A 72,089-nucleotide genomic window follows, 5' to 3' on the forward strand; every position below is an offset into this window, starting at 1 on the left:
TATGGATGGCCCATCTTTTGCCTTTTGAGACTAGTCAGTTGTTATATATATTTTTGATCTACTTTTGGGACTTGTACTCATCTTTTATTTTGTAGCAGCTCTATACTTTTGACTTCCAAGTTTTGTGAGGGATCTTTAGTTGTTTATATCATGTTTTGGTTTACTTCCGCTTATTCTTTCTGCTTATCTTTATAATTCATCACTTTTGTTTAGTTTCTGCCCTCAAACCCATTACTTGAAGTTCCGGGTTGATAGGTTGGCTTACCTACTAGTGGGTTATAGTAGGTGCCATCATGACCTAAGGAATTGGGTCGTGACTTATAGTTAGCTGTAGTTCTCATAGGTAGTACTCTTTTCCCTTTTGATGTTTATGTTGACTCCTATTAAGGCTTATTCCTCTTTTTCATATTGCTTCTATCTTTTCTTCTTAGTCGGCCTATGATGCCTATGGGTACCTGTTGTCTTGGTACTCATACTACACTCTGTATCTACTTTTGTAATGTAGGACCGAGCACCAGCTACCACCGTGGATAGATCGAGCCTGTTATAGTCAGTTTCGGAGACTAGGGTGAGCACTTGGAATTTTTGGATCATTTATGTGTCCTTCAGTATAGATGGCTAGTCTTTTGCCTTTTGAGACTAGCCAGTTGTTGTATATACTTCTGGTCCACTTCCGGGACTTGTACTCGTCTTTTATATTATAACAGCTCTGTACTTGTGACTTTCAGGTTTTGGAAAGGATCTTTAGTTGTTTATATCATGTTTTTGTTTACTTTCTCTTATTCTTTTTGCTTATCTTTATAATTCGCCACCTTTGTTTACTTTCTGCCCTCAAACCCATTACTTGAAGTTTTGGGTTGACAGTGTAACAACCCCTAAAATATTGTATGTCGATATTTCAATTCTCGATGAAAAATTACAGCCTCTGTATTTTGGGCATAACTTTTCATAGGTTGGTCCAAATTAGGTGATTCAAATTTCTGAGTAACCACAACATCATTACCTACAACCTTCATGAAGAACACATCTTAAGATTCAGAGTATAAGTAGATCAAATAAATTAATCTTTGCAAGATATAGTGATGTGACATAATTGAGTGTTTATAGAAGAAAATTCATATCTCACTGTAGGTTTCTCCAAATTAGTTAATTCTTGAACGATAGGAAACTAGACTTCCATATCTACAATTCTTATGAAGACACCAAATCCTAATAAGGAATTTATCTTATTCAAACATAGCTTTGAAAAAGAGTATTCTGTTAAAAAGAACTCATCTTACCTACCATGGAAACATCTAGATACATTTGACATCATTCATGACATAAATTGTCCTCCATTTAACATCATCCATGACATCAATATATTCCATTAAATTTTCAGATTTTTCTTTATAATTATTTTATTTATTGTTAGGTCCCTCTTTCCCACCTATAAATACCCACCTTATTTCCTCATTTTATTCATCAAGCTTTCTTAAGCATTTCTTCTCTCTATATATACTTCTTCTCAAATATAGTTTTAGTTTTAGTAGTATAAAAATACTACTCTGGTTATTCTTATATTTTGGGTAGTACACAAAATGCTCCGGAGAGAAAAAAAGGCTAGGGGTCCAAGAGTGTTCCAATTCGGAGTAAACCTTCGGATTTAAGGTATGTAAGGCTTTCATAGCATTGGATTGAGTTCGTCCATGCGCCCAATATTTAAATTCATTATAATTGAGTTATAGTTGAGTTTTATCCAAATCTTGAATTCTAAATAAATTAATTCTTCTTCTATTGAGTTAGATATATTTATGCATTAATATTATTATTATTGTTATCTCTTATATTATTGGAATTATTATTCATGGCTACTTTCCCATAAATCCTAATTGATTTGATGTTCATGAATATTTTTACACATGTTTTGAGTAAAGATGTTGGCTTTTTAATATTTTCATTGATAAAAATAGTAATATGAATTAATACTATATATGTATTTTATTGAGTTTTGAAAGAGAAAAAGAGTTGAGTTTAAATGAATTTGAGTAAATGATGTTTTGAGCAAGATGTTTTGATGAGATGTAAATGATGTTTTTTTTGGAAGTATAATGATTGATGAACATGAAATGACATGAGTTTGATGATTTAAATTAAAGTCCAATAACACTAGATGATGAGTTTAATATGAGCACATATTTTGGGAGTAGTATTGAGCACCGAGTTGGGTAAGAGTTTAATTGACTCAAACCCCAGAACTTCGTAGCCAGCGTAGGATGGAGGCTATGCCTCTTAAGTCCCAAAAAGAGGACTTTGATGAGTGGATCCAAGATGGTGATGTCCTTTACCCTAGCAAGGTATTGGATGGATGTGGCAACAACATCGCTTCATTGTATCATCGATAGCTCATAAGTGATGGTTGTCGGTTAGAGAAACTCCCAACTGAGTAAGCATTGCTTATTACTATTATTTTTATTATTATATTTTAAACTTGCATTACATATTCATGTTGAGATGATGTTGAGTTCTGAGCTGAGTTTTATTGAGAGGAGTATCTTGATATCTGTCCTTACCTTCCTGCCATTTTATATACTCGTACATTCCACGTACTGACGTCATTCGACCTGCATCATTTTATGATGCAGATACAGGTGTTAGAGATCCTCAACAGGCGCATCGTTGAAGATCATTTCTTTTCGGCTATTTGGTGAGTCCTTCTTGTATTCGAAGGAACTCCTTATCCTTTTATTAATGTTGAGTGTGATGTTTCTTTTGAGGTAGCCATGGACATGTCATTGGCACCATCTAAGAGTATTAGAGGCTTCATAGACAGAGTCTGATGATATAATCAGAGTAGTTCTCCTTAGAAACTACTTCTTCTAAGAATTATCTATTTTTACTTTGATTATGACAAGCCCACATTAGTATTCTTAAGTCTTCTGCTGATGAATAAATAAGAAATGAGACCAAGTGGTTCTCTCAGAAGCCAGAAATGGTTTCTGAGTGCCGGCCATGCTTAGGGTACCCTCTCGGGGCATGACAAACTTGGTATCAGAGCACAAAGTTTAAGAGTCCTAGGGTGTCTATGAAGCCGTGTCTAGTAGATTCTTATTTATGGGTGTGTCGTGCACCACACTTATAATCAGGAAACTATAGGACATTAGGAATTATTTCACTTCTTTCATAATCTGAGTTCGTGCGATAGAGTTTAACTATATAAAAGCTTTCTTTCTAATTCGTGCGTTTACACGTTTCAGACATGCCTCCTAAATGTTTAGCTAATTAGAGGAAAGATGCCAGCACTGAGGTTCCACAGTCAGTGATGCCTCTACGGAGGACTAGGGGCCGACCTGCAAGGTCTACTGAGGTACCCCAAGTACCTACTGTTCAGACCACTCCTACTTCTGAGGAAGATTTTTGAGGAGCGATTGCTATGCTCACCCAGTTGGTGGCTGCTCGAAATAGTAGCCAAAGTTCACCAACTCCTAGCTCTAGTTATCAAGAGCCATCTGCTGCCACGAGGATCAGAGATTTTCTGAGAATGAATCCGTCGGTCTTCACGGGTTCCAACGTTGATGAAGACCCCCAAAATTTCATTGATGAGATGTGGAAGATACTAAAAGCGATGCATGCTACAGAGATTGAGGGAGTTGAGTTGGTGTCTTATCAACTCAAGGATGTGGCAAATGTCTGGTATAACCAGTGGGAAGAAAGTAGAGGTGAGGATGCAGAGCCTGCTCTTTGGGATGAGTTTGAAAGAGCATTTCTTGATAACTTCTTTCCCCAAAAGCTACGTGAAGCAAAAATTGAGGAGTTTGTGAACCTCAAGCAAGAGAGTATGACTGTGAAAGAGTATAGTTTGAAGTTTATTCAATTGTCCAAATATGCCCCAGAAATGATTCCTCATATGAGGTCTAAGATGAGGAAGTTTGTCTCTGGCCTAGGCAAACATGTAAAGAAAGAATGTAAGGCAATGCTAATGATTTCTGACATGGATTTTTCTAGATTGATGGTGTATGCTCAGCAGGTTGAGGATGACAAGAAAAAGGACCGAGAGGAACACCTAAGCAAGAAGGCTAAGTCTGCTAGGCATGAGAATCAGCAGAAGCAAGGGAAGAGTAACAAGTCTTTCTTTCAGAAAAGGTCTTCCAATTATGCACCTTCCCCAACAAATGCTTTTACACCTAGTACCAGGTATGATCAGAGATCGCTAAGTCACCAAAACTTTTGATCTCAAGGTTCTCAGTCCCAATTAAGTATGGCTCAAGGTTCTAGAGGAAAACCACCATGTGCTAGATGCGGGAGGCTCCATTTGGGAGAGTGTAGTGTGGGCACCAATGCTTGGTACGGATGTGGAAAGATAGGTCACTTCCGGAATGAGTGTCCTTCAAAGAGATAGGGAGATGGAAGTAGTAGAGCTCAATTTTCTTCTGCAGCTCCACAGAATAGAGGTAATTAGACAGGTGCAGCTTCAAGTGCAGGTGGGGGAATAAATCGTCTGTATGCTATGTGTAATCGCCAAGACCAGGAGAATACACCCGGTGTTGTTACTGGTATGCTCCGAGTCCTTTTTTTGATGTGTATGCATTACTTGATCTGGGTGCTACATTATCTTTTGTGACTCCTTACTTGGCTAGTAAATTTGAGATCCTTTTTGAGTGTCTTCTTGAGCCTTTCAGCGTGTCTACTCCTGTTGGTGAGTCTATATTAGCTGAGAGGGTCTATAGAAATTGTACTATGTCAATCTATCATAGGGATACCATGGCTGACTTAGTTGAGTTGGACATGGTTGATTTTGATGTGATTCTTGGCATGAACTGGCTTTATTCTTGTTATGCTTCAGTTGATTGTAGGACCCGAATTGTCAAGTTTCAATTTCCAAATGAGCCTATCTTAGAGTGGAAGGGGAATTCTGTAGTGCCTAGGGGTAAATTTATTTCCTACCTTAAGGCCAGAAAATTAATCTCTAAGGGATGTATATATCATATAGTCTGAGTCAAAAATATTAATGATCAGACTCCATCTCTTGAGTCAGTTCCCATTGTGAATGAGTTTCCTGAAGTCTTTCCTGAGGATCTACCCAGAATCCCTCCTGATAGAGAGATAGACTTTGGTATTGATGTCCTTCCTGATACACAACCTATCTCCATTCCTCCTTATAGGATGGCTCCTGCTGAGTTGAAAGAGTTGAAAGAACAACTGAAAGACCTCCTAGATAAGGGGTTTATTAGGCCAAGTGTCTCACCTTGGGGCGCTCCTGTCCTATTCGTACGAAAGAAAGATGGGTCCCTTAGAATGTGCATTGATTACCGACAACTAAACAAGGTCACCATTAAAAACAAGTACCCTCTCCCCAGAATAGATGATTTATTTGATCAACTTTAGGGTATCACATGCTTCTCTAAGATAGACCTCAAATCAGGCTATCACCAGTTGAAAGTAAGAGAATGTGACATCCCGAAGACGGCTTTTCGAACCCGCTATGGTCATTTTCAGTTTCTTGTTATGTCCTTTGGATTGACAAATGCTCCAGCAGCTTTTATGGACCTCATAAACCAAGTATTCAAGCCATACCTAGATATATTTGTAATTGTCTTCATCGATGATATTTTGGTCTACTCTAGAAGTAAGAGTAAGCATGCTAATCACCTTAGGATTGTCCTTCAAACTCTTAAGGAGGAGGAGTTATATGCTAAGTTTTCAAAGTGTGAGTTTTGTCTTGAGTCTGTAGTATTCCTAGGCCATATTATATCTAGGGATGGAATCCAAGTTGATACTCAAAAGATTGAGGTAGTTAAGAACTGGCCCCGACCCACCTCTCCAACTGACATAAGGAGTTTCTTAGGTTTGGCTGGTTACTACAGGAGGTTTGTTGAGGGATTTTCATCCATATCCTCACCATTGACTAAGCTGACTCAGAAGAAGGCTAAGTTTCAATGGTCTGATGCTTGTGAGAAAAGTTTTCAAGAGTTGAAAGCTAGATTGACTACTGCTCCAGTACTATCCCTACCCGAAGGAACAAATGGTTTTGTAATCTATTGTGATGCTTCAAGAGTTGGGTTGGGATGTGTATTGATGCAGAAAGGTAAGGTCATTGCCTATGCCTCCAGGCAGCTTAAGACTCATGAGAGGAACTACCCTACTCATGACCTTGAGTTGGCAGCTGTGGTATTTGCTCTTAAGATCTGGCGTCACTATCTTTATGGTGTACATGTGGATGTGTTCACAGACCATAAGAGCTTACAGTATGTATTCAGCCAGAAGGAGATGAATTTGAGGCAGAGGAGATGGCTAGAGTTGCTCAAGGATTATGACATGAGCATTCTCTACCACCCAGGTAAAGCAAATGTAGTTGCTGATGCTCTTAGCAGGTTATCGATGGGGAGTACAACCCATGTGGAAGAGGAAAAGAAGGAATTGGCAAAGGAAGTGCATAGACTTGCGCGTTTGGGAGTTCAACTTATTGACTCTAGTGAGGGTGGTATAATAGTACAAAATGGAGCTGAATCATCTCTAGTTGCAGAGGTAAAAGAAAAGCAAGATCAGGATCCCATTCTTCTTCAACTGAAGGATGAGGTTCACAAGCAGAAGTTAATGGCTTTTACCAAAGGGGGAGATGGAGTGTTGAGATATCAAGAAAGGTTATGTGTGCCAAGTGTTGATGGTATTCGGGAGAGAATCATGAAAGAAGCCCATAATTCTAAGTATTCCATCCATCCAGGTTCAACAAAGATGTATCATGACTTGAAAGAAGTATACTAGTGGAATGGAATGAAGAGAGATATAGCAGAGTTTGTGTCCAAGTGCCCGAATTGCCAACAAGTTAAAGTTGAGCACCAAAGGCCTTGTGGAGTGGCTCAGAATATAGAGATCCAGGAATGGAAGTGGGAAATGATCAATATGGACTTCATTACCGGTTTACCACAAACCCACAAACAATATGACTCTATTTGGGTGATTGTGGATAGGATGACCAAATCGGCCCATTTCTTACCGGTTAAGACTACGAACACTGCAGAGGATTATGCCAAATTGTATCTTAGAGAGATTGTTAGACTTCATGGAGTTCCTTTGTCTATCATCTCTGATAGAGGAGCTCAATTTACTGCTCAGTTTTGGAAGTCATTTCAGAAGGGCTTGGGTTCAAGAGTGAACTTTAGTACTGCTTTTCATCCGCAAACAGATGGTCAGGAAGAGCGTACGATACAGACTTTGGAGAATATGTGAAGAGCCTGTGTCATTGACTTCAAAGGTAATTGGGATGATCATTTACCTCTTATTGAGTTTGCATACAATAATAGTTTCCATTCGAGTATTCAAATGGCTCCTTATGAAGCTCTGTATGGGAGGAGATGTAGATCACCAATTGGTTGGTTTGAAGTTGGTGAAGCTGAGTTGATTGGACCAGACTTGGTTCACCAAGCTATGGAGAAGGTGAAAACCATACAAGAGAGGTTGAGGACTGCTCAAAGTCGCCAGAAATCCTACACTGATGTTAGAAGAAGAGATTTGGAGTTCGAAGTGTACGATTGGGTATACTTAAAAGTTTCACCCATGAAGGGTGTGATGAGATTTGGAAAGAAAGGGAAGCTTAGTCCCCGCTACATTAGTCCTTATCAGATTATGAGGAGGGTAGGTAACGTAGCCTATGAATTGGAGTTGCCCCCAGAATTAGCTGCTATTCATCCCGTGTTTCACATCTCTATGCTTAAGAAGTGTTTGGGAGATCCTTCACTTTTTGTGCCAGCTGAGAGCATTGGGGTGAAAGAGAGTTTGAATTATGAAGAGATTCCAGTTCAAATTCTTGATCGTCAGGTTCGCAAATTAAGAACTAAGGAAGTGGCATATGTCAAAGTCCTATGGCGAAATCAATTTGTTGAAGAGGCTACATGGGAAGCTGAAGAAGATATGAAGGCTAACTATCCTCATCTATTTGTGCCTTCTGATGACGATATTCAAGGTAATATTCCTTACTTCTACCTTTGAGTCGATGTTTATTCTTGAGTTTGAGTCATTGACCATTTGAGTATCGAAGTTGATATATTGATGATATTCATTCTTTATGTCTCCTATTTTCATCTTCATTCGAGGATGAATGATCCCAAGGGGGAGATATTGTAACAACCCCTAGAATGTTGTATGTCGGTATTTCAATTCTCGACGAAAAAATACAGCCTCTGTATTTTGGGCATAACTTTTCATAGGTTGGTCCAAATTAGGTGATTCAAATTTCTGAGTAACCACAACATCATTACCTACAACTTTCATGAAGAACACATCTTAAGATTCGGAGTATAGGTAGATCAAATAAATTAAGCTTTATAAGATATAGTGCTGTGACGGAATTGAGTATTTATAGAAGAAAATTCATATCTCACTGTAGGTTGCTCCAAATTGGTTGATTCTTGAACGATAGGAAACTAGACTTCCATATCTACAATTCTTATGAAGACACCAAATCATAATAAGGAATTTATCTTATTCAAACGCAGCTTTGAAAAAAAGTATTCTGTTAAAAAGAACTCATCTTACCTACCATGGAAACATCTAGATACATTTGACATCATTCATGACATAAATTGTCCTCCATTTAACATCATCCATGACATCAATATATTTTATTAAATTTTCAGATTTTTCTTTATAATTATTTTATTTATTGTTAGGTCCCTCTTTCCCACCTATAAATACCCACCTTATTTCCTCATTTTATTCATCAAGCTTTCTTAAGCATTTCTTCTCTCTATATATACTTCTTCTCAAATATAGTTTTAGTTTTAGTAGTATAAAAATACTACTCTGGTTATTCTTATATTCCGGGTAGTACACAAAACGCTCCGGCGAGAAGAAAAGGCTAGGGGTCCAAGAGTGTTCCAATTCGGAGTAAACCTTCGGATTTAAGGTATGTAAGGCTTTCATAGCATTGGATTGAGTTCGTCCATGCGCCCAATATTTAAATTCATTATAATTGAGTTATAGTTGAGTTTTATCCAAATCTTGAATTCTAAATAAATTAATTCTTCTTCTATTGAGTTAGATATATTTATGCATTAATATTATTATTATTGTTATCTCTTATATTATTGGAATTATTATTCATGGCTACTTTCCCATAAATCCTAATTGATTTGATGTTCATGAATATTTTTACACATGTTTTGAGTAAAGATGTTGGCTTTTTAATATTTTCATTGATAAAAATAGTAATATGAATTAATACTATATATGTATTTTATTGAGTTTTGAAAGAGAAAAAGAGTTGAGTTTAAATGAATTTGAGTAAATGATGTTTTGAGCAAGATGTTTTGATGAGATGTAAATGATGTTTTTTTTGGAAGTATAATGATTGATGAACATGAAATGACATGAGTTTGATGATTTAAATTAAAGTCCAATAAGACTAGATGATGAGTTTAATATGAGCACATATTTTGGGAGTAGTATTGAGCACCGAGTTGGGTAAGAGTTTAATTGACTCAAACCCCAGAACTACGTAGCCAGCGTAGGATGGAGGCTATGCCTCTTAAGTCCCAAAAAGAGGACTTTGATGAGTGGATCCAAGATGGTGATGTCCTTTACCCTGGCAAGGTATTGGATGGATGTGGCAACGACATCGCTTTGTTGTATCATCGCTAGCTCATAAGCGTTGGTTGTCGGTTAGAGAAACTCCCAACTGAGTAAGCATTGCTTATTACTATTATTTTTATTATTATATTTTAAACTTGCATTACATATTCATGTTGAGATGATGTTGAGTTCTGAGCTGTGTTTTATTGAGAGGAGTATCTTGATATCCGTCCTTACCTTCCTGCCATTTTACATACTCGTACATTCCATGTACTGACGTCATTCGACCTGCATCGTTTTATGATGCAGATACAGGTGTTAGAGATCCTCAACAGGCGCATCGTTGAAGATCATTTCTTTTCGGCTATTTGGTGAGTCCTTCTTGTATTCGAAGGAACTCCTTATCCTTTTATTATTGTTGAGTGTGATGTTTTTTTTGAGGTAGCCATGGACATGTCATTGGCACCATCTAAGAGTATTAGAGGCTTCATAGACAGAGTCTGATGATGTAATCAGAGTAGTTCTCCTTAGAAACTACTTCTTCTAAGAATTATCTATTTTTACTTTGATTATGACAAGCCCACATTAGTATTCTTAAGTCTTCCGCTGATGAATAAATAAGAAATGAGACCAAGTGGTTCTCTCAGAAGCCAGAAATGGTTTCTGAGTGCCGGCCACGCCTAGGGTACCCTCTCGGGGCGTGACAGACGAGTTGGCTTACCTACTGGTGGGGTATAGTAGGTGCAATCATTACCTAAGGAATTGAGTCGTGACATATAGGCTATGTAACCACCTTCAACAGTATACATTAAAAGATAAACATCTCTATACTGATTTCAATGGAAAAAGACATGAAATATTACACATGATAGAAACTATTTTAAAATTCGAAGATAACACCATACCTATAAGATTATTAGTTGAACCGGAAGGAAATAATGATACTTTAGAAATCCTATTAGGAACTACATTCCTAGATAGTGTAAAGCCATATGATATACTCGATCAGGGTATCAAAATTATATGTAATAATAAAATAATATTCATATCAAAATGACAAGTTAATATAGTATATGTATTCCTATAGGAATAACGTATAAAGATTATAAAGAAGAATATTTTGCTGCTTATATAGACAATGGATCAGGAAAATATTGTTGTAGACCAGAAATATTTCCCAAAGAATATCATCAAGATTTACACATTACCATCTTTGATTCTTTGAATAAAATATGTTTTAGTATAAAAATGTTATTTCATATGCAATTTCAAATACTCATCATTCAGATTACTTTGCTATAAAAGATACAATCGATTATCCCTATTTATTTAAAGAAGTTAGTCAAATATAAATACTTAGCATAGCCAAGATACAAGAAATAGAAGATACATCATTAGACTTAGATTTACAACCTAAACCCTTGTATAATCAATAAGATTCAACATCTCGATTATCTTTTGATGAAATTTGAGTTATAAACCCATCTGCATTGATAAGAAAAACACAATCAGAAAAGATTTATACAACCTATCTTAGAAGCAAAAAATAATGAAATAAAAAATTATAAGATAAAATAAGAATATAAGCATGAATTCAAGACTAGATACGTATGAAGGAAAGAAGATAAGAATTAATTTTACTTGTTAAACAAGATGATTATGTAAAAACAATCTCTCTACCTTTGTAAAACCCCCTTTAAGATATGAATAAAAACTTAAGTTTGTGAGTATATTTCTTGAGCATCAATATTATTCTTTTACAATTTCTTTCCTTTTATAAAAAGAAAAGTACTCCCCTTTCATACTACCCTTACACCTAGAAGTAGAAAATGAATTTAGGTTGTGTTGTGTTATTCTTAAGGAACGTCAAAGAAGTTACCTGGAAACATGTTGGAACTGCAATGTCCGGTAAAAGTCTTGACGGATACCCGGAGTAATTATGGTCAAAGAGGGATAGGTATGGAAGCGTGTTGGACCCTTGACTTTTTATTTAAGTTATGAAATTATACTGTTATAATATTATGCTGCTCAGGAAATTTACTCTATTTCAATTATTATGTTTACTTTAGACATAACATATTCTCCCTTAAGAGGATTAATTTTACTTGTTAAACAAGATAATTATGTTATTAGATACAAAAATATACCCATGCAGATTATAGATTTATCGAACCAGCGATTTTTTGGATGCCCTCTCCAGTTGGTATCAGAGCCATGATAGATATTAAAGACGTAGAAGTCGATATTACACAAAACATGTTAACTTTAGATATTAAAATTAGACAAAAAAGTAGTAAAGATAAATTTGATTATAGAATGAAAAGACATCCTTCATTTTCTGAAGCAAAAATAGATAATAATTTTCTATAAAAATTTAAAAAGCATCTACATGATAGCCAAGTAGACAGAGAAAAATATAAAAAATTATTAATATTACTCAAACAACATAATACGGATAAAACCGCTATATCTAGAACCGAACAAATATTATCCGATTATGATATAATAATAGAAGGATTAACTAATAATATTCAAAGAATCAAAGACGAAACTGATACTCATTCCTCTAGTTTTGGATAATGAAAAAATTGCCTTCCTTTTCTGACATAAGACTAGATTATCGTTTATATTGGATTTTTTAGCAAAATTTAAAAATAGCTAAGATAAAAGAAGAATCTTATCAAAGATATTTAGAAAAATTAGACACTATAAGGATTGAAAAAATAAAGAAAACACAAGAAGTAATGATTGCTAATAATGAGTAAATATTATTAGAAAAACATAATATAAAATTACTTAGTAGTTATTATTTTAAACAACATCTAGCTAGTATAGGATAAAATGAATAATAAAACCAACTATAAATTACTTAATGAACAAGATCCGCTAAAAAAAGAGCAAGATTTATATGAAATATAGAGAACGATAATTTACTTTGGAAATTTAATAGTTAAAGAAATTCAAAGTTTGAAAGATATACTAAATCAAAAAGAAATAAAAATTGATAAAGAACCTATAAGTATAACCTTATATATCATAGAATTCCATATTTCTAAAATAAAAATACCTGAAGGATACGGAGGAAATAAGTTAAAATGGTAAGCTCCAATTCAGAAAATTCTGAAATAGATAATCTTATAATAAATATAAAAGAGACCAAGTTAAAAAATTAAGTTGATACAATAAACTTAAAAATGGATACTATCAAACCAAAAGAAGTAGATTTTAATCATAATATTACTGAGCTCCCTATTCAGGCTGAAACTAGCCGAATAGGTTTTAATAAATCCACCAGGGCTTATGCAGGTATAAACTCTGCGTTAAGAATAAAAGATAGTCATACACCCATAGAATCAATGAAAAGTGAAGCGATTAATTCATTTGGAATATATATCTAGATTTAGATTGTATCAATAATACTGAAAAAACTATAGATAAATGGGAAACTTCCTTAAGGATAGTGGTAACAGTAAACAAAATGGATTATGACACAACTAAACATATTATAGAATGAAGTTTATTAAATAGTGTGCTAAGATTTTGGCAAAACTTAAATGATGCCACTAGAAATGATATTTTTGGTACTGATGATAATATTACTAATTTAATTACAAGGACTACAGAAGCTATAAAATTAGAATTTGTCGGAGAAGGTAATATTTTAAAAGACCCTGCAATGATTTAAAAATATGAAATTGATTTGTTACGATTACAATTATGTGATATGTGTGAAATAGATAAATATATTTGTGTCTTTCAAGATTGCTATTACTATGTCTATAACAGAGTAAAAAATACGGAAATGTATTTACCAATGTTTCTCACTAAGATACCAAACTCTTGGGGTAAAAAGTTAATAGATACTTATTATTCCGGTACAGTTGATACTTTAGAAAAAAGAATAACTGATTTAAAAGATAAGCTTAGTACATGGTGTGCAGATACCATATTAACTAAAGAAACAAAAGGATTAAGAAAGAAAATAAGTCTATGTTGTAATAATCCAAAAATGCCTATAATGATTGGATGTGAAAGTCCTTATTATTACAAAAAGATTAAAAGAAAATATAAAAAAAGAAACTCTTTAAGAAAAAATATTTTAAAAAGAGAAAGGCTAGATATTACAAAAAGAAAGGATATACTAAATATAACAAACCATTTTTCAAAAGAAACAACAAAAGAAAAAATTCAAAAGAATGCAGATGTTACTACTGTAAAGAGATAGGACACTATGTCAATAGATGTCCAAAAAAGTTTGCCAATAATACCAAGAAAATAGAAATTGATGAAGATATTGAAGAAATGATAAATTCGGAAAAATTTATACAATTAAATAATTTTGAAGAAGTCGAGTCTGACGATATAATTTTTATATTAATAGATACTGATTATTATTCCTCTTCAGAAGAAGATAGTCAAAATGAATAATGAAATAGAAACAGTCCAGGACATAATAGAAGATAATATAGAGAAAGTTGGAGAATACAAACAAGATATACTTATAGATAAAAGAAATTTAAAAAAAATATAAAATGAAAAGTTTTCTTTAACCAATTACTCAAGATTTAAAGTAAATATGCTTGAAAGATTAGGATTAAGAAAAAAAAACATCATTTATTTTACGGATTAAATATCCAAAAAAGAGCTTTAGAAGTTTCAGTTACTTCTAATATAAAAGAAACTTTTTGTAAATTTTTAATGGTTTATTTGGACTATTCAATAACTACGGTTATCTAGTTAAGGGGTAACTTTAGATAACTAATTTAATTGGTGGGCCAAAATGATAATGTAGTTAATATATTATACCATTTATATCATATTTATTAAAATAAGTAGTAGAGTTTTTCACTTTTAGTACATAATTAATTAGAACAGAAAAGTTAAAGAGATTAAGCAAGAATCTTACCTGCGCGGCTCGAACGATGGAAGAGAAACACTGCAAAGAAAGAGAGAATAATTAGGTAAGATTATAGTTAGGTTCATATTAGTATTCTATTATTATAATATTGAATAGTGAATAGTGCCGCCGTCTAGATAATTGGTTGATGCCACTGGTTTCGACCAGTGGATTTAATTTTAGTTATTTTTAGTTCGTTATCAAAAAATAAATTAAGTTTTTATATATTGAGATAGATAATTAAATATTAGGTGTGTTGTATTATATGAACATCATTAGATTTATCTTATTTGGAGAAATTGAGACCTAACCCTAGACTTGATATTTAGGATTTGATTATAGATTTGGGTAAGTTTTTGGGTCTAGGCTAGACATATAGTGATATGAATGTTGTTAATTTCAAAATCTTATGGTTATTATTCATTTGATTATATTACATTGATTTGGAAACCCAGCAAAAGGGGAAGGCTCAAGTCTCGAAGTAATTGCTTGATTATTTGAGGCAAGTGAATTTCTAAACCTCAGTTTAAGCTTGTAGATGCTTGTATTTCTGTATTATGTGTACTGGGAGTAATGACAATTGGACTGGGTTATTGACTATATGATTGACCTTAAAAATAGTGATCTAATGACATGTATTGGTGGAATTGATATATTATGATTATGGGTTTATTTTGGACATGTGAAATGACCATGTTGACATGAGATAGGAAAAATTATTGTTGTTGTCATGTTATTATCGTGAATCATATGAACATGAATTGATTGCATTGGTTCTGACATACTGTGTTGAGACTGAAAATGGTATGAAACAAAGGGGTCGGGCCACACGCTTCGTTTAAGGTATTATGAAATAAAGGGGTTGGGCCACACGCTCCATGGCAGGATATGTATATTGAGGGGACGACCACATGCTCCATGGAAGGTAACATGGACATAAATGTCCCCTATGGCTTCCGGACTGTAATTCAGCGGATGTGTACTAATAGAATAGACATGCATCATTTCATTGTATTCTATCGCATTTTGTTGATATTTGTGAATTCGTATTTACCACTTATTGCTCTGTATATGTTGAATTTGACTTGATATGATTCACGTGATAAGACTACCGATGAATATTTATGGACTGTATTGTTATTATTGTGTAGAGTGTAAAGTTGGGCTGGTTTTATGCAGGTTGTAGTTGAGGAGGTTCAATTGGGATGACAGGACTACTTGTATCTATTGAGTTTTGCTTAGTTTTAGTTACTGACTTGCTGAGTATCATGTTATTTGGTACTCACCCCTTGCTTTTACATATGTGTAGGTTGTGAGCCTGGACCTGCTTGATCTCCTCGTATTTTATACCACATCCGAGGCTATCTTGTCGAGTGTTGAAGTAGCTGTTACATTTATCTAGTAGACACCTCTTACTCGTTTAATATGTTTTAGTCCTATTCTAGAGATAAAGACATTGTGACTATATTTTCTTTCATACTTCGGTAATGTATTAGTGGCTTGTACATACGACAACCAATCTTGGGGGAATTTGAGTTTGTTTTATGTTCTTTCGATTAAGTTAAATTTTATTTTTTTTCTTCCGTATCTACTTTCCATTGGGTATTAGGCTGACTTATGTCGGTGGGTTGAGATGAGTGCCATCACACCCAAATTTGGGTCGTCACAAAATGGTATTAGATAACTGAGTTCATAGGTCTCACGTATATACAAGATGAGTCTAAGTAGAGTCTTGAGGATCGGTACTGAGACGTCTGTACTTATCTCCAAGAGCCTATGAGGACTTTTAGGAAATTTTCCCTTTGTTCTTTCACTTTGTATCATACGTGGTTACTTATGTTGGTACTAAATTTTTGCATGTCCATTCTGACAGATGGCTAGGACCAGAACTACGGCTTGAGGTAGAGGAAGGGAGGCACTCCCCGAGGTTGATGTTGGGACCCCAACTAGGGGTAGAGATAGAGGCCGAGCTAGAGGCTATGTTCGGGATGTGGCGGCAGGCAGAGGTCGTGCCCGAGGAGCGGCACCAGCTAAAGGTCATTCTAGAGAGACTTCTCTTGATCCGCAGATTGATGCTAGAGAGGAACAAGTCCCTCTAGAGCTTTCTACTACATCATTTCTAGAAAAGTGTATGTCTTCTCTGCATCGCGGACCTGTCGTGGACTTGTCCAGTTTTCCAGATTTTGGTGGGGTATTTATAGAAAATTACCTAATACCTATAAATACAACTTAGACACATTTTGGATCATTTTTTCAGTCTTTTGCCTCTCCATAGAACCCCTAATCTTCATCCCCTTCTCTCTCAAATTATCTCCAACAAAATCCTCTGAAACTCAAGGATTCAAGTTTCCCATTGAAGACCTAACATCAAGGTTTCTTCAAAATCTACTCTAAGGTATGTAAGGCTACTCAAAACATGGATTGAATTCACCATGTGCCCTACATCTTCTTTGAGGTTGAATGTTCATATGAATTGAGTTTTCTTGATAGATTTATGTTCTAATGAGTTTTTACATCTACTATCTTGGTTTTGTTATTTTGATATTGTTAAGTTGAGAAGTTGATAAATGCTTCATGTCTTCATCTCCATGAGCCCGAATTTATTTCTATGTTAAAATATTCTTATGCTATGGTTGGGTCTAAGAATTGATTGTTATGAGTTGTTATACATATTTTTGTGGTAAACTTAAATATTTTAAGCATCTTAAATTGTTGATTTAGAGTCTTGGAGTCTTCATGAGTCCCTAAAAGATTGTTGAAATAAATGAAGAAATGATTAGATGTTATCATAAATGCATATCTAAACTACTCTTAAAAGATGTGATTGGAATTGATTGGATAGTATGATTGGTTGAGATGTTGATTGTGAAAGAATTGATGAATTGATAAGGGTTCAAATGAGACTTGTCGATATGATTAGATTGAATTGATTAGATAGAGTTTTATGAGCATTGAGTCTTGGGAGGAGTATCGAGCACCGAATTGGGTAAGAGTAAGTAATAACTAACTATGTCGCCAAATGTAAGATGGAATCGGACCGTTAAAGTTAGATGTTTCCCAAATTACTATCCTGATATGATAGGACTTGATTGGTTATGGATCCATGATTGTTGATTCGTTCTTACTCTGGCACGGATGTGGCAACAACGTCGGCTTGTTGTACTATCACTAGCTCATAAGTGATAGTTGTCGGATAAGAGAAACTCCCATATAAGTCTTGATAGTACTCTGAGTCGGATTGGGACTGATTGGGTTGAATTATTTGTGATTGGTCTTGTCTAAATTATATATTCTTGTTTAGACTCGGGATATTTTGATTGAGGTGCTCCTTCTTCTGACTTAAGATTCTGAGTTGATTTAATTCTACCTTGATGTCTGTTTTATTCGGCTATTTTACATACTCGTACATTCTATGTACTGACGCCATTTGGCCTGCATCATTTTATGATGTAGAGACAGGTACTAGAGATTATCATCAGGCGCACAGTTGAGGATCTATTCACTTCCAGCTAGTTGGTGAGTCCTACTTATTTCCGGAGGATACTGCTATTATCTTTTCATCTTTGAGTTAGTTTTTTTTATTTTGACTTATGGTAGCCATGAACTTGTCATTGGTACCTCTTAGAATGTTGATAGAGGCTTCATAGACTAGAGTGTGGATAATATTGATTTGTTTCATTTTGACTAGTTTTATTGTTACTAGTTGTTGATTGGATATGTGGTTGGCCTTTGGCCTTAATTATGAATAGTATTCTAGTGAGTTCAGTCTTCTGTTGATAGAATGTGACTGAATGGAAGTGTGATTGGATCAAGTTGTTCACTTAAAGGCCAGCAATGGTTTTCGAGTGACAAACTTGGTATTAGAGCACAGAGTTCAAGACTCCTAGGGAGTCTATGAAGCCGTGTCTAGTAGAGTCTTACTTATGGGTGTGTTGTGCACCACACTTATAATCAGGAGGCTATAGGAAATTAAGAATTGTTTCACTTTTTTCATATTCTGAATGCGTGCGAAGAGTTTAATTCTATGAAGGTTCTTTTCTAATTCATGCATTTACACGTAGCAGACAATGCCTCCAAAATGTACCACAAGTCAGAGAAATATTGTCCTCACAGAGGAGAAATAGAGCCCAGTATTCTACCACCGCACCACCAGATAAAAGTAATCAGATGGGCACTACTTTAAGTATGAGTGGAGGTACAAACCGTCTATATGCTATGGGTAGTCGCCAAGATCAAGAGAACTCCCCAAATATTGTGACAGGTATGATCCGAGTATTTACACTTGACTGTTATGTTTTGATGGATTCGGGTACCACACTATATTTTGTGTCTCCTTACGTGGCTAGTAAATTTGACAAAATTCTCGAATGTCATCTAGAACCTTTTAGTATAGCTACTCTTGTTGGTGATTTTATCTTAGCTGAGAGAGTCTATAGAGATTGTACTATGTCAATCTATCACAGGGATATCTTGACTGACTTAGTTGAGTTAGACATGGTTGATTTTGATGTGATCCTTGGCATGGACTGGCGTTATGTCTTTTATACCTCTATTGATTGTAGGACTCGGATTGTTAAGTTCAAATTCCCAAATGATGCTATCATAGAGTGGAAGGGTAGTCCTGTCATGCCTAAGGGTAAGTTTATTTCCTATTTTAGGTCCAGAAAGTTAATCTCAAAAGGGTGTATTTATCACATCATCCGAGTGAAAGATGATAATGTTGAGTCTCCATCCCTTGAGTCAGTTTTGATTGTCAATGAGTTCCCTGAAGTACTTTCTGAAGATCTGCCCGGAGTCCCTCCTGATAGAGAGATTGACTTTGGGATTGATGTCCTTCCTGATACACAGCCTATCTCTTTCCCTCCATATAGAATGGCTTCTGCTGAGTTGAAAGAGTTGAAAGAACAGTTTAAGGATTTGTTAGACAAAGGATTCATTAGGCCGAGTGTCTCACCTTGGGGTGCTCCTGTTCTATTCGTGCGAAAGAAAGATGGGTCCCTTGGAATGTGTATTAATTACAGGCAACTAAATAAGGTCACCATAGAGAACAAATACCCTCTCCCTAGAATAGATGATTTATTTGACCAACTTTAGGGTGCCACTTGTTTCTCAAATATAGACCTAGGATTAGGTTACCATTAGTTGAGGTGAGGGAGTGTGATATCCTAAAGATAGCTTTTCGAACCCATTATAGCTATTTTGAGTTTTTGGTTATGTTATTTGGGTTGACTAATGCCCCAGCAACTTTTATGGATCTCTTAAATCGAGTATTTAAGCCATATCTTGATATGTTTGTGATTTTCTTTATTGATGATATTTTAGTTTACTCCAAGAATGAGGAGGAGCACGCCTATCATCTTAGAATCGTCTTGCAAACTCTAAAAGACCAGGTATTGTATGCAAAATTCTCCAAATGTGAATTTTGGCTAGCATCAGTGGCTTTCCTAGGCCATATTATATTTGGAGATGGTATTCAGGTTGATAATTAGAAGATTGAGGTAAAAATTGGCCCAAAACCATATCCCCAATAGATATAAGAAGCTTTTTGGGTTTGGCTGGCTATTATCGAAGGTTTGTAGAGGGATTCTCCTCTATATCATCACTATTGACCAAACTAACCCAAAAGAAGGCCAAGTTCCAATGGTCCAATGCTTGCGAGGAGAGTTTCCAGATATTTAAGACCAAGATGACCACTGCTCCTGTTTTGACTTTGCTTGATGGAGCAGAGGATTTTGTAATCTATTGTGATGCATCTAGAGTTGGTTTGGGTTGTGTGTTGATGCAGAGAGGAAAAGTAATAGACTATGCTTCAAGATAGCTTCAGATTTATGATAGAAATTACCCAACTCATGACCTTGAGCTGGCAACTGTGGTAGTTGCTCTTAAAATTTGGCACCACCACTTATATGGAGTGCATGTTGATGTGTTCACCAATCATAAAAGTTTGCAGTACGTCTTCAGTCAAAAAGAACTCAACCTGAGGCAAAGAAGATGGCTAGAGTTGCTCAAGGATTATGATATGAGCATTCTCTACCATCCAAGTAAAGCTAATGTTATTGCTGATGCTCTTAGCAGATTGTCTATGAGTTACACTGCCCATATAGAGGAGGGAAGGAAAGAATTGGCTAAAGAGGTGCATAAATTAGCTTGATTGGGAGTTCAGCTTGAAAAGAATAATAAAGGTAGAGTTAATGTTCAGAATGGGTCTGCATCCTCACTCATGGAAGAGGTAAAAGAGAAGCAAGACCAAGATCCCATCCTCCTTCAGTTGAAAGAGGCTATTCACAAACAAAAGGTGATGATTTTCTCCAAAAGGGGAGATGTTATGTTGAGGTACCACAATAGATTGTGTGTCCTAAATATTGATGATGTTCGAGAAAGGATTATGGCCAAAGTGCATAGTTCTAGATACTCTATTCATCCTGGTTGTACAAAGATGTAACATGACTTGAGGGAAGTCTATTGGTGGAGTGGAATGAAAAGAGATATCATTGAACTCATTTCCAAGTGCCTAAATTGCCAACATGTTAAAGTTGAGCATCAAAGGCCATGTGGGTTAGCTCAAAACATAGAGATTCTGGAATGGAAATGGGAGATGATCAATATGGACTTTATTATAGGTTTGCCGAGGTCCCCAAAATAACATGATTTGATTTGGGTGATTGTGGATAGAATGACTAAATCAGCTCACTTTTTGGCAGTTAAGACGTCAGATTGCATGGGGTTCCCTTGTTTATCATTTCAGACAAAGTAGCTCAATTCACTTCCTAAATTTGGAGATCCTTTCAGAAAGGACTGGGTTCAAAGGTGAATCTTAGTACAGCCTATTATCCCAGATAGATAGCCAAGTGGAGTGCACAATCCTGACATTGGAGGATATGTTGAGGGCATATGTACTTGACTTCAAAGGAAATTGGGATGATCATTTACCTCTCATAGAATTTTCATACAATAATAGTTATCATGCAAGTATACAAATGGCTCCCTATGAAGCCTTGTATGGAAATAGGTGTTGGTCACCAAATGGGTGGTTTGAAGTTCATGAATTTGAGTTAATTGGGCTTGATTTTGTTCACCAGGCTATAGAGAAGGTGAAGGTTATTCGAGATAGGCTAAAGATAGCCCAAAGACGCCAGAAATCTTACACCGATGTGAGAAGGAGAGACTTAGATTTTGAGGTGGATGATTGGGTGTACTTGAAAGTGTCACCCATGAAGGGCGTCATGAGGTTTGGAAGGAAGGGAAAGCTTATTCCTCGATACATTGGTCCTTACAAGATTGTGAGGAGGATTGGGAGTGTTGCTTATGAGTTGGAGTTACCTTCCGAGCTAGCCGCCATTCATTCGGTATTTCACGTCTTGATATTGAAGAAGTGCTTGGGCGATCCTTTATTAGTAGTCCCCATTGAAAGTATTGGAGTTAAGGATAGCTTATCCTATGAAGAGGTTCCGGTCTAAATTCCTATTTGTCATGTTTGCAAATTGAGGACCAAAGAGATTGCCTCGGTCAAAGTCTTGTGGAGAAATCATTTTTTTGAGGAAGCCACATGGGAAGCTAAGGAAGATATGAAAGATAAATATCTGTATCTATTCGTGCCTATTGATGAGAATGTTGTAGGTAATATCCATTTTCTTGATTTGAATTGGTATGTCTATTTTGAGTTTTAATAGTAAATTATTTTGAACACTTGATTGGTTGAATGATTGAGTCTTGATTGTTATTTGTACCTGGATTCCATCCTTGGTTTACTCATCATTTGAGGAATAATGATTCCAAGGGGGAGATATTGTTACACCTCAAAATTTCTATGCTAAAATTCAGACCATTCTTCGTATGCATATAGGTTTGAACTCGAAGACTTCAAATTATATATATGAGTTAAGATCAATTTCTTAGTATTTAAAGTATATTAGATTTGATTTAGGGTCATAAGAGACCCCTAAAACCAATCCAAGTCCAAAGAATTTCTCTCGGCGAAGTTTTCGGATCAGTCTATATAAGGGTCAACTTCAAATGACCATATCTCCTAATTTATAATGAATTAGGTGGCCCATGACCTATCAAATTAAGGGTCTTTGAGATTCTTTACAATGCCACAAAGATTGCATTTTTTTGAGTCCGTAGTCAAAAGATACGTTTATTGACCAGAGAGGTCCACGACGACATGGACCTACAGCAAACTTGGACAATCTTTTTTCTAGAATTCATTTTTTGTCGACCTGAAAAGTGCGTGACTTCTCTGCATCGCGGACCTATCGCGGACTTGTCTAGTTTTCCAAATTTTGGTTGGGTATTTATAGAAAATTACCTAATACCTATATATCCAAATTAGACGCGTTTTGGATCATTCTTTCAGTCTTTTGCTTCTCCAAAGAACCCCTAATCTTCATCCCCTTCTCTCTCAAATTATCTCCAACAAATTGCTCTCAAACTCAAGGATTCAAGTTTCCCATTAAAGACCTAACATCAAAGTTTCTTTAAAATCTACTCTAAGGTATGTAAGGCTACTCAAAACATGGATTGAATTCACCATGTACCCTACATTTTCTTTGAGGTTGAATGTTCATAGGAATTGAGTTTTCTTGTTAGATTTATGTCCTAATGAGTTTTTACATCTACTAGCTTGGTTGTTTTATGTTAATATTATTAAGTTGAGAAGTTGATAAATGCTTCATGTCTTCATCCCCATGAGCCCGATTTTATTTCTATGTTACAATATTCTTATGTTATGGTTGGGTCTAAGAATTGATTGGTATGAGTTATTATCCATATTTTTATGATAAAATTAAATATTTTGAGCATCTTAAATTGTTGATTTAGAGTCTTGGAGTTTTGATGAGTCCCCAAAAGATTGGTGAAATGAACAAAGAAATGATTGGATAGGATTGGATGTTATTATAAATGCATATCTAAACTACTCTTGAAAGATATGATTGGGATTGATTGGATAGTATGATTAGTTGAGATGTTGATTGTGATAGAATTGACTAATTGACAAGGGTCCAAATGAGACTTGTCGATATAATTAGATTGAATTGATTGGATAGAGTTTTATGAGCATTAAGTCTTGGGAGGAGTATCGAGCACCAAATTGGGTAAGTGTAAGTAATAAATTAGATCCAATAACTACGTTGCCAAATATAGTATGGGATCGGATCATTAAAGTCGGATATTTCCCAAATTATTGTCCTGATATGATAGGACTTGATTGGTTATGGATCCATGATTGTTGATTCATTCTTACCCTGGCAAGGTATGAATGGACATGGCAACAACATCGGCTTTTTGTACTATCACTGGCTCATAAGTGATGGTTATCGGATAAGAGAAACTTCCACATAGGTCTTGATAATACTTTGAGTCAGATTGGGATGGATTGGGTTGAATTCTTTGTGATTGGTCTTGCCTAAATTATATATTCTTGTTTAGACTCAGGATATTTTAATTGAGGTGCTCCTTCTTTTGACTTGAGATTCCGAGTTAATTTGATTCTACCTTGATGTCTGTTTTATTCGGCCATTTTACATACTCGTACATTCCATGTACTGATGTCATTTGGCCTGTATCATTTCATGATGTAGAGACAGATACTAGAGATTATCATCAGGCGCACAGTTGAGGATCTATTCACTTCCAGCTAGTTAGTGAGTCCTCCCTATTTCTGGAGGATACTGCAGTTATCCTTTCATCTTTGAGTTAGTTTCTTTTATTTTGACTTGTGGTAGCCATGAACCTGTCATTGGCACCTTTTGGAATGTTGATAGAGGCTTCATAGACTAGAATGTGGATGATGTTGATTTGTTTCATTTTGACTAGTTTTATTCTTACTAGTTGTTGATTGGATATGTGGTTGGCCTTTGGCCTTAATTATGAATAGTATTCTTGTGAGTTCAGTCTTCTATTGATAAAATGTGACTGAATGAAAGTGTGATTGGACCAAGTGGTTCACTTGAAGGCTAGCAATAGTTTTTGAGTGTCAGCCACGTCTAGGGTACCCTCCCCAGGAATGACATAATTTTTCTAGGGATGGTAAATTTTGATATGATATTGGGCATGGATTAACTTTCTCCCCATCATGCTATTCTCGATTGTTATGCTAAAATGTTACCTTAGTGATACCTGGTTCCCCGAGGATTGAGTGGAAGGGTACTAATGGCTCCTACCCTAGTAAGGTTATCTCATCTATTCATGCTCAGAGGTTGATTGATAGAGGATGTATGTATTATATGGACTTTATTCGGGATACCAGTATTGAGTCACCTCCTATGGAGACTATTCCAGTGGTTAAAGAGTTTTATGATGTATTTCCTATTGATCTTCCTGGTGTTCCTTCAGATAGGGACATCAATTTTGCTATTGACTTAGAGCCTGGCACTAAACCCACCTCTATTCCTACATATCACATGGCTCCAGTTCAGTTGAAGGAGTTGAAGGATCAGTTGCAAGACTTATTAAGTAAGGGGCTTATTCGCCCTAGTGTGTCGCCTTGGGGTGCACCGATTCTATTTTTAAAGAAGAAAGATGGGAATATGAGGATGTGTATCGATTACAGGTAGTTGAACAATGTAACTGTTAAAAATAAGTATCATTTTCCCTATATTGATGATTTATTTGATCAGCTATAGGGAGCGACATTGTTTTCCAAAATAGACTTGAGGTCTAATTATCATTAGTTGAAGATTAGGGCATCAGATATCTCTAAGACAGCTTTTCAGACTCTTTATGGTCACTACGAGTTCTTGGAGATGTCATTTGGGTTGACCAATGCCCCCGCATCATTCATGGAGTTGATAAACGGGGTATTTCACCCATACTTGGATTCTTTTGTGATAGTATTCATTAATGACATCTTGGTGTATTCCAAGACTGAGGCAGATCATGTCCGCCATTTGAAATTGGTACTTCAGAAGTTGAGGGAAGAAAAGTTGTATACAATGTTCTCCAAGTGTGAATTTTGGCTTGATTCTGTGACATTCTTAGGACACGTGATGTCCAAAGAGGGAATTAGAGTAGATCCGGCTAAGATTGAGGCAATTAGAGGTTATATAAGGCCTACTTCTCCTACTAAGATTCATAGTTTTGTGGGGTTAGCCGGTTATTACAGATGATTCGTGCAGGGCTTCTCCTCTATTGTAGCTCCATTGACTAGATTGACTCAGAAGGCCATGGATTTTCATTGGTCCGATGAGTGTGAGGCGAGCTTCCAAAAGCTCAAGACTTTATTGACTTTGGCTCCTATTTTGATGCTACCCGATGAAGGTGTGGGATTTACTATATACTGTGATGATACCGGTGTTGGTTTAGGTGGTGCATTGATGCAAAAAGGAAAAGAGATTGCCTATGCTTCGAGACAGTTGAAGGCCCATGAGAAAAACTATCCTACTCATGATTAAGAGTTAGCGGCTATGGTCTTCGTGCTTAAGTTATGGCGCCGTTACCTATATGCTATGCATTGTGAGGTCTTCACCGATCATAGGAGTCTTTAGTATATATTCAGTCAAAGGGATCTTAACTTGAGGCAACGTAGATGGCTTGAGTTTCTGAAGAACTACGACATTACAGTATGGTTTGGGCACTAGACTTGATATAAGTACAACTTTTCACCCACAGACCGATGGTCAATCCGAGCAGAAATTCAGGTGTTGGAGAAAATGCTCTGAGCTTGTGTTATTGATTTTGGTTCTAGATGGGTTCAACACTTTCCCCTAGCAGAGTTTGCATACAAAAATGGTTATCACTCCAGTATTCAGATGGCTCCATTTGAGGTTTTGTATGGTAGGCGGTGTCGATCTCCTATTGTCTGGTTTGACTTAGCTGAGATGGACTCCTTAGACACAGACTTGCTTAGAGATGCTATGGAGCAGGTTCGTAGGATTCAGGGTAGACTCTTGACAGCCCAGAGTAGGCAAAAGATTTATGCAGATCGGAGAGTTCGACCATTAAAGTTCATGGTGGGTGATCATATTTGGCTTCGAGTGTCGATAATGAAGGGTGTGATGCGGTTTGAGAGGAAGGGCAATCTCAACCCTCGATTCATTGGGCCATTTGAGATTTTAGCGCGAGTTGGAGAGGTGGCTTATAAATTGGCCCTACCACCTAGATTATCAATCGTGCATAACGTGTTTCATGTTTCCAAGCTCCGAAAGTATGTTCCGAATGAGTCCCATATATTATCACTTGATTCAGTATAGTTGGGTCCAAACTTGACATTTGAGGAGGAGCCTATAGTCATTCTAGATAGGCAGGTTCATAAGCTTAGAAACAAGGAGATATCTTCAGTGAAGGTACTATGGAAGCATCTTTTAGTCGGAGAGGCAACTTGGGAAATAGAGGTTGATATGCGTGCTAAATACCCCCAGCGTTTTGAAGCTTCAGGTACTTTATTTTACTTTATGTTTGAGGAGGAACATAATTTTTAGTGGTGGATAATGTAATGACCACTAGGTCATTTCGATAATGAATTCTCCTCTTTTTATAAAAGACACTTCCTGTAAATCTTTAATGGTTTATTTGGACTATTCGATAACTACGGTTATCTAGTTGAGGGGTAACTTTAGATAACTAATTTAATTGGTGGGATAAAATGATAATGTTGTTAATATATTATACCACTTATCCCATATTTATTAAAATAAATAGTAGGGTATTTCACTTTTAGTACATAATTAATTAGAAGAGAAAAGTTAAAGAGATTAAGCGAGAATCTTACCTGCGCGGCTCGAACAATGGAAGAGAAACACTGCAAACAAAGAGAGAACAATCAGGTAAGATTATAGTTAGGTTCATATTAGTATTCTATTATTATAATATTGAATAGTCAATAGTGCCGCTGTCGAGACAATTGGTTGGTGCCACTGGTTTCGATCAGTGGCTTTAATTTTAGTTATTTTTATTTCGTTATCAAAAAATAAATTAAGTTTTTATATATTGAGATAGATAATTAAATATTAGGTGTGTTGTATTATATGACATCATTAGATTTATGTTATTTGGAGGAATTGAGACCTAACCCTAGACTTGATATTTAGGATTTGATTATAGATTTGGATAAGTTTTTGGGTCTAGGCTAGACATATAGTGATATGAATGTTGCTAATTTAGAATTCTTATGGTGATTATTCATTTGATTGGATTACATTGATTTGGAAACCCAGCGAAAGGGAAAGGCTGAGGTCTCGGAGTAATTGTTTGATTATTTGAGGCAAGTGAATTTCTAAACCTTAGTTTAAGCTTGTAGATGCTTGTATTTCCATATTATGTGTAATGTGGAGTAATATCTTACTTAAATAAAAAGTCAAGGGTCCAACATGCTTTCATACCTTATCCCGTTTTGACCAACATTACTCTGGATATTTGTCGAGACTTTTAATGGACATCTCAGTCCCAACCTGTTTCCAGATAACTTCTCTAACGCTCTTTCAACATAACTCAACACAGCCTAGATTTGTTTCTACTTCTAGGCGTAAGGGAGATATGGAAGGGGAGACTCTTTCTTTTTATAAAAGAAAAGAGATTATAACAGAAATAATAAAATTTGTTCAAGAAAGTAACTCACAAACTTTTTAGCTTTTATTCATATCTGGTAGTGGGAATATTTTACAAAAAGAGTAGAGAGAGCTCGCTCAAAATTCGATGCTTGATTCTTGATTGGTTCCCTCTTCGTTTACAAACTATCTCCTTTTATAGACGAAGGAGACAGACTTTAAACTACGGTCTTCAAAAATATAAAATAACTTCATAATGACCTATTTACATAATTAAAAGAAGAAAAAACTAGTAGGACCTTACAAAATGACTTTTCTTTTCTTTTCTATCTCTTACATATTTTTCTTCTTTTTCTAGCTTCTTAAACATTATTACAAAATGACAAAAGGTTAGCTATCAGTCGCTAACGGTTAGATATCTATCGCTATCATCTCCTTTGTCTTATCTTCTATCTTTGACTTGTTGCTTTTCTTTTTGCATACGTATCTTCTTGCCTTATCTTTTCATCTTCTTCTTCCATTTCTCAAAGTAAAAAAAATAGTAGGACCACCTATCACTATTTACAAAATGACAAAAGGGTCTCTATTATACCAAATGCATCCTTATCTTCTTTGCATCCTTCTATCGTCCATCTGTCATTTTTTAATCGGAAGAAGTTAACATAGCATCTTTGATTATCTTCTCTTTTTTGGAAAGTAAAATTCAAACGTGCCTTTCTCGTTCTTCCGCATTTCACATAATCTTTGCTGAGCCTAGGGTATAGATTTGATGATACCTTTGTTAATTAATTCTATCTTTGTTTGCATGTATATTTTTGCTAATGGAGGAGTATTTTTAGCCGGGGCTATTAGGATTGAGGAATGTATTTTCGTTCCTCCATATGTCGTAAATCCCTTTTTGAAGCTGTGCATCATATTTTGTAGCACGATTCTTAATCCAATTGCTCTTCATTAGTGGACATCTTTTTCGAAGAACCATTGAAATATCTTTTTTTGAAAATTGTTTGGAATATTGAAGTCATCAGCCTTACCTATCAACATAAAATGGTGGGCATGATATCTTTCTTCTTTGTAAAAATCTGGTCTGGCAAAAATAAACTTGAGGACCAAAATATCTTTGACTGTAATCATTGGATTATTTAGATAACAATCTTTAACTCCGTCTTGTACCTATGACGGTAGTCGACTAATATCTATAAAAAATTTGAGAAGTAAGATGAATGAAATTTATTGCTCTAAAATCATACCAATATCTAATTTCTTGAGGATATGTATCTTGTAAATAATTAATTCGAGGATATATTCCCGAGCAATAAATATATCTATTTGGGAGAGTTTTGAGAGAAAATAAATCTCTCATAATTTGTTCTTGATCCCCTGTTGGGGTGATTAACTTATCAAATTTGTCTTTCATAGATCTCAAGGTAATGCCCCTTTGAGGTATTTGGGATCTGAAAGATAGTTTTTCATGTTTATCTTGTATCTCCGTAGTTGACGAAGTGTTATCATCTTTTAGAATTTTTATCAGGCTATTGATAATATCATATGAATCACTGCATTGTCCAATTTTGGATGTTATCTGGGCACATATGTTGATTAATTTATCAGCAATCTGTTGTTCACAATTGAAATTAGCAATTTCGATAATATCTGAAACTATCGTTTGAATATCTTTGAATCAGTTATCAATATCTTAAAGATGGTCTTTAATTCATTTCATCTCTGGTGAGAAAATCTGCTGCAATATTTTTTTTAGTTCGAACAATTTTGATATCGAAGGAATATTCGGATAATAAAATTTAAATATTCGGAAAAAAACATTTGTCATCTAATAAATCGTTTATATTCTGGTTTTGATGGAAGATTATTATGAACAAAAGACTTTACTTGCGTATTATCAGTTCTAAGAGTAAATCGTTTTGGTAGTAAGAAGTAATATAATTTTTGACAACTTTTACTAAGGCTAACAATTCTTTTTCATTAATATGATGTCTAGTTTGTGTATCTGAAAAAGTTTCGAAACAATATATACATAAACTTTCTCCTATCTTATTTTTATTAAGATCACAATCTATCTTTTTTAATAACTCCGCTCCAGCACTATTCTGAAGCATCTGTTTCTAAAATTAAATCATCACTATCTTTTCGTAATTGTAATTTTTGTAAATTTTTACAAATAAATTTAATATCTTTTACCTTTTTCATTAAGACTTCATTAAATTCAAAGTTCTTATCCTTTTTAATAATTCCTGAAATGGTTTTCTTAATTCAACCAAATTCTGAATATAATCCAATGCATAATTTAGAATTCTTAAAAAGCTTTGTACTTGCTTTTTATCGACTAATTTATCTGCCGGTATTCACGGGTTCTAAGGTTGATGAAGACCCCTAGAATTTCATTGATGAGATGTGGAAGATCTTGAAAGCTATGCATGCTACGAAGATCGAGGGGGTTGAGTTGGTGTCTTATCAGCTCAAGGATGTGGCAAACATCTGGTATAACCAGTGGAAACAAAGTAGAGGTGAAGATGCTGAGCCTGCTATTTGGGATGAATTTGAGGGAGCCTTTCTTGACCACTTCTTTCCTAGAGAATTGAGGGAAGCAAAAGTGGAAGAGTTTGTGAATCTAAAACAAGAGGGTATGACCATTAAAGAGTACAGTCTAAAGTTCATCCAGCTATCCAGATATGCTCTAGAGATGATCCCAGATATAAGGTCGTAGATGAGAAAATTTGTCTCCAAATTGGGAAGACATGTGAAGAAGGAGTGCAAAGCGGCATTGTTGATCTCCGACATGGATATTTCAAGATTAATGGCGTATGCTCAACAGGTGGAGGATGAGAAGAGGAAAGACAGGGAGGAGCATCTGAGCAAGAAGGTAAAATCAGCTGGACATGAGAATGAATAGAGGCAGAATAAGGGCAATAGGTCCTTCTTCCAGAAGAGGTCTTCCAACTATGCCTCATCCACTTCAAGTGCATCTATGCCGCACAACAGGTATGATCGGCAGGGACAGAGTCACCAGAATTTTAGATCCCAGGGTTCTCAATCTCAGGCTAGCGTGGGTCGAGGTTCGAAAGGGAAGCCACCTTGTGACAAGTGCGGTAAACTCTACTTGGGAGAGTGCAGAAAGGGGGATAAGGGTTATAAATGTGGCAAGGTGGGCCATTTTCAGAGGGAGTGTCCAATATGGGGCAACAGGGCCCAATATTCTACCAACGCACCACCAGCTAGGGGTAATCAGAGGGGCACTACTCCAGATACAAGCGGAGGTACAAACCATCTATATGCCATGGGTAGTCGCCAAGATCAGGAGAACTCCCTAAACATCGTGACAGGTATAATTTGAGTCTCTACTCTTGACTGTTATGTTTTGATGGATCCAGGTGCCACACTATCTTTTGTGACTCCTTACGTAGCTAGTAAATTCAATAAAATTCCTAAATATCTTTTTAAGCCTTTCAGTGTAGCTACTCTCATCGGTGATTCTATCTTAGCTAAGAGAGTCTACAGAGATTACACTATGTCAATCCATCACAGGAATACCTTGGCTGACTTAGTTGAGTTAGACATGGTCGATTTTGATATGATCCTTGGCATGAACTGGCTTTATGTCTGTTATGCCTCTATTGATTGTAGGACTCAGATTGTCAAGTTCAAATTCCCGAATGAGGATGTCATAGAGTGGAAAGGTAGTCCTATTGTGCCTAAGGGTAAGTTTATTTCCTACCTTAGGGCCAGAAAACTAATCTCAAAAGGGTGTATTTATCACCTCGTCCGAGTGAAAGATGACAGTATCGAGTCCCCATCCCTTAAGTCAGTCCCGATTGTCAACGAGTTTCCTGAAGTCTTTCCTGAAGATCTGCCTGGAGTCCCTCCTGATAGGGAGATCGACTTTGGGATCAATGTCCTTCCTGGTACCCATCCTATCTCTATCCTTCCATATAGAATGGCTCCATCTAAGTTAAAAGAGTTGAAAGAACAGTTGAAGGACTTGTTAGATAAGGGATTCATTAGGCCGAGTGTCTCACCATGGGATGCTCCCATCCTATTCGTATGAAAGAAAGATGGGTCCCTTAGAATGTGTATTGATTACAGGCAACTAAACAAGGTTACCATAAAGAACAAATACCCTCTCCCCAGAATAGATGATTTATTTGATCAACTTCAGGGTGCCACTTGTTTCTCAAAGATAGACCTAAGATTAGGTTACCATCAGTTGAAGGTGAGGGAGTGTGACATCCCAAGCATAGCTTTTCGGACCCGTTATGGCCATATTGAGTTCTTGGTTATGTCCTTTGGGTTGACCAATTCCCCTGCAGCTTTTATGGATCTCATGAATTGAGTATTTAAGCCATATCTTAATATGTTTGTGATTGTATTCATTGATGATATTTTGGTTTACTCATCTTAGAGTCGTCTTGCAAACTTTGAAAGACCAGGTATTGTATGCAAAGTTCTCCAAATATGAATTTTGTCTTGTATCAGTGGCTTTTCTCGGCCATATTATATCTGGAGATGGTATTCAGGTTGATGCTCAGAAGATTGAGGCAGTGAAAAATTGGCCCAGACCCACATCCCAACAGATATAAGAAGATTCTTGGGTTTGGCTGGCTATTATTGAAGGTTTGTAGAGGGATTCTCATGCATATCATCACTATTGACCAAGCTGACCCAAAAGAAGGCTAAGTTCCAATAGTCCGATGTTTGTAAGGAGAGTTTCTAGAAATTGAAGACCAAACTGACCACTGCTCCTGTTCTAACTTTGTCCGATGGAACAGAGGATTTTGTGGTCTATTGTGATACGTCTAGAGTTGGTTTGGGCTATGTGTTGATGTAAAGGGGAAAAGTGATAGCCTATGCTTCAAGACAGCTTAAGATTCATGAGAGAAATTACCCAACTCATGACCTTGAGCTGGTAACTGTGGTATTTGCTCTTAAAATTTGGTGCCACTACTTGTATGGAGTGAATGTTGATGTGATCACCGATCATAAGAGTTTGCAATACATCTTTAGCCAGAAAGAACTCAACTTGAGGCAAAGGAGAAGGCTTGAGTTGCTCAAGGACTATGATATGAGCATCTTCTACCATCCAGGAAAAGCTAATGTTGTTGCTGATGCTCTTAGTAGGTTATCTATAGGTAGCACTGCCCATATAGATGAGGGGAGGAAAGAATTGGCTAAAGAGGTGCATAGACTAGCTCGATTGGGAGTTTGTCTTGAAGAGAATAATGAAGGCGGAGTTAATGTTCGGGATGGGTCTGCATCCTCACTCGTGGCAGAGGTAAAAGAGAAGCAAGACCAAGATCCCGTCCTTCTCCAATTGAAAGAAGTTGTTCATAAATAAAAGGTCATGGTTTTTACCAAAGGGGGAGATGGTGTGTTGAGGTACCAAAATAGGTTGTTGTCCCAGATGTTGATGACGTCCGAGAAAGGATTATGGCCGAAGTGCATAGTTCTAAATACTCCATTCATCCTGGCTCTACCAAGATGTATCATGACTTGAGGGAAGTTTATTGGTGCAGTGGAATGAAGAGAGATATCGCGAAATTTGTTTCTAAGTGTCCGAATTGCCAACAGGTTAAAGTTGAGCATCAAAGGCCATGTGGGTTAGCTCAAAACATAGAAATTCTGGAATGAAAGTGGGAGATGATCAATATGGACTTTATTACAGGTTTGCCGAGGTCCCGAAAATAACATGATTCTATTTGGGTAATTGTGGATAGGATGACGAAATCAGCTCACTTCTTAGCAGTTAAGACTACTGACACCGCAGAAGATTATGCAAAATTATACATACAGGAGATCGTCAGGTTGCATGGGGTCCCCTTGTCTATCATCTCAGACAGAGGAGCTTAATTCACTTCTCAATTTTTGATATCCTTTCAGAAGGGACTGGGTTCAAAGGTGAATCTTAGTATGGCCTTTCATCCCAGACAGATGGCCAAGCGGAGCACACTATCCAGACATTGGAGGATATGTTGAGGGCATGAATACTTGACTTCAAAGGAAATTAGGATGATCACTTACCTCTCATAGAGTTTGCATACAATAATAGTTATCATGCAAGTATTCAAATGGCTCCCTATGAAGCTTTTTATGGCAGGAGGTGCAGATCACCAATTGGGTGGTTTGAGGTTGGTGAAGTTGAGTTGATTGGCCTGATTTTGTTCACCAAGCGATGGAAAAGGTGAGAGTTATTCAAGATAGGCTAAAGACAGCCCAAAGCCGTCAAAAATCTTACACCGATATGAGGAGGAGAGACTTAGAGTTTGAGGTGGATGATTGGGTGTACTTGAAAGTATCACCCATGAAGGGTGTTATTAGGTTTGGAAGGAGGAGAAAGCTTAGTTCTCGATACATTGGTCCTTACCAGGTTGTAAAGAGGATTGAGAGTGTCGCTTATGAGTTAGAGTTACCCTCAGAGCTAGCCGCTATCCATCCGGTATTTCACGTTTCGATGTTGAAGAAGTGCTTGGGCGATCCCTCATTGGTAGTCCCCATTGATAGTATTGGAGTTAGGGATAGCTTGTCATATGAAGAGGTTCTGGTCCAAATCCTTGATCGCCAGGTTCACAAATTGAGAAACAAGGAGATTGCCTCAGTCAAAGTCTTGTGGAGAAATCAATTTGTCGAGGAAGCCACATGGGAAGCGGAGGAAGATATAAAAGCTAAATATCCACATCTATTTGTGCCCATCGATGAGAATGTTAAAGGTAATGTTCATTTTCTTAATTTAAAATTCGTATGTGCATTTTGAGTTCGGATAGTAAATTATTTTGAGAAGTTGATTGGTTGAATGACTGAATTCTGATTGTGATTTGTACCTCGAGTCCACCCTTGGTTTACTCATCATTTGAGGACGAATGATCCCAAGGGGGAGATAATGTAACACCCCCAAGATTTTTCACTAAGATTCTGACCATTCTTCATGTACGTATAGGATCGTACTAGACGATTGTAAAGTGCATGAATGAGTTAGGATCAATTTCTAAGAAATTGGAGAGTGTCGGATGTAATTTAAGGTCATAAGGGATCCCTAAAACCAAGCCAAGTCCAAAGAACTCGTCTTGGCTATGTTTCCGAATGAGTTTGTATAAGGGTCGACTTCCAACGACCTTTTGAATATAATGAACTGGGTGGCCCATGACCTATTACATTAAAGGAATTTGAGTCTTCTTTCCAATGCCCAAGATTGCATTTTTTGGAGTTTGAATTCAAAAGTTATGACTATCTTACGACGGACTAGTGCTGTAGGAATTTCAGGCCTGGACCATAACTAAGGAAAACCTGGGTTTGGCGCCGATATAGCACCAGGAACAAGAATCAGTAGTTTGGTCCTTGGCGCGACGCGCCACTATTAGATGTGCAGGGTTTTAAAGCCCATTTTCTAGAACCCAGAAAATTTAGGCTTGGCACTACAAGGGCGCGACGCGCCACTATAGCGCCAGGAACAAGCCTCAGTAGTTTGGTCCTTGGCACGATGCGCCACTATTAGATGTACAGGGTTTTAAGCCTATATTTGACTTGGCGCTGCAGTGGTGCGGTGCACCACTATAGCGCCAGGAGGGTTTTAGCCCATTTTTCCAGATTTTTGAGGAAGGGCAAATTCGACATTTTCCTTAATTATATATATACTAATTTGGTCACATTTTGGACCATTTTTTTCAGTCCATTGCCTCTCCCAAAAATCCCTAATCCTCATCCTCTCTTCTTCCTTAATCCATCTCCAACAAGGATTGTCTTCAAGAATTTCTAAGATTCAAGCTTTCCATTGAAGACCTAACATCAAGGTTCCTTCAAAGTCTTCACCAAGGTATGTAAGGCTACTCAAAGCATGGGTTGAGTCCACCCATGTGCCCTACGCTTTCTTTGAGTTTAAATGTTCATAAGAATGGAGTTCCTTAATAGGCTTATGTCCAAATGAGTCTTTTTATCTATTAACTTAATTGTTGTTATGTTGATGTTGTTGAGTCAAGAAATTGCTAAATTCTTCATGTTAGTATGAGTTGTTAAACATACTTTGTTGATTTTCTTGAATATGTTGATTATTTTAAATATGTTAACTTTCTTAAATATGTTGTTTTTCTTAAATTATCTAATTAGAACCTTGGAGTCATGATGAGTCCCGAAAAGATTTACTAAATGAATAGAGGAATGATTGGATAAGATTGTATGATGTTATAAATGCATATTTAAACTATTCTTGAAAGATACAATTGAGATTGATCAGATAGTATGATTGGAAGAGGTTCGATTGTGATAAAATTGATGATTTGACAAGGTTCCAAATGAGACTTATCGATATGATTTGATTGAGTTGATTGGATAGAGTTTTATAAGCATTGAGTCTTGGGAGGAGTATCGAGCACTGAATTGGGTAAGAGTAAGTAATAACTCGAATCCAATAACTACGTCGCCAAATGTAGGAGGGGATTGAACCGTTAAAGTCGGATGCTTCCCAAATTATTTTCCTGACATGAGAGGACTTGGTTGGATATGGATCCATGATTGGTTTATTCGTTCATACCCTGGCAAGGTATGAACGGACGTGGCAACAATGTCGGCTTGTTATACTATCACTGGCTCATAAGTGATGGTTGTTAAATAAGAGAAACTCCCATATAGGTCTTGATAGTACTCTAAGTCAGATTGGGTTGAATTATATGTGATTGGTCCCGTCTAAACCATATTCTTGTTTAGACTTAAGACACTTGATCGAGTTGTTCTTTCTCTTGAGTTGAGATTTTGAGTTGATTTGATTCTTCCTTGATATTTGTTTCATTCGGACATTTCGCCTGCATCGTCTTATGATGCAGAGACAGGTACTATAGATCATCAACCGACGCACCATTGAAGATCTTTTCACTTCCATCTAGTTGGTGAGTCCTCCCAGTTTCCGAAGGATACCGAGATTATCTATATAGCTTTGTTTTATTTCCTTTATTTTGATTCTTGGTAGCCATGGAATTGTCATTGGCACCTCCTGGATTGTTGATAGAGGCTTCATAGACTAGAGTGTGGAAGTGTTAAATTATTCATTTTGACTAGTTTTATTTTAGCTAGTTATTGATAGGGTATTTGTTTGGCCTTTGGCCCTAAATTATGAATAGTATCCTTATGATTGAGTCTTTCACTGATAGAATATGAATGAATGAAAATGTGACTGGAACAGGTGGTTCGCTTGAAGGCCAGAAATGGTTTTCGAGTGCCGGCCATGTCTAAGGTACCCTTCCGAGACGTGATAGATTTCCTATGCTTCGAGATAGTTGAAGGCCCATGAGAAAAACTATCCTACTCATAATTTGGAGTTAGAGGCTTTGGTATTCTTGCTTAAGTTGTGGCGCCGTTACCTATACGCTGTGCATTATGAGGTCTTCACCAATCATAAGAGTCTTCAGTATATATTCAGTCAAAGGGATCTCAACTTAAGGCAACGTAGATGTCTTGAGTTTCTGAAGGACTACGACATGACTATCTTGTATTACCCAGGAAAAGACAATGTGGTGGCGGATGCCTTGAGTAGGAAGTCCTCTAGTATGGGGAGTCTTTCCGGAATCCAAGTTGAGGAGCGACCATTGGCTAGAGATGCTCAGAGGCTGGCTAATAGCGTTGTCCGGTTGCAGATTTCAGAGGATGGTGGTATTGTTGCCATTGTAGAGGCACGTTCTTCCTTATTTGAGCAGATTCGGGAAAGAAAGTTTGAGGATGAGAAGTTATGTATCATTTGAGATAAGGTATTAAGAGGTGAAGCTAAGGAGGCAGTACTTGACTCAGAAGGTGTATTGAGAATTGGCGGTAGAATTTGTGTGCCTAAGGTGGGTGACCTGACTAGACTTATTTTGGAAGAGGCTCATTGTTGAAGGTATTTTATCCATTCGGAAGCAGCCAAGATGTATCATGATCTGAGCCAATACTATTGGTGGTGTGGATGAAGAAGGACATCGCAGAGTTTGTGTCCAAGTATTTGACTTGCCAGCAGGTAAAATGTGAACACCAGCGGCTTAGGGGTGTGAGTTAAAGGATGTCGATTCCCACTTGGAAGTGGGAAATGATCACCATGGACTTCGTTGTGGGTTTACCTCCCACTGTGGGTGGTTATGATTCTATATAGGTGGATGTTGATAGACTGACAAAGTCCGCCCATTTTATTCCAGTTAAGGTGAGGTACACAACGGATAAGCTAGCCCAATTATATATTAGTCAGATTATTTGGCTTTATGGTGTCCCAGTATCTATTATTTTATATCGGGGTTCGATATTTACTTCACACTTTTGGCAGGCATTACAGTATGGTTTAGGCACTAGACTTGATATAAGTACAGCTTTTCACCCACAGACCAATGGTCAGTCTGAGCGGACGATTCAGGTATTGGAATATATGCTCCAAGCTTTTGTTATTGATTTTGGTTCTACATGGGATCAACACTCGCCCCTAGCGGAGTTTGCATACAAAAACAATTATCACTCCAGTATTCAGATGGCTCCATTTGAGGCTTTGTATGGTAGGCGGTGTCGATCTCCTATTGGCTGGTTTGACTTAGCTGAGATGGACTCCTTAGACACAGACTTGCTTAGAGATGCTATGGAGCAGGTTCATAGGATTCAGGGTAGACTCTTGACAGCCCAGAGTATGCAAAAGAGTTATGCAGACCGGAGAGTTAGACCATTGAAGTTCATGGTGGGTGATCATGTTTGGCTTCGAGTGTCGATAATGAAGGGCGTGATGCGGTTCGGGAGAAAGGGCAAGCTCAGTCCTTGATTAATTGGGCCATTTGAGATTTTGGCGCGAGTTGGAGAGGTGGCTTATAAATTGGCCCTACCACCTAGCTTATCGGCTGTACATAACGTGTTTCATGTTTCCATGCTCCGAAAGTATGTTCCGAATGAGTCCCATATATTATCACTTGATTCAGTAGAGTTGGGTCCAGACTTGACATTTGAGGAGGAGCCTATAGTCATTCTAGATAGGCAGGTTCATAAGCTTAGAAACAAGGAGATATCTTCAGTGAAGGTACAATGGAAGCATCTTTTAGTCGGAGAGGCAACTTGGGAAATAGAGGTTGATATGCGTGCTAAATACCCCCAGCGTTTTGAAGCTTCAGGTACTTTAATTTACTTTATGTTTGAGGAGGAACATGATTTTTAGTGGTGGATAATGTAATGACCACTAGGTCATTTCGATAATGAATTCTCCTCTTTTTATAAAAGACACTTCCTGTAAATCTTTAATGGTTTATTTGGACTATTCGATAACTACGGTTATCTAGTTGAGGGGTAACTTTAGATAACTAATTTAATTGGTGGGATAAAATGATAATGTTGTTAATATATTATACCACTTGTCCCATATTTATTAAAATAAATAGTAGAGTTTTTCACTTTTAGTACATAATTAATTAGAAGAGAAAAGTTAAAGAGATTAAGCAAGAATCTTACCTGCGCGGCTCGAACGACGGAAGAGAAACACTACAAACAAAGAGAGAACAATCAGGTAAGATTATAGTTAGGTTCATATTAGTATTCTATTATTATAATATTGAATAGTGAATAGTGCCACCGTCGAGACAATTGGTTGGTGCCACTGGTTTCGATCAGTGGCTTTAACTTTAGTTATTTTTATTTCGTTATCAAAAAATAAATTAAGTTTTTATATATTGAGATAGATAATTAAATATTAGGTGTGTTGTATTATATGACATCATTAGATTTATGTTATTTGGAGGAATTGAGACATAACCCTAGACTTGATATTTAGGATTTGATTATAGATTTGGATAAGTTTTTGGGTCTAGGCTAGACATATAGTGATATGAATGTGGCTAATTTAGAAATCTTATGGTAATTATTCATCTGATTAGATTACATTGATTTGGAAACCCAGCGAAAGGGAAAGGCTCAGGTCTCGGAGTAATTGCTTGATTATTTGAGGCAAGTGAATTTCTAAACCTTAGTTTAAGCTTGTAGATGCTTGTATTTCCATGTTATGTGTAATGGAGAGTAATATCTTAACTTAAATAAAAATTCAAGGGTCCAACATGCTTCCATACCTTATCCCATTTTGACCAACATTACTCCGGATATTCGTCGAGACTTTTATTGGACATCTCAGTCCCAACCTGTTTCCAGATAACTTCTCTAATGCTCTTTCAACGTAACTCAACACAGCCTAGATTCATTTTCTACTTTTAAGCATACGAGAGATGACTTTTTCTTTTTATAAAAGAAAAGAGATTATAACAGAAATAATAAAATTTGTTCAAGAAAGTAACTCACAAACTTTTTAGCTTTTATTCATATCTGGTAGTGGGGATATTTTACAAAAAGAGTAGAGAGAGCTCGCTCAAAAGTTGATGCTTGATTGGTTCCCTCTTCGTTTACAAACTATCTCCTTTTATAGACGAAGGAGAAAGACTTCAAACTACAGACTTCAAAAATATAAAATAACTTCACAATGACCTCTTTACATAATTAAAAGAAGAAAAAACTAGTAGGACCTTACAAAATGACTTTTCTTTTCTTTTCTATCTCTTACGTCTTTTTCTAGCTTCTTAAATATTATTATAAAATGACAAAAGGTTAGCTATCAGTCGCTATCGGTTAGATATCTATCGCTATCATCTCTTTTGTCTTATCTTCTATCTTTGACTTGTTGCTTTTCTTTTTGCATACGTATATTCTTGCCTTATCTTTTCATCTTCTTCTTCCATTTCTCAAAGTAAACAAAATAGTAGGACCACCTATCACTATTTACAAAATGACAAAAGAGTCTCTATTATACCAAATGCATCCTTATCTTCTTTGCATCCTTCTATCGTCCATCTGTCATTTTTTAATCGGAAGAAGTTGACATAGCATCTTCGATTATCTTCTCTTTTTTGGAAAGTAAAATTCGAACGTGCCTTTCTCGTGCTTCCGCACTTCACATAATCTTTGCTGATCCTAGGGGATAGATTTGATGATACCTTTGTTAATTAATTCTATCTTTGTTTGCATGTATTTTTTGCTGATGGAGGAGTATTTTTAGCTGGGGCTATTAGGATTGAGGAATGTATTTTCGTTCCTCCATATGTCCTAAATTCCTTTTTGAAGCTGTGCGTCATATTTTGTAGCACGATTCTTAATCCAATTACTCTTCATTAGTGGACATCTTTTTCCGAGAACCATTGAAATATCTTTCCTAGAAAATTATTTGGAATATTGAAGTCATCAGTCTTACCTATCAACATAAAATGGTGGGCAGGATATCTTTCTTCTTTGTAAAAATCTGGTCTGGCAAAAAGAAACTTGAAGACCAAAATATCTTTGACTGTAATCATTGGATTATTTAGATAACAATCTTTAACTCCGTCTTGTACCCATGACGGTAGTCGACTAATTTTTGCAAAAATGTTGAGAAGTAAGATGAATGGAATTTATTGCTCTAAAATCATACCAATATCTAATTTCTTGAGGATATGTATCTTGTAAATAATTAATTCGAGGATATATTCCCGAGCAATAAATATATCTATTTGGGAGAGTTTTGAGAGAAAATAAATCTCTCATAATTTGTTCTTGATCCCCTGTTGGGGTGATTAACTTATCAAATTTGTCTTTCATAGATCTCAAGGTAATGCCCCTTTGAGGTATTTGGGATCTGAAAGATAGTTTTTCATGTTTATCTTGTATCTCCGTAGTTGACGAAGTGTTATCATCTTTTAGAATTTTTATCAGGCTATTGATAATATCATATGAATCACTGCATTGTCCAATTTTGGATGTTATCTGGGCACATATGTTGATTAATTTATCAGCAATCTGTTGTTCACAATTGAAATTAGCAATTTCGATAATATCTTAAACTGTCATTTGAATATCTTTGAATCATTTATCAATATCTTAAAGATGGTCTTTAATTCTTTTCATCTCTGGTGAGAAAATCTGCTGCAATATTTTTGTTAGTTCGAACAATTTTGATATCGAAGGAATATTCGGATAATAAAATTTAAATACTCGGAAAAAAACATTTGTCATCTAATAAATCATTTATATTCTGGTTTTGATGGAAGATTATTATGAACAAAAGACTTTACTTGCGTATTATCAGTTCTAAGAGTAAATCGTTTTGGTAGTAAGAAGTTATATAATTTTTAACAACTTTTACTAAGGCTAACAATTCTTTTTCATTAATATGATGTCTAGTTTGTGTATCTGAAAAAGTTTCGAAACAATATATACATAAACTTTCTCCTATCTTATTTTTATTAAGATCACAATCTATCTTTTTTAATAACTCCGCTCCAGCACTATTCTGAAGCATCTGTTTCTAAAATTAAATCATCACTATCTTTTCGTAATTGTAATTTTTGTAAATTTTTACAAATAAATTTAATATCTTTTACCTTTTTTATTAAGACTTCATTAAATTCAAAGTTCTTATCCTTTTTAATAATTCCTGAAATGGTTTTCTTAATTCATCCAAATTCTGAATATAATCCAATGCATAATTAAGAATTCCTAAAAAGCTTTGTACTTGCTTTTTATCGACTAATTTATCTGGAAAAATGGATATCTTTTCAATGATATGGCTTTGTAATTTTATACCATTTCTGTCGATTATCATTTCTAAAAATTCTATCTCATTTTAATAGGCTTGCTTTCTTTTTAGAAAGTGCTAATCCATTTTGTAAGCATAAGTTAGTAAACTTGTTTAGGTGTGTCAAGTGTTCTTTGAGACTATTAGATAAAACTAAAATATCATCGACGTAGATAAATATATAATCATAATCTTTAAAGATATTATCCATTTTTCATTGGAATATTTGTGGGGCATTTTTTAATCTAAATGGCATGACTAACCATTCATACTGTCTTTGAGGGTAGAAAATATAGTATAATGAATACTATCTTTATTCATTTTTATTTTTCAAAATCCGCTCTTGAAATCAAACTTAAAAAATATCTTTTTGTTAGTAGTTCTATTAATTAGACTTTCTTTATGTGGTAGGAAATATCCATCAAATATAGTATTATCATTTAAATTTTATAATTAATAATCATCCTTAATTTATTTTGTACTATCTCTGCATGGTTTCTAACCATAAAGGCCGGTAAACTATGAGGGGAGTTATTAGGTCTATTATTCTAAGACTTAATAATTTTTTAATCTATTTTTGAAATTCTTTTTGGTCTTCCGAACTGTATCTCATTGGTTTAATCTAATAACTTTATCTTTATCTTTCATTTCTAGCTTGGTTTCTATCTTATTTTTATCCCAAAATTCTAAGGGGTTTTCGAAAAAATATTGTTCTATTTTTTGTTTGATCATATCCAAGCTTTCTTCTAATTTATTGTAGTTTATCTGATATTCTAGCACGGGATATTATTGATTTATTTTCTAAGGGTTGTCCCACTCAGTATCATATTATAGCAAGGGAGTGCTTTTTGGAAAAAATGATTTATTTTGGTATCCTATATCACCACGCTGGGTTGTGCGGGGTTTAAATTGAATAGATAATATTTTAAAATAAGCAGTTTTAGAGAGTTTTACAACAATCGTATGTTGACAAGGAGTCTTAAATTTTATTTGAAATAGGACTCTGTTGTATAGTACACTATGAAACATTTCTAAAAAGTTATCTCCTAACAGTACATCTTGGCCGGTATTATAAAAATAAAATGGGGGACATTTTATAAAAAAATATCCTAATAGTATAATCGGTTTAGCAATGCCTCTAGACATTGTTATAATATTATTTGATATATCTCTTCCACTGGTAATGGATAACTCTTGATGATATTCTTTGAAAATATTTCTGGTCTACAACAATATTTTTCCGATCCATTGTCTATATAGACAGCAAAATATTTTGCTTTATAATCTTTATACGTTATTCCTATAGGAATATATATACTATATTGACTTGTCATTTTGATATGAATATTATCTTATCATTATATGTAATTTTGATACCCTGATCTAGTATATCATATGGCTTTACACTATCTAGGAATGTAGTTCCTAATAGGATTTCTAAAGTATCATTATTTTCTTCTGATTCTACAAATAATCTTATAGGTATGGAGTTATCTTTGAATTTTAAAATAGTTTCTATCATGTTTACTATTTCATGTCTTTTTCCATTGAAATCAGTATAAAGATGTTTTTTTTTAATCTACACTGTTGAAGATGGTTACACAGCCTATAGCTGATGTAATTTCCACTAGCACCAGTATCTACTAAGATATTCATGGAAACGAATCTTATATCATTAAAATATTTTCCCTTTATCTTATAATTTTTATTTCATCATTTTTTGCTTCTAAGATAGGTTGTATAAGTCTTGCTGACTGCATTTTTCTTATTATCGCTGCAGGGTTTATGACTCTAGTTTCATCAAAAGATAATCGAGAGGTTGAATCTTGTTGGTTATACAAGGGTTTAAGTTGTAAATCTAAGTCTAATGGTGTATCTTCTATTTCTTGTATCTGTGTTATACTAGGCATTTGTATCTGACTAACTTCTTCAAATAGATGGGGATAATCTATTGCACCTTTTATGGCAAAGCAATCTGAATGATGTGTATTTGAAATAGCATATGAGATTACATAAGTTATCGAATAAAGTCTATTGTACTTGTTTTAATTTTCTATTATCAATAAAAATATCTTGTTTATATTCTCCAACTTGTTCTATCATTTTTTCTATTATATCTTGGACAATTTCTATTTCATTATTTATGTCACGACCCACATACGGGTGTGATGGCACTCATCTCAACCTACCGAGATAAGTCAGCCTAAAACTCAACGGAAAGTGAATGCGAAAGTAATTAAGATAAAGCGAGATCTAACTTATTCAAAGACAAATAAATAATCTTAAATTCCCCAAGATTGGTTGTCATGTATACAAGCCACTAATACATTACCGAAGTACGAAAGAAAATACAGTCACAATGTGTTTGTCTCTAGAATAGGACTAAAACATAATAAAAGAGTAAGAGGTGTCCACTAGATGGATGTAACAACTACCTTAACACTCGGAATGATAGCCTCGGATGTAGTAGAAAAGAGTAGGAGCTCAAGTAGGTCCGGGATCACAACCTACACAAGTGTAAAAGAAAGGGGTGAGTACCAAACAACACGGTAGTCAGCAAGTGGACAACTAAAACTAAGCTCAACTTTACACTTGTACTACAACCTGCATAAAACCAGCTCAACTTTACACTTGTACAATAATAACAGTAATACAGTCTATGCATACTCATCAATAGTCTCATCAGTGAATCATATCAAGTCAAGTTCAGCATATATAGAGCAATAAAGAGGTAAACACGAATTCACAAATATCAACAAAATATGATGCAATGCAATGAGATGAAGCATGTCTATCCTATCGGTACACATCCACTGAATTACAGTCCGGAACCGATGGGGGACATTTCTGTCAATGTAACCTACCACAGAGTGTGTGGTCCATCCCCTCAATATATATATCCTGCCACAGAGCGTGTGGCCCGACCCCTTTGTTTCATAATATCTGCCACGGAGCATGTGGTCCGACCCCTTTTGTTTCATATCATTTTCAGTCTCAACACAATATGTCAGAACAAATGCAATCAATTCATGTTCATATAATTCATGATAATAACATGATAACAACAATAATTCTTCCTATCTCACATCAACATAGTTATTTCACATGTCCAAAATAAAACCATAATCATAACATATCAATTCCACCAATACATGTCATTAGATCACCATTTTATACCCCTCATCTCCATTTTTTAAGGCCAATCATACAGTCAATAACCCAGTTCAATTCTCATTACTCTCCAGTACACATAACATGGAAATACAAGCATCTACAAGCTTAAACTGAGGTTTAGAAATTCACTTGCCTTAATTAATCAAGCAATCACTTCGGGACTTGAGCCTTCTTTTTTGTTGGGCCTCCAAATCAACGTAATCTAGTCAAATAAATAATCACAATAAGATTTTAAAACGAACAACACCCTTATTACCATATGTCTATCCTAGACCCAAAAATTTAAGCAAATCTATAAATACGTTCCTAATCTTGATGCCACTTAACATGTCAACTCCCATATTTTTTGAATTTCAAAACTAGGGTTAAACCTCAATTAAATTGAATAATCACTTTAAAACTTGAGCCTTTCAAAACGCTTTCGAATGATCAAAATCTGTTCAAATACATAATCTTCATAAGAATACGAATCCAATGACACCCGTATTGCTATATTTATTTTCGGATAAAAAATTGGGTCAAAAGGTCATCCCGAGTCATTGAAGTCAAATCTGAAATTTTCTTTCCGATTATGTTCACTCATGATAAAATAAACTCACATGTCAAATTTCAGCTAAAACGGATCGTTATTCGACCCCCAAATCAAGATTTTATGTGAAGAACCCTAAGGTCATATTTTCTTATTTCAGCGTTCTTTCTCCACCAATGTACCCTAAAAATATGTTCATAATCACATGAAAATTTAATGGAAAGGATGAGAATAATTACCTTGACATTTTGGAATGAAAATCCCTATTTTTCTCTTCGCCTTTATTTTTCTTTTCCCCTTTCTTTTCTTTCTTCCTCTGTATTTTTTTCTCTAGTTTTTTTGTGTTCGTCTGCGTCGCTGTTCTCTTTTTTTTTTCTCATTACATCTGATGGAATTAAGCCATCAAATTATATATATATTAAATTTTCTTTTCTTTTATTATTTTTTTTCCTTTTCCAAACTAATTATGTATTAAAATTAACAAACCCTACTAACCTATTTTAATAAATATAAAAAAAGTGGTATAGGGTGTTAAATAAATTAACACTTTAGCCCATCAATTAAATTAATTCTCTAAAATTATCCCTCAACTAATTAACCAAAGTTACTGAAAGGTCCAAAATTTTCAATTTAAATTTACGAAAAGGGTCTTCTATAAAAGGAGGAGGACTCATTCTCAAAATTACCTAACGGGTCATTACAATTCATCTTGACTATCTTCTTCTGACGAGGAATAATAATCCGTATCAGTTAATATAAAAATTATATCGTCTGATTCAACTTCTTCAAAATTATTTAGTTGTATAAATTCTTTTGAATTTATCATTTCTTCGATAACTTCATCAATTTCTATTTTCTTGTTATTATTAGCAAATTTTTTGGGGCATCTATTGGCATAATGTCTTATCTCTTAATAGTAGTAACATCCGCATTCTTTTGGATTTTTTCTTATATTATTCCTTTTGTAAAAAGGTTTTTGATATCGAGTATATCCTTTCTTTTTATAATATCTAGTCTTTCTCTTTTTAAAATATTTTTTCTTACAGAATTTCTTTTTCTTATATTTTCTTTTAATCTGTTTGTAATAATAGGGACTTTCACAACCAATCATTATAGGCATTTTAGGATTATTACAACATAGACTTATCTTTTTTTCTTAATCATTTTGTTGCTTTAGCTAATATGGCATCTACACACCACATGCTTAATTTATCCTTTAAATGGGTTATTCTTTTCCCTAAAGTATCTAATATTTCAAGATTATAGGTATCTATTAATTTTTTGCCCCAAGGGTCTGGATTCTTAGTAAAAAATATCGGTAAATATATTTCTGTATTTTTTACTCTATTATACACATAATAATAATAATTTTGAAAGACACAAATATATTTATCTATTTCACACATATCACATAATCTGCGTAGGTATATTTTTATATCTAATAACATAATCATCTTATTTAAAGAGTAAAATTAATCCTCCTAAAAGGGAATATGTTATGTCTAAAGAAAACATAATATCAAAAATTGAGTAACTTTCCTGAACAATTTAATATTATAACAGCATAACATCTTAACTTAAATAAAAAGTCAAGGGTTCAACACGCTTCCATACCTTATCCCGTTTTGACCAACATTACTCCAGGTATTCGTCGAGACTTTTAACGGATATCTCAGTCTCAACCTAGTTCCAGGTAACTTCTCTAACGTTCTTTCAGAATAACTCAACACAACCTAGATTCATTTTCTACTTTTAAGCATAAGAGAGATGACTTTTTCTTTTTATAAAAGAAAAGAGATTATAACAGAAATAATAAAATTTGTTCAAGAAAGTAACTCACAAACTTTTTAGCTTTTATTCATATCTAGTAGTAGGGATATTTTACAAAAAGAGTAGAGAGAGATCGTTCAGAAGTCGATGCTTGATTCTTGATTGATGCCCTCTTCGTTTACAAACTGTCTCCTTTTATAGAGAAGGAGACGAACTTCAAACTACGGACTTCAAAAATAAAAAATAACTTGACAATGACCTCTTTACATAATTAAAAGAACACAAAACTAGTAGGGCCTTACAAAATGACTTTTTTTTTCTTTTCTATCTCTTACGTCTTTTTCTTCTTTTTCTAGCTTCTTAAATAGTCACGACCCAAAATGGGCCATGAGTGGCACCCACACATAACCTCTTAGATGGGAGAACCAACGATACAAACCCCAACTAATAAATATGATAATAATGCGGAAGCTCAATTAAATACGTTTTTCCCAAAATCTTAAAGTCATCACATAAAGGACATCTAAATTCTAAAACTAAGTCTGGAAATGTCAATCACTAGAATAAATAAATAACATAATGTGTCCGAAAACTAAGGACACCATGCCATGACCGAGAGAATCCATCACTAGCTAGAAGGGTAGCTCACCATGAAATCCAATGAACTTGAGACTGACTAGATCTGAGGTCGGGTCGAAGTCGACGGAACACTCGCTGCACTCCACAGAATAAAATAAAGAAACAAATACAAGTAGGGGTCAGTACAGGACAACATGTACTGAGTAGGTATCATTGGCCGACTCAAAATAGAAATCAATATGCATAAAGTAGTAACGGGAAATCAACCATAGCACTTAATAGGTGACAACCAACAAGATCAAGATCAAGTGACAACACAATGAACAATTTCATAACCAGTCAACAATATCAAGATCACACATGAAGAATCAGGCCTCCACATCACGCTCTTTTGGAAAATGAGTTATTGGAGGTTGGGTAGTATTAGGTCATTTTAATTTGTTTTCTTTTAATATTACCATGCCAAAACGTGAAACCCAATCCAAATATACTGTGCTGGAATATGACACCCGATCCAACTATACCGTGTTGTATTGTGACACCCGATCCGAGTATAATTAATTTATCATTCTTTATTATTACATTCCACTTCATTAACAATATTTTATCAAGTCTTCTTTATTCAAGGCACCATTTTTGATAGGACAAGTTCAAGATTATGGATTTTACGGTCTTGGAATTTCAGACCAATCACAAAAACATACCAACCATCCAAACCACAACAATTAAATGCATAGTAAACTTCACACATTACTCAATGACTATCAATCACTATTAAGAGTCTATCTATCATATAGAATAAATCATAACCTACCTCAATCGAAGAACTAAAATCAAGCGAGCTAATTGACCAACACTTTTGTAATGACCCTAAAGGTCATTTTTTGTAATTTTTGTAAAATGACCATTTTACCCCTCCCTTTAGATGCCCCGAGTCGTTTCTAATTATTACCGGGTGTTGATTTTTAGAAAATCCCATAAAAAGTTAAGTCCTTGGAAATTTTGAGTTTTCATAAGCTTTAAATATTAAAAATTGGTATTTGGGGTCAATTGGAGCTACGGGTCTCGGAATGGAATTCCGTCGATTCCAGCAGCTCCAAAATGTCAAAATAGGCTTAGGAGACATTACAGGATCAATTTTGGAGTTGTAACGAAGATTTGAGTCCTTGAGTTGAGAATTTGAGGAACTTTAAGCCAAGGTTTGACTTTGGTCAACTTTTGGAGTTCCAATGCTCGGAATGGAATTCTGACAACTCCGTTGGATTCGGGAGATGGTTTTTGGTCTAGAAGAAGTGTTGGTTGAATTTTTAGAGGTCCCGAGTTCGTTTTGGTATTTTGAAGGCCTAGGTTTGTTTAGTTGCGATTTTTCGAGTTTTGGGTCAACAAAATCTCAAATTCAAATTCTGATAGTTCCATCAGCTCCGAAATGATCAAATTAGGCTAGTAGAACTGTTGGAATGACTATCGAGTCAATCAATACGAGTTTGGGGTCATTTGACGCTTTTGACTTTGAAACTTACCCTATGGTTGACTTTGGTCAACATTCTTGGAAAACACACTCGAATGAAAATTCTGACAACGCGGTTTGTTCCGGAATGTCGATTTTGGTCAGGAATAACCTTTCGTTCGCTTCCCGAGGCTCCCGAGCTAATATCGAGGCCCATTGTGGAAAATGACACTTGGATGTGGGACCCACTTTTTATTAAAATAAACTCGTATGGAAATTCTGAATACACCATTGAGTCCGGAACGTCAAATTTAGTGTGTTAGAATATTTGGTTTACTTTTATCGGGTTCCGAATGAATTCCGAAGGTTCGTTCGGAGACTTTAAATTGTGGCAAAAAAATCAGAAAAAATCTGCAACAACGAGTGCAGATTTTCAGATTTTCTCCTCAACTTTGAACCCTCATAACTTGAGTTCTAGAGCTCCATTTTGGGTGATTCGAAGCCCAGTGTGTTCGGGAAGTTCATGGCTACGCATTGGAATTCTTGGGGACTGCTGGGTACTCTTTGTTTGAGGTAAATTTGCGTTATAAAAGCTGCCCTTTCTATTTTCGGAATCAATTTTTGTTGAATTTTGAGAATTTAGTTCTTGACCTATATAAACCCAATTTTGGTGATTCAAGGGTCTAAATTCAAGAGAATTTCGTGAGAAATCTCGTGGTAATATCAGAAATGCGAGGAGAAGCTTCGTTTGAGGTAAAATGCATTTTAAGTTACTGATTTAGTCATTTTCGGAATGAAATTTTATGGAATTTTGGAAGAGTGTATCTTGGTCAGTATAACTCTGTTTTGAGTGATTCTTGAGACTAGATTGTGGGGGGTTTCACAAGGAACATCATGGTGCAATTTTTTTTGATTGGAAGAGTTTTGTTTTTGAGAAATTGATGCATAAAGAGGCTACCTTGTTTATTTTCTTAGTTTGAAAATGTGGGAATTGATTGTTTGATCGTCTTGCATTATTTTTCCACCCCAAATTATGTTATAAATCTAATTAGTGAACTTGGGGTGACGTTTACAACATGTGTTGGGAGTCAAATTCAAAATTCCGGATGCGGGTCCCACATTCCCCATTTTAGACTCTAAAAATTAGTCCATCTCCAAAAATTATGAAATTAGTGTCTAAACGACCGTATTGACGTTTGGTTCTATTTTTGATAGCTTGGAAACATTCCGTGGTAGTTTGGAAGGAAAAAACTCCAGCACAGTAATTTGGAGCCCACGTGTTTTGCCTATAGGTAGGCTGCGGTTTTATCTTTCTTTAGATTGAGCTGGAATGTGTGAAAGCATGTTGAAATAGTTGGACTTTGGATTGGGTAGTTTGATTGTATATCTTAGGTGTTAGAAATCATGCTTTAGGCTTATTATCGTTTTTTTGAATATTTAGAAGTATGTGTATCTTGTCGTTATTTGTTGGTATTATAAGGAGAGTTGAATGAGCATGTTGTTGATACGGTGGGGTATGTTAGCCTTAGTATAGGATGTAAACTTACTTTAGATGTCCCGACGTCGCTCCGGCAGACTTAGATCCTTATAGAATGGTGTAGCGGGCTAGTGCCTGGTAGTTTGTCCTTAGCTAGGCGTTACTCTTGCTCTTAAAAATACCATCATCCATAACTCAGTATAATTGTGACTTTCGTGATGCATCGGCAACACTAGATTTCGTGATCCTTGACTTTGGCTCTAGTTTCAATTTGGCAGCATATTGGTTGACTTATTGGGAAGGAGATTCTCGGTATTATTATTGTTTAGTTGGAAAGGAGAATATTCGGCACCATAGGATAAAATATCTGTAAGCATCCGGGTACCCAGTCCTGGCCTCCATTCTAAATAATCGGGGAGCATCCGGGTACCCAGCCCCGGCCTCTACCGACTTGCTAGTATGATGAGCATCTGGGTATTCAATCCTGGCCTCGATCATATCGATGTGTTACGATGAGCATCCTAGTACCAGTCCTGGCCTCGATCGCACCAATATAATACGGCGAGCATCCGAGTACCCAGTCCCGGCCTCAACCGCACTTATGTATTATGGTAAGCATCTAGGTACCCAGTCCCGGTCTTGGCCACTTTGAACATTCGAGTGAGAATCTGGGTCCCATTCCCTGCCTCGACCCCTAAGTCACCACTAGATTGACTGACTCTTAGAGATTCTGGATTTGGAAATGATATAGTTCTTCGGCTTTTAACATCTCAGATTCTTGGTTCCTAGCCTTGGTAGTTATGGGGGTTCGTCCGGGTTTTTATTTAACTTGCACACGAGTGTCCCGGCTGGGCTTATGGGGGCCCAGTTGGGTATAGTTAGCTGTAGTTCTCATAGGTAGTACTCTTTCCCCCTTTTATGCTTATGTTGACTCCTATTTAGGCTATTCCTCTTTTTCATATTGTTTTTACCTTTTCTGCTCAGTCGATCTATGATGCCTACTGGGTACCTATTGTCTTGGTACTCATACTACACTCTGCATCTACTTTCGTGATGCAGGACCGAGCACCAGCTATCGACGTGGATAGATCGAGCCTGTTGCAGTCAACTTCGGAGACTAGGGTGAGTACTTGGCATTTTTGGATCATTTTTGTCTCCTTCAACATAGATGGCCCATCTTTTGCCTTCTAAGACTAGCTAGTTGTTATATATATTTTCGGTCCACTTTCGGGACTTGTACTCGTATTTATTTTGTAGCAGCTCTGTACTTGTGACTTTTGGAGGGATCTTTAGTTGTTTAAAATATGTTTTGGTTTACTTCTGCGTATTCATTTTGTTTACTTTTATAATTCGATACTCTTATTTAGTTTCTGTCCTCAAACCCATTACTTGAAGTTCCGGGTTGACGGGTTGGATTACCTACTCGAGGGTTATAGTAGGTGTCATCATGACCTAAGGAATTGGGTCATGACAAGTTGGTATCAGAGCCCCAAGTTCATTGGTATCACTTGTACAAAGCTAACGTCTAGTAGAGTCTCGCGGATAGGTGTAGAGACGTCCGTATCTTATCTTTGGGAGGCTACATGATGTCATTAGGAACATTCTCTATCTTGTATCATTTCGTGCAGTGTTGTGTCTTATTGATTTTATGAAATCTCATTTGTTCTAGTCTTTCGTAGGAATGGTTCGTACATGCGGTACCACCAGTCGTGATAACGCACCAAGGCCTGTCATGCCTAGAGGTCATCATCGTGGGACAGGTAGGGGAGCAGCAACAGCTCGCGACCCGGAGATACAGCCGGAGCTGGTAGAGGAGCATCAGGACGCTCCTATTCCTACTCAGCCAGAGGGACCACCACCACCAGCATAGCCTCCAGCTGCACCAGTTATGACCCCAACACTACAAGCAGCGATTGTACAGCTCCTTATGGCTATTGGAGTTGTACCACAGGCCCCGACCCCAGTATCGGGCATACCAGCACCGCAGGATCCGCCCGTTTAGCCGGCACATGAGGTTCAACTGCCTCCACCAGTTGTTGCACCCCCGCCAGCAGTTCCAGGGGGTATGATATAATTACAGGATCAGAAGATGTTAGGGGTATTTCAGAGGCTGTCGCCCTCGATATTTTCTAGAGCCACTAGCGAGGATGCCATGGAGTTCTTGAATACCTGTCAAGAGCAGCTCCATTCCTTGGGTCTTGTGGAGTCCAGAGGCGTCGACTTCACTGCTCACTAGTTCAGAGGGGCAGCCAGATAGTGGTGGCGCTCTTATTTGCAGTCCAGACTAGCTAGGTCACCACCATTGACATGGGCCCAGTTCTCAGAGGCTTACATGGATCGATACATCCCTAGGAGTGTTCGGGACTAACTTCGAGATCAGTTTACTCGGTTTGAGTAGGGCCACATGACGATTGCAGAGTATGAGGCTAGATTTCATCATCTTTCCCGACATGCCATTATGATTCTACCCACTGAGGAGAAGCGGGTATGATGTTTTGTGCGCATATTGAGACCATAGCTGAGATTAGGGATCGAGCACCTTGTTTCTGTGAGCTGCTCTTTTCTAGATGTGGTTGATCATACCCGCACGATTGAAATTATTCATCGCCAGGCCCAAGGGGGCAGCGATAAGAGACCCAAGCATCAGGGTAGCTTCAGTGGGTCCCATTCTAGAGGCCATGATAGTTATGACAGGCCTTGCCAGTGATTTCACCAGGATAGGTACCAGCAGGGTCAGTCAAGCTAGCCGATTCAGGCCGCCCTACCAGCAGTTGAGGGTAGTCAACCCCATTCGGAGGGTTCCATCGCAGGGCAGAGCTTGAAGGGATCAGGTCTGTTTTCTTCCTACCGCGGATGAGTTATCACGGGTTTCTCAACTTCAGGATGTTTCGATTGTGGCTCACTGGAGCACTGGGCTAGGGAGTGTCCCAGATAGGCTAGACCATTGGTAGTAGGACCACCTCTACTAGGAGGTATAGATTGGGGTCACGGCCGTGGCAATGGTCAGCAGGGTATTCGGGGAGGTTCCCTGGGAGGCAGGTTAGGTAGTAGGGTAAATGTTCGTAGGGGAGGCCGACAGGGCCACTTCTATGCTGCTCCGGCGAGGGCAGAGGCTGAGGCATCAGATGATATTATCACAAGTACTATCCTTATTTGTCAGCAGACTGCTTCAGCTTTATTTGATCCAGGTTCCACGTATTTCTATGTGTCTATATATTTTGCTCCACGTTTGGGTATTCCTTATGAGTTACTTGAGGTCCCGTTACATGTTTCGACCCTGGTAGGGATTTTTTAGTAGTGGATCAGGTTTGTAGATCCTTTGTAGTGACTATTCAGGGGCATGAGACTCGGGCAGATCTTATTTTAGTTGATATGCTGGACTTCGATGTTATTTTAGGCATGGATTGGCTATCCTCTCATCATGCGGTTTTGTACTGCTATGCCAAGACCGTTACATTAGCCATGCCTGGTATTCCCTCAGTCTTATGGCAGGGTGTTTATAGTCTCTCACCGACTGTAATCATATCATTTATGCGGGCCTGATGGCTAGTTGCGTCATGGTGCTTAGCGTACTTAGCTTATGTCCGTGATGTGTCCAGTGAGGCCCCTACTATTGATTCATTTCCTATGGTTAGGGAGTACATTGATGTCTTCCCTACTGACCTACCTGGTCTACCCCTAGAGAGAGATATTGACTTTGCCATAGATTTGGAGTTGGGAACTAAGCCTATTTCTATACCACCTTATCATATGGCCCTTGCAGAGCTCAAAAAGCTTAGCGTGCAGCTTGAGGATCTTCTAGGTAAGGGATTTATTCACTCGAGTGTGTTGCCGTGGGGTGCGTCTATCTTATTTGTTAAGAAGAAGGATGGGACTATGCGGATGTGTGTTGATTACAGGCAGTTGAACAAGGTGACAGTGAAAAACTGTTACCCCATGCCCCGTATCGATGATCTATTCGATCAGCTTCAGGGTGAGATCGTGTTTTCTAAGATTGACTTGAGGTCTGGCTACCATCATTTGCGGATTAGAGCAGCCGACATCCCTAAGACTGCTTTGCGGACTCGCTATGGCCACTATGAGTTTCTTGTGATATCTTTTGGGCTTACCAATGCCCCCACAGCTTTTATGGACCTTATGACTCGAGTATTCAGACCTTATCTTGAATCCTTCATGATTGTATTCATCGATGACATACTGGTATAGTCGTGGAGTAGGAAGGAGCAGAAACAGCACTTGAGGGTTGTGCTACAGACTTTGAGAGATCAGCAGCTTTATGCTAAATTCTTAAAATGCAAGTTTTGGTTGGAGTCTGTGGCATTTCTGGGACATGTGGTGTCCAGAGAGGATATCAGAGTGGATCCGACGAAGATTGAGGCTATTTGTGATTGGGCTAGGCCCATATCTGTTACGGAGATTCGGAGTTTCATTAGATTGGCTGGGTATTATAGATGATTCATTGAGGGTTTCTCTACCATTACAGCCCTATTGACCCATTTAACCCACCAAGATGTTCCCTTTCTGTGGTCCGAGCAGTGTGAGTCGAGCTTTCAAAAGCTTAAGGAGTTGCTTACCACCGCTCCTGTTCTGACCCTACCAGTTGAGGGAGAGATCTTTTTGGTATATTGTGATGCTTCTGGTGTAGGTCTTAGGTGTGTACTGATGTAGCGTGGCCGAGTTATTGCTTATGCTTCCAGACAGTTGAGAGTGCACGAGCGCAACTACCCCACCCATGACTTGGAACTGGCGGTGGTAGTTTTCGCACTCAAGATGTGGAGGCACTACTTATAGGGAGTCCGTTGCGAGATATATACAGATCACCGTAGCTTATAGTACATTATGAGTCAAAAAGATCTTAATTCTAGACAGCGGCGTTGGATTGAGCTACTAGCCAATTATGACATCTATATTCTTTACCACCCGGGCAAGGCGAATGTAGTAGCAGATGCCTTGAGCCGAAAGATGGGGAGTATGGGTAGATTAGCTTACTTGTCTGCTGCGAATCGACCCCTAGCCTTGGACATCTAGTATTTGGCTAATCGGATGGTCAGGTTGGAAATCTCAGATTCCAGACCGATTTTGGCTTTTGTGGGAGCTCGATCATCTTTACTGGACCAGATTCGTGGCCGGCAGTTTGAGGATGGAGAATTGGTAAAGCTTCGAGAATTAGTATTGCGAGGCAAGGGTGGCCAGACTTCTATAGATTCGGATGGCATACTACGGTTTGATGGTCGCCTTTGTGTTCCCAGAGTTGGAGACTTTATTCAGTTGATCCTTCATGAGGCCCATGATTCTAAATATTCTATCCACCTAGGCACTATGAAGATGTATCAGGATTTGAGACAATATTACTGGTGGAGAGGTATGAAGAGAGATATAGCTGAGTATGTATCCCATTATTTAAGTTGCCAGCAGGTTAAGGCAGAGCATCAGAGGCCTGGTGAAGTCTTTTAGAGATTACTCATTCCTGAGTGGAAATGGGAATGAATTACCATTTACTTCGTGATGGCATTGCCTCGATCATCCAGAGGTAATAATGGTATTTGGGTCATCGTTGATCGATTGACCAAGTCAGTACATTTCTTGCCAGTACGGTCCACTTTTACTGCAGATCGTCTAGCTCGAATCTATATTCAGGAGGTGGTCCGTTTGCATGGGGTACCGATATCCATTATATCAGATAGGGGGTCTCAATTTACTTCCAGTTTCTAGAGGGCCTTTCAGAGAGAGTTGGGCACCCAGGTTGATCTTAGTGCGGCATTTCATCCACAAACCGACGGTCAGTCAGAGCGTACTATTTAGGTTTTGGAGGATATATTGCGAGCTTGTGTATTAGAGTTCAAGAGTCATTAGGAGCAGTACTTAGCTTTGGCAGAGTTTGCGTACAATAATAGCTAGCACTCTAGTATTCAGATGGCCCCGTTTGAAGCTTTATATGGTAGGCGTTGTCGTATTCTGGTTGGTTGGTTTGAGTCTTCAAAACCTAGGCCACACAGTACTGATTTACTTCGGGATGACATAGCCAGAGTTTGGGTTATTCAGGAGAGGTTGAGGACAGCTCAGAGTAGGCACCAGAGTTATGCTGATAGCAGGCGTCGGCTCTTGCGCTTCGAGATGGGAGATCGGGTATTCTTACGGGTAACGCCCTTGAAGAGCGTGATGAGATTCGGCAGGCGGGGTAAGCTTAGTCCTATGTATATCAGGACGTTTGAGATTCTGAGGAGAGTTGGAAAGGTTGCTTATGAGTTGGCTTTGCCACCAGCATTCTCAGCTATACACCCTATTTTTCATATTTATATGCTACGCCGGTACATTCAAAATGAGTCTCACGTGCTTCAGTATGACTCTGTTGAGTTGGATGGTCGCCTGATTTTTGTTGAGGAACCAGTTGCTATTCTAGCCAGAGATGTTCGCCAGCTTAATTCTAAGTCCATCCCTGTGATTAAGGTCCAGTGGCGCCATCGTCCGATCGAGGAGGCTACATGGGAGACCGAGCAGGAGATGAGGGAGCAGTTCCCCAGCTTATTTGACCCTCCAGGTATACTCTTGTCCTTACTTTCGCGGCCGAAAGTTCTTTTAGTAGTGAATGTTGTAATGACCCTAAAGGTTATTTTTTAGAATTTTTGTAAAATGACCATTTTACCCCTCCCTTTAGATGCCCCGAGTCGTTTCTAATTATTACCGGGTGTTGATTTTTAGAAAATCCCATGAAAAGTTAAGTCCTAGAAAATTTTGAGTTTTCATAAGCTTTAAGTATTAAAAAGTGGTATTTGGGGTCAATTGGAGCTACGGGTCTCGGAATAGAATTCCGTCGATTCCAGCAGCTCCGAAATATCGAAATAGGCTTAGGAGACTTTACGGGATCAGTTTTGGAGTTGTAACGAAGATTTGAGGCCTTGAGTTGAGAATTTGAGGAACTTTAAGCCAAGGTTTGACTTTGGTCAACTTTTAGAGTTCCGATGCTCGGAATCGAATTCTGACGACTTCGTTGGATTCGGGTGATGGTTTTTGGTCTAGAAGAAGTGTTGCTTGAATTTTTAGAGGTCCCGAGTTCGTTTTGGTATTTTGAAGGCCTAAGTTGGTTTAGTTGCGATATTTCGAGTTTTGGGTCAACGAAATCTCAAATTCAAATTCTGATAGTTCCATCAGCTCCGGAATGATCAAATTAGGCTAGTAGCACTATTGGAATGACTATCGAGGCAATCAATACGAGTTTGGGGCCATTTGGCGCTTTTGACTTTGAAACTTACCCTTTGGTTGACTTTGGTCAACATTCTTGGAAAACACACTCGAATGAAAATTCTGACAACGCGGTTTGTTCCAGAATGTCGATTTTGGTCAGGAATGACCTTTCATTCGCTTCCCGAGGCTCCCGAGCTAATATCGAGGCCCATTGTGGAAAATGACACTTGGATGTGGGACCCACTTTTTATTAAAATAAACTCGTATGGAAATTCTGAATACGCCATTGAGTCTGGAACGTCAAATTTAGTGTGTTAGAATATTTGGTTTACTTTTATTGGGTTCCGAACGAATTCCGAAGGTTCGTTCAGAGACTTTAAATTGTTGCAAAAAAATCAGAAAAAATTTGCAACGAGTGCAGATTTTCAGATTTTCTCCTCAACTTTGAACCCTCATAACTTGAGTTCTAGATCTCCATTTTGGGTGATTGTATATCTTAGGTGTTAGAAATCATGCTTTAGGCTTATTATCGGGTTTTTAGATATTTAGAAGCATGTGTATCTTGTCGTTATTTGTTGGTATTATAAGGAGAGTTGAATGAGCATGTTGTTGATACGGTGGGATATGTTGGCCTTAGTATAGGATGTAAACTTACTTTTGATGTCCCGGCGTCGCTCCGGTAGACTTAGATCCTTGTAGAATGGTGTAGCGGGCTAGTGCCTGGTAGTTTGGCCTTAGCTAGGCGTTACTCTTGCTCTTAAAAATACCATCATCCATAACTCGGTATAATCGTGACTTTCGTGATGCATCGGCAATACTAGATTTCGTGATCATTGACTTTGGCTCTAGTTTCAGTTTTGGCAGCATATTGGTTGACTTATTGGGAAGGAGATTCTCGGTACTATTATTGTTTAGTTGGAAATGAGAATATTCGGCACCATAGAATAAAATATCTGTGAGCATCCGTGTACCCAATTCCGGCCTCCATTCTGAATTATCGAGGAGCATTCGGGTACCCAGCCCCGGTCTCCACCGACTTGCTAGTATGACGAGCATCTGGGTATCCAGTCCTAGCCTCGATCATATCGATGTGTTAGGGCGAGCATCCTGGTACCAGTCCAGGCCTCGATCGCACCGATGTAATACGGCGAGCATCCGGGTACCCAGTCCCGGCCTTAACTGCACTTATGTATTATGGCAAGCATCCGGGTACCCAGTCCCGGCCTTGGACACTTTAAACATTCGGGTGAGCATCTGGGTCCCAGTCCCGGCCTCGACCCCTAAGTCACCACTAGATTGACTGACTTTTAGAGATTCTGGATTTGGAAATGATATAGTACTTCGGCTCTTAACATCTCAGATTCTTGGTTCCTAGCCCTGGTAGTTGTGGCTATTCTGTGTACTCGACGGGCTTATGGGGGTTCGTCCGGGTTTTTATTTAACATGCGCACGAGTGTCCCGGCTGGGCTTATGGGGGCCCAGTTGGGTATAGTTAGCTGTAGTTCTCATAGGTAGTACTCTTTCCCCCTGTTATGCTTATGTTGACTCCTATTTAGGCTATTCCTCTTTTTCATATTGTTTTTATCTTTTCTCCTCAGTCGGCCTATGATGCCTATTGGGTACCAGTTGTCTTGGTACTCATACTACACTCTGCATCTACTTTCGTGATGCAGGACCAAGCACCAGCTATCGACGTGGATAGATCGAGCCTGTTGCAGTCAACTTCGGAGACTAGGGTGAGTACTTGGCATTTTTGGATAATTCCTGTCTCCTTCAGCTTAGATGGCCCGTCTTTTCCATTCTGAGACTAGCCAGTTGTTATATATATTTTCGGTCCACTTTTGGGACTTGTACTCGTATTTTATTTTGTAGCAGCTCTGTACTTGTGACTTTCAGATTCTGGGAGGGATCTTTAGTTATTTAAAACATGTTTTGGTTTACTTCCGCGTATTCATTTTGTTTACTTTTATAATTTGATACTCTTATTTAGTTTCTGCCCTTAACCCCATTACTTGAAGTTCCGGGTTGACGGGTTGGCTTACCTACTAGAGGGTTATAGTAGGTGTCATCATGACCTAAGGAATTGGGTCATGACAGCTTTCCCTTTCTTCAATGCCTCAGTACCTTTCCAATCTATCAAATATATAGTATTCATATGTAAACGAGTTCGTACACATCCATACTATATATATGTTTAACCTAGACCCAACAACTTATCCAAATCTATAATCAACTTCCTAAGTTGAGATACAACTAATATCTCAAGTCTCATATTCCTAAATCTTAAGAAAGGGTTAAGTCTTAATTTCCCCAAATTACATAATTCTAATGATCTTCATATAATACAATACAAAGATTACATGTAATATTACTTCAAAAATAAATAAATAAATAAATAAATATATGCTAACATTTTTTTTTTGTATAAAACTAATCCAATTAATATACTGAACATAAATTATTGTCCTTAATGATTAACTAGAAAGACACTTTTTTTTATATAAGACAAATTAAAAGTTTGTTGAAACTACGAGATTACCAAGAATGTAAAAGTTAGGAGTATTTTTCGTTGACGAAACATATACCTCCATATTAAATTTGTTGTTGTGCCTGTAGAAACAGTAGCACTAATCAACTATATCATCATTAGAAAAACTAAAAGCAATCTCCATTACAGATTTTCTTCATAACAAGTTACTAATATAATAAAATAATATAACTATCAACATTCATGATAAATACTTATGTAATGGATGATTTACCTGCAACAATTGCACTCCCCTCGTCGGCGCCGCAGAAGGTTTTCTCTCTGTTATTTAGTTTCTTTTCTACTTAATTATGTATTAAAATTAATAAACCCTATCATTTTCCTTTAATAATTGGTATAGAGTGTTAAATAAATTATCAACTTAGCCCGCTAATTAAATTAGTTATTTAAATTTACCCCTCATCTAAATAACTATGGTTATCGAATAGTCCAAATACCCATTAAAAATTTGCGGGATAAGTTTTTTATGAACTAAAAGTTTCTAGTACTCAAAACGACTGAATGGGTCATTACAATGTATACCAATTTACCCATCGTTCATCCCCGAATGATCAAAAGAAGAGTGAGGGTAGAAAAGGGTACCTGACTCGACGAACAAATGTGGATATCTTCCACGCATATAAGCCTCAATCTCCCAAGTGGACTCCTCAATAGAACGATTCCTCCACTGGACCTTCACAGACGCAATCTCCCTTGACGTCAACTTGCGGACCTCCCTATCAAGAATTGCTACAGGCTCCTCCTCATAAGACAAATTCTCATCAAGCAAGACCGAATCCCAGTGAATAATATAGTTTCCATCCCCATGATATTTCTTTAGAATAGACACATGAAACACTGGGTACACTCCATACAAACCTGGAGGTAAGGCCAATTCATAGTCCACCTCTCCAACACGCTTAAGTACTGCAAATGGCCTAATATACCTCGGACTGAGCTTACCTCACTTACCGAATCTCACCACACCCTTCATGGGTGAAACCTTCAACAACACTTGCTCTCCCTCCATAAACTCCATGTCCCTGACCTTTCGGTCTCCATACTCCTTCTGCCTTCTTTGAGCTGCTAGAAGTTTCTACTGAATAAATTTCACCTTCTCTAGTGATTCTCTCAAAAGATCAGTTCCCCAAGGTCTCACCTCAAATGCATCAAACCAACCAATAGGAGACCTACATTTCCTCCTATACAATGCCTCAAACGGAGCCATATCAATACTCGAGTGATAGCTATTATTATACAAAAACTCTGCCAAGGGTAGGAATTGATCCCAATGACCACCAAAATCTATTACGCACGCATGAAACATATTCTCCAACACTTGAATTATCCTCTCAGACTGCCCATCGGTCTGAGGGTGAAATGCAGTACTAAGATCCAATCTAGTACCTAATTCAGCATGCAAGGTCCTCCAAAAGTTAGAAGTAAATTGCGTACCTCTATCTGATATGATAGAAATCGAAACTCCATGTAATCGAACAATCTCGCGGATATAGAGTTTGGCTAACTTCTCTGCATCATAAGTCACCTTGACTGGAATGAAGTGAGTAGACTTAGTTAATCGGTCAACAATCACCCATATCAAATCAAACATACCCAATGTCTTTGGAAGGCCGACCACAAAATCCATTGCAATCCTTTCCCACTTCCATTCAGGAATGAGCATTCTTTGAAGTGTCCCTCCAAGCTTTTGGTGCTCATATTTTACCTGCTGACAATTTGGATAATGGCCAATAAAATCAATAATGGCATGCTTCATTCTGCTTCACCAATAATGTTGTCTTAGGTTGCGATACATCTTGGTTGCACCAGGATGTATAGAGTACCTCGAACTGTGAGCCTCTAAAGAATAGTCTGAATCAAATTATCAATACGAGGCCCACATACTCGCTCCTTAATCCTCAAGACACCTTCCTCATTGATCACAGCCTCTTTGGCCCCTCCCTGTAAGACCATATCACGAATTCGGCTCAACTTCTCATCATCAAACTGCTTTTCTTTAATCTTATCAAGGAAAGAAGATCTTGCCTCCACACAGGCCAAGAATCCTCCTTTCTCAGTTACTTCCAGCCTCATAAAGCTATTAGCTAGAGTTTGAACCTCTCTAGCCAATGGACGTTTGGAAACCTGCAAATGAGCTAAACTTCCCATGCTCCCTGCTTTTCTACTCAAGGCATCAGCCACTACATTAGCTTTTCCTAGGTGATAAAGAATAATGATATCATAGTCCTTTAGCAATTCCATCCACCTTCTTTGCCTCAAATTCAAGTCTCTCTGAGTGAACACGTGTTGTAAACTGCGATTATCTTTTTACACTACACACTTTACCCCATATAGATAATGTCTCCACTGCTTCAATGCAAATACAACCGCAGCCAACTCTAAATCATGAATGGGGTAATTACGTTCATGCAACTTCAATTGCCTTGAAGCATAGGCAATAACATTCTTCTCCTGCATTAACAGGGCACCTAAACAAGAATATGATGCATCACAATAAACAATGAAATTCTTACCTTCTACTGGTAGGGCAAGAATCGGTGCAGTAGTCAATAAGGTCTTGAGTTTTAGAAAACTCTCTTCACACTCATCCGACCACATAAATGGAACCTTCTTCTTGGTCATATTGGTCAGCTGGGAAGCAATAAAAGTAAATCCCTTGATGAATCGGTGATAGTAGCTAGCCAAACCGATAAAGCTCCTTACCTCTAAGACATTAGTAGGTCTTGCCCAACTCTTCACTACTTCAATCTTTTGGGGATCTACCATCACTCTATCCTTAGAAACTACGTGCCCTAAGAAAGACACTCAATCAAGCCAGAACTCACACTTGGATAATTTGGCATATAACATTTTCTCCCTTAACAATCCCAGAACAATTCTCAGAGGCTCTTCACGTTCTTTTCTTCTCTTTGAGTAGATCAATATATCATCAATAAAAACAATAACAAAGAGATCCAAATATGGCTTAAATATTTCATTCATCAGACTCATGAAAGTAGCAGGCGCATTTGTAAGCCCAAAAGGCATTACCAAGAATTCATAGTGTCCATACCTGGTTTGAAAAGCAGTCTTCGATACATCTTCTGCCTATATTTTCAGTTGATGGTAACCGGACCTCAAATCAATTTTTGAGAAAACACAAGAACCCTCCAACTGATCGAATAAGTAATCAATGCGAGGAAGGGGATACCTATTTTTAATAGTCACCTTGTTCAGATGCCTGTAGTCTATGCACATACGAAGGCTACCATCCTTTTTCTTCACAAATAAAACTGGAGCACCCCAAGGAGAGGTACTCGGTCCAATAAAACCTTTACCTAACAACTCTTGAAGTTGGGCCTTCAACTCCCTCAACTCAGTCGGGGCCATTTTATACGGTGGAATGGAAATAGGGTGAGTGTCGGGCTCCAGATCGATACAAAAATCTATATCCCTATCAGGTGGCATACCAGGTAAGTCTGTGGGGAAAACATCCATAAACTCACGTACTATCAAAATAGAATCAATTGATGGCCCTTCAGAACTATCATCCCTGAGATATGATAGGAAATCTAAACAACCCTTACTTACCAACCTCTTAGCATGAAGAAAAGAGATAATCCGAACTGGGGCGGGAAGATGGTTACCCTCCCATACCAACTGGTCCATCCTAAGCTTGGCTAATGTCACAGTCTTAGTATTGCAATCTAAGATAGAAAAATTTGAAGAAAGCCAAGCCATACCGAAGATAACATCAAAGTCAACCATCTCTAGAATAATCAAATCTATATAAGTTCTGCTCCCCACAAAAGTCACAAGGCAAGACCTATACACTTTCTCAACTAGCACAGACTCACCAACAGGAGTAGAAACATAAATAGGCATGTCAAGTAAGTCACAATATAAATCGAGTCCATCAACAAATGCAGAAGATACATAAGAAAATATGGATCCAGGATCAAACAATATGAAAGTCAAGCTATCGCAGACCAAAAGAGTACTTGTGATAACAGCATCGGATGCCTCTGCCTCTGACCTCTCGGGAAAAGCATAAGAATGGGCTTTGTCTTCTGTCTGACCATTTCCCTTGCCGGGTTATACTCTAGTAGTTCCAACCTTCCCTACACCCCGGCCGGACTGGCGACCACCACGACCTTGGCCACCACGTCCCCCAGAATGACGACCTCTACCATAGTCGTCGCCTCCACCTCTAATTGTTGGGGCTCTATAACCCTAATCATGCCAAGCCTGAATCTGCCTTGGACAATATTTTCTGATATGTCCAGACTCACTACATCCGTAATAAGTCTTAGGGTCAAGAGTAGTTCTTTGTGAAGATAAAGAAGACTGGAGATAACCCCCAAAATTAGAAAAAGGGCTGGCTAGTCTTTAACATACCTCCATCTGAAACCTGCAATGAAGACTGAATAGGACGGGTCGAATAATCTCTAGAACTCTGTCCTCTAGAATAAGAACCACTAAACTCACCTCCCTTACGAAACCTCTTGAACGTTGTCTCTTTAGTGAAGTTATCTGGCTTCACCCCCTCCACCTCTATCATAAAATCAATCACTTCCTAAAAAGATTTTGCTGAAGCAGCAACATGTAAAGCTGAAATCTATAAATCTGACCTCAATCCCTTCACAAAGTGGCGAATCCGCTCTTTTGGACTGAAGCAAAGTTGAGTAGCATATTTGTCTAAGGCACAAAATCTGGCCTCATAGGCGGCAACAGACATCCTCCCTTGCTCTATATTCAGGAACTCGTCTCTCCTCCTGTCCCTTAAGATCTAGGGAATATACTTTTCCATGAAACAGTCAAAAAAGGTTGCCTAGGTCATAGGTGGTGCCTCTGCTGGTCGGCACTCAACATGAGACCGCCACTATATTTTGGCGTTTCCCTAAAACTGGTATGTCACAAACTCAAAACCAAATTGCTCTACTATATCCATTTTATGAAGCAGCTCATGACAATCAACAAGGAAATCATAGGCATCCTCAGATTCAGTACCCCTAAAGACTGGGGGTTTCAACTTCAAGAACTTAACAAAGATATCATGCTGGTCACCAGTAATTACTGGCCTTGTAGTCAATCGAGAAAACATTCTTGTTCCCAAGGATGCAGTCATGCGGGGAGCCACAACAACTGCATGTTAAACTCCTGGAATATTAGGTACTTGGGGAGCTTGTCCCTGATTGGATAACCCATTGAGAGAGGTGAGAACCTAGTGGATCATCTCTAAAGTAAGCTGGGGTGGTGCTTCTCTCTCATGAACCTGCTCCTCCTCCACCTCAATATCATCTCTAACTACCTCATCAGCCAATGGAGGGGTTGCTTCTCTCTCCCTGGCTGGCCCAGTTGTCTGCACCCTTCCCCTGGTCAGCTTTCTCCTGTGACCTCTACCACGGCCACTCATTTCTACTCCTCCTCTGCCTAATTCCCCAATGCCTGGATCGGGTGCTCTTGTTGCTCTAGTTATAACCATCTGAGAAAGTAAAGCGAAGAAGGTCAGATACCAATTTGTATCACTTAGATACCAATTGGATTCAAGTAATAGCACGAAAGAAAAAAGAATGGAGTTTTCCTAAAGTCCCATAGCCTATCGAAGAAAAGTAAAGACGTCCCCATACTGTTCCACAAGACTCTACTAGACCTGTCCTTGTGTGAGAGATCACTAAATCTAAAGCTTTGATACCAAGTTTGTCACAACCCAAAATGGGTCATGAGTGGCACCCACACTTAACCTCTTAGGTGGAAGAACCAACGATACAAACCCCAACTAATAAATATGACAATAATGCGGAAGCTCAAATAAATACATTTTTCCCAAAATCCTAAAGTCATCACATAAAGGACATCTGAATTCTAAATCACATAAAGGACATCTGAATTCTAAAACTAAGTCTGGAAATGTAAATCACCAAAATAAATAAATAACATAATGTGTCCGAAAACTAAGGACACCATACAATGACCGAGAGAATCCATCATGAGCTAGAAGGGTAGCTCACCCTGAAATCCAATAAACTTGAGACTGACTAGAGATGAGGTCGAGTCGAAGTCAATGGAACACTCGCTGCACTCCACAGGATAAAACAAAGAAAAAAAATACAAGTAGGGGTCAGTACAGAAAAATATGTACTAAGTAAGTATCATCGGCCGACTCAAAATAGAAATCAATATGCATAAAGTAGTAGCGGGAAATCAACCATAGCACTTAACAGGTGACAACCAACAAGATCAAGATCAAATGAAATACAATGAACAATTTCATAAACAGTCAACAATATCAAGATCACACATAAGGACTCAGGCCTCCACATCACGCACTTTTGGAAAATGAGTTATTGGAGGTTGGGTAGTATTAGGTCATTTTAATTTGTTTTCTTTTAATATTACCATGCCAGAATATGACACCCGATCCAAATATAATGTGCCGAAATATGACACCTGATCCAACTATACCATGTCGGAATATGACACCCAATCCAAATATAATTAATTTATCATTCTTTATTATTACATTCCACTTCATTAACAATATTTTATCAAGCCTTCTTTATTCAAGGCACCATTTTTGATAGGACAAGTTCAAGATTATGGATTTCACGGTCTTGGGATTTCAGACCAATCACAACAACATACCAACCATCCAAACCACAATAATTAAATGCATAGTAAACTTCACACATTACTCAATGACTAACAATCGCTATTAAGAGTCTATCTATGATATAGAATAAACCATAACCTACCTCAATCGAAGAATCAAAATCAAGCGAGCTAATTGACCAACGCTTTCCATTTCTTCAATGCCTCAGTACCTTTCCAATCTATCAAATATATAGTATTCATAAGTAAACGAGTTCGTAGACATCCATACTATATATATGTTTAACCTAGACCCAATAACTTATCCAAATATATAATCAACTTCCTAAGTTTAGATACAACTAATATCTCAAGTCTCATATTCCTAAATCTTAAGAAAGGGTTAAGTCTTAATTTCTCCAAATAACATAATTCTAATGATCTTCATATAATACAATACAAAGATTACATGTAATATTACTTCAAAAAAAATATGCTAACATTTTTTTTGTGTAAAACTAATCCAATAAATATACTGAATATAAATTATTGTCCTTAATGATTAACTAGAAAGACACTTTTTTTTATATAAGACAAATTAAAGTTTGTTGAAACTACGAGATTACCAAAAATGCAAAAGTTAGGAGTAGTTTTCGTTGACGAAACGTATACCTCCATATTAAATTTTTCGTTGTGCTTGTAGAAACAGTAGAACTAATCTACTATATCATCATTAGAAAACTAAAAGTAATCTCCATTACAGATTTTCTTAATAACAAGTTACTAATATAATAAACTAATATAACTATCAACATTCATGATAAAAACTTATGCAATGGATGATTTACCTGCAGCAATTGCACTCCCCTCATCGGAGCCACAGGTAAGGTTTTCTCTCTGTTATTTAGTTTCTTTTCTACTTAATTATGTATCAAAATTAATAAACCCCATCCTTTTACTTTAATAATTGGTATAGAGTGTTAAATAAATTATCAACTTAGCTCGCTAATGAAATTAGTTATTTAAATTTACCCCTCAACTAAATAACTATGGTTATCGAATAGTCCAAATATCCATTAAAAATTTGGGGGATAAGTCTTTTATGAACTAAAAGGTCCTAGTATTCAAAACGACTGAATGGGTCATTACATAAACATTATTAAAAATGACAAAAGATTAGTTATCAGTCGCTATCGGTTAGATATATGTCGCTATCATCTCCTTTATCTTATCTTCTATCTTTGACTTCTTATTTTTCTTTTGGCATACATATCTTCTTGCCTTATCTTTTCATCTTCTTCTTCCATTTATCAAAGTAAACAAAATAGTAGGACCACCTATCACTATTTACAAAATGACAAAAGAGTCTCTATTATACCAAATGCATCCTTATCTTCTTTGCATCCTTCTATCGTCCATCTGTTATTTTTTAATCGGAAGACGTTGACATAGCATCTTCGATTATCTTATGTTTTTTTGGAGAGCAAAATTCGCACGTGTCTTTCTCGTGCTTCCGCATTTCACATAATCTTTGCTGAGCCTGGGGCTTGATTTGATGATACCTTTGTTAATTAATTCTATCTTTGTTTGCATGCATCTTTTTACTGATGGAGGAGTATTTTTAGCCGGGGCTATTAGGATTGAGGAATATATTTTCGTTCCTCCATATGTCCTAAATCCCTTTTTGAAGCTGTGCTCCGTATTTTGTAGCACGATTCTTAATCCAATTGCTCTTCGGTAGTGGACATCCTTTTTCGAGAATCGTTGAAATATCTTTTCTTGAAAATTGTTAGTAATATTGAAGTCATGAGCCTTACCTATCTATATAAAATGGTAGGCAGGATATCTTTCTTCTTTGTAAAAATCTGGTCCGACAGAAATAAACTTGAGGACCAAAATATCTTTGACTGTAATCATTGGATTATTTAAATAACAATCTTTAACTCTGTCTTGTACCCATGACGGTAGTCGACTAATTTCTAGAAAATTTGGAGAAGTAAGATGAATGGAATTTATTGCTCCAAAATCATACCAATATCTAATTTCTTGAGGATATGTATCTTGTAAATAATTGATTCGAGGATATATTCCCGAGCAATCAATATATCTATTTGGGAGAGTTTTGAGAGAAAATAAATCTCTCATAATCTGTTTTTGGTCCCCTATTGGGTGATTAACTTATCAAATTTGTCTTTCATAGATCCCAAGGTAATGCCCTTTTGAGGTATTTGGGATCTGAAGGATAGTTTTTCATGTTTATCTTGTATCTCCATAGTTGACGAAGTGTTATCATCTTTTTGGATTTTTATCAAGCTATTGATAATATCATATGAATCACAGCATTGTCCAATTTTGGACGTTATCTGGGCACATATGCTGATTAATTTGCCAGCAATCTTTTGTTCACAATCGAAATTAGCAATTTTGATAATATTCGAAACTGTCGTTTGAATATCTTTGAATCCTTTATCAATATCTTGAAGATGGTCTTTAATTTTTTTCATCTCTGGTGAGAAAATCTGTTGTAATATTTTTGTTATTTCAAATAATTTCGATATCAAAGAAATATTTAGATAATAAAATTTAAATATTTGGAAAATAATATTTGTCATCTAATAAATCATTTATATATTTCGATTTTGACGGAAGATTATTATGAACAAAAGTCTTTACTTGCGTATTATCAGTTCTAAGAGTAAATCATTTTGGTAGTAAGAAGTAATATAATTTTTGACAACTTTTTACTACGGCTAACAATTAATTTTCATTAATATGATATCTAGTTTGTGTATCTGAAAAAGTTCTGGAATAATATCTACATAAACTTTCTCCTATCTTATTTTTATTAAGATCATAATCTATCTTTTTTAATACTCTGCTCCAGCACTGTTCCGAAGCATCTGTTTTAAAATTAAATCATCACTATCTATTGGTAATTGTAAATTTTGTGAATGTTTACAAATAGATTTAATATCTTTTACCTTTTTCATTAAGACTTCATTAAATTCAATGCTCTTATCCTTTTTTAATAATTCCTGAAATAGTTTTCTTAATTCAGCCAGATTCTGAATATAAACTGAAGCATTATTAAGAATTCCTAAAAAGCTTTGTACTTACTTTTTATCAACTAATTTATCTGGGAAAACGGATATCTTTTCATCGATATGGCTTTGTAATTTTATACCTTTTCCTTCAATTATCATTCCTAAAAATTTTATCTCATTTTTTAATAGGCTTGTTTTTTTAAAAAAAGTGCTAATCCATTTTCTAAGCATAAGTTAGTAAACTTATTTAGGTGTATCAAATGTTCTTTGAGACTATCAGATAAAACTAAAATATCATCGACGTAGACAAATATATAGTCATAATCTTTAAAGATATTATTCATTTTTCTTTAGAATATCTGTGGGGCATTTTTTAATCCAAATGGCATGACTAACCATTCATATTGTCCTTGAGGGTAGAAAATACAGTATAATGAATACTATCTTTATTCATTTTTATTTGCCAAAATCCGCTCTTACAATCAAACTTAGAAAATATCTTTTTGTTAGTAGTTCTATTAATTAGACTTTCTTTATGTGGTAGGAAATATCCATCAAATATAGTATTATCATTTAATTTTTTATAATTAATAACCATCATTGGTTTATTTTGTACTATCTCTGTATGGTTTTTAACCATAAAGGCCGGTAAACTATGAGGGGAGTTACTAGGTCTTATTATTTTAAGACTTAATAATTCTTTAATCTATTTTTGAAATTCTTCTTGGTCTTCTGGACTGTATCTCATTGGTTTTACCCTAATAACTGTATCTTTATCTTTCATTTCTCGCTTTGCTTCTATCTTATATTTATCCCAAAATTCTAAGGGATTTTCAGAAAAACATTGTTCTATTTTTTGTTTGACCATATCCAAGCTTTTTTCTAATTTATTGAAGGTTATCTGATATTCTAGCAGGGAAAATTGTTGATTTATTATCTAAGAGTTGTCCCAATCAGTATCATATTGTAGCAAGGGAGTACTTTTTAGAAAAATTAGTTTGTTTTGGTATCCTATATCACCACGCTGGGCTATGCGGGGTTTAAATTGAATATGTAATCTTTTAGAATATGCGGGGTTTACATTGAATATAAATTGAAGATTACTAATTATCTTATAGGTATGGTGTTATCTTTGAATTTTAGAATAGTTTCTATCATATTTACTATTTCATGTCTTTTTCCATAGAAATCAGTATTGTAATGACCCAAAAGGTCATTTTTGGAAATTTTGTAAAATGACCATTTTACCCCTCCCTGTAGTTGC

This window comes from Solanum dulcamara, chromosome 8 (genome assembly GCF_947179165.1).
Source record: "Solanum dulcamara chromosome 8, daSolDulc1.2, whole genome shotgun sequence".
In the NCBI taxonomy this organism is placed as follows: Eukaryota; Viridiplantae; Streptophyta; class Magnoliopsida; order Solanales; family Solanaceae; genus Solanum; species Solanum dulcamara.